This window comes from Amaranthus tricolor, chromosome 3 (genome assembly GCF_026212465.1).
Source record: "Amaranthus tricolor cultivar Red isolate AtriRed21 chromosome 3, ASM2621246v1, whole genome shotgun sequence".
Lineage (NCBI taxonomy): Eukaryota > Viridiplantae > Streptophyta > Magnoliopsida > Caryophyllales > Amaranthaceae > Amaranthus > Amaranthus tricolor.
The window spans coordinates 1,519,274-1,591,362 of NC_080049.1; the positions used below are offsets into that span (position 1 = coordinate 1,519,274).

Below are 72,089 nucleotides of genomic sequence, written 5' to 3' on the forward strand. Positions count from 1 at the left end.
TGATGATCAAAGAACGAAGTCATAATTGGAAGACGTTTGATAAATCTATTTTCATGTTTTATTCAGTGGTAATGAAAATTAATGAAAAATAGATTTTGATCATATAATAAAAATGCTCCTTCCGCCTCTTTTATTTTGCTAGGCAATACATAAAAACCTTCCATTTTTATTTTCGTATTGTAGCAAAATTAAATGGATAAAAGAGTATATTTATACTCTAAGAATCCTCCCCAAAGATTTTTTTGGCAAGATACATAATTGTTATTTTGCACTAACATATAATTCGAATCCCTCAAGTGATAATGAATGAAAATAATTTTGTAGAAGAAAATTTATTTTTATTAGAATAAAACAATCATAATCATAAAGTCTGTTAAATAATTTAATATATTCAAATATATTAAAGTTTTATTTTTATTCTCATCAATTAATACAATAATTAATCACATTACTAGTAAGCTAGATAATATAGTACACTTACTCAAAACAATTGAAGCTACATACTTTCTCCGTCCCTTTCATTTTATTTCTAAAAGTAATAATTTTTCTTATAACATATTACATGTATAAATTTTACGCGATTCTGTGTGTTATTTCGATCATTTATATATTGAAATATGCAAATCTAAAAATTATAAAAAGTTAATATTATGAAAGTATGCGATTAAATGATTCAAACAAGATCTCACTTGACTATATTTCTTCTTACATATTAATTACAATAGATAAAATAAGCTTGAACGATTAATAGTATCAAAAACCGTAATGTATCAAGTATTTCAGAACCGAGGAAGTAGATATTTAGTAGTACAAGTCTACTAAAAAGCCTAAGTCAACCATGACTTTAATTAATGGAGCACAAGCTATTAAGGCCTCAAGGTACAACTTTGTCTTTATAGACAAGACTTTGACCTGTATCAGTCAAATGGACCCATGCCCCTCTGAAACCTTCGTTACGCCTGCATTTATGGAGAGATACTCTCTCCATCTTATGAGAAAGCATTATACTCCCTCCTATTCACCTTAAGAGTCCCATTTGACTTTTCACGGATTTTAAGGAGAGTCAAAAGTGGGACCCTAAGGGTAGGAAAGAGAGTGGTATTATGGGTTTTTAATGTAAGGGAGGAAAATTAGTATGGGTAATGGAGGGTATAATTGAAAATAGGATAAAGCTACTAAGGGCATAAAAGTCAAAAACCCATACCAAAAATAGAAATGGGACAATTAAGGTGACTTGACCATAAAAGGAAATGGGACACATAAAAGAAAATGGGACACATAAGCTGAATAGAAGGGAGTATAATTTAAAGATTTGAGTGTTTTTTAAGTCATATGTTATTAATTCAGAGAGACAACGGAAATATATAATTATTTAAGGAAATTAATTGTGTGGGTATGAACTAAGCTGGTTGGAGAACGAAGAAAATTTTGACATTATCAATTTCCTTCATTTGGGAAGGAAACAGTCTAAAAAATAAGCTTTAGATTGTATATTTAGGATATGTTATATACTTTATTATATCTTTTCACACGAGAGTTGTTTCAATTACAAGAGTAGATGTAGTTACAACACATACCTTCTTCAAAACAAATGCTAAATATTCCATTAGAAAGGAATGATAGATGAGATTTGAACCACTACAAAAAAACGGTGAAATTCCGACTAAATCACCGACTAATCGGAAACTGTCGAAAATTTCCGTCTAAATTACCGACTAACTGTAGCCAGTCGGACATTCCGACAAAATTCCTACTAGCCCAAAATTGTAGGAAAATCCGACTAATCACCGACTAAAAAGATAATCGGAAATTTTCGACTGCCCAATATAGTCGGTATTTAGTCGTAATATTTAGAGGAGGAGGGTTGGTCGGTATTCAGTCGGTGGGTAGTCGGAATTTTATATTTACAATTTCTCAATCGCCGTCCTTTTCCACCGTTTTCCCTCTATTACCCTCAAATTCTACAACCAAACATACCTCACTCTCTCAAAAATTTCTTCTCCCTAACCTAAACAATTTAATTTCTTCTAACAAAAATATCATATAAGTATTCAACAAAATATCAAAGTATGTTATTTCTATAAAAGTCATATTTACATTATTTATTATTTTAAATATGCTTTATGTTATATTTATTATGTAATGAAAAAAAATTTAATAAGCTTTTTGGTGCAGACATTTATTCGTAATGATTATAAGTACTTACTAGAAGAAGTAGTTTTTCTCTTAATTATATTCTCCTATGTACTATAAAAATGTGTTAGAAATGATGAAAATATGTTGCTCAAAGCTAATGAAATTCAACATCGTATTCTTTAATTATAGTAATACCTCCCCGCTAGTTGCAACAATCAAATTTTGCATAAAGAAAAAAAAAATAAAAATTTAACTACTAAAATAACTAAAATTTTATTGTTGCAATTTATTAGCATAAGTAAAGTTTACAATACTGGATTTCACTAGATTTGAGGAACATATATTCAACATTTCCACTTTTTTATAGTGCATAGGAAAGTATTAATAAGAGAAAAACTACTATTTCTACTAGTAAGTACTTATAATTATCATGCAAAAATTGGTTGCACCGAAAAGCGTATTAAATTTTTTTTAAAGAATTACCGACTATTTTCCCACTGAAATTCAGTCGGAATTCAGTCGGAAATTTCAAAATTCGGTGAACAGTCGGTAAATTGAAAAGCCGATTCCCTTTTCAGCAGGTTTTGTTAAATTATTTTACGGATTTCATAAATTGTTATTTCGCTGAATAATAGACTTACGTAGTGAAAGAAGTTGGATGTATAAGCGAAGTTGTAAAGGAGTTTATAATATTAGATATTTTGAAGGGGTTGAGAAATTTATACAATTTGCAAAGAAAAAAAATTATCTGATCTTTAATAATATTTTGAGCACAGTTCAAATCATCTGATCTTCTTTTGTCCTATATGCAACTCTATATAAATTAGTTGTCATATAATTCATAGCACGCTAAACTAATAATATAACATGTATTATTTGTTATATTTTTCATGTAAATTGTAAAACTACAACTATATAGTTGTTTACATAGAGAATTTGAGACTTCTATAAAAACAAATTATATCATGTACTACTTCATTTTCCGTTATGTATTTTGTTTTCATCTAAACTTGTATATACCGCTTACCCATAGGTCCCACCACTAAAAAAAGGCGTGTGGTGACAAAAAAAACTCAAAAAAATCGCCACCCTTTGACACAATCCGTTCGTGTGTTTTACGCGACTATATCGCGGTCCAGTCGCGTGTTTTACGCGACTAGATATACTAAAAATCACTGCAAAGTTTAAACGAATGTCATTTCTTGCTCGATATTGAATTTTAGTTCAAAGAGTTTTTTTAGAGAGAAGTTAGAGAGATAAAGTTATGAAATTTCATTAAGGGTAATATTGAAATTTCAATATATAAAGGGTGGCGACACAATGAAAAAGATGGCGACTTTTAATAATGCCCAGAAAAAAAAACTAAACCTATTAAAATATGTCGACTTTGCAATTTTAGACTTACTGGCAAGTTTTTTCAGTTAAACATAATTCATTAACCAGCTAGTCCTCAATTTATTTTTTAATATTAGAAATATTTATTTACTCCATAAAAATTATCAAAATAAGTACACTTATCCAAAATATTTAAAGCTTTAATTTACAAGTCTACTAAAACCTAAGTCAACCATATGACTAAAATTTTACACAACTTTAATGGATCATCATCCACTTAATTAGAAAGCTTAACTTGTAGAAGTCGAATGGAGCATCATCCACGTTAGAAGACTTTAGCGACATACATTGGTTCCGGCCACAAGCATTCAACACGTTATACTTTATACCAATTATATAATCCGTCAATCACTCTTAATTTGCCCTGTCTGCTATTTCAGTTCATCTCAATGAATTTGACCAATATTTTTTTTGTCTCATGAAATTTACCTATTTTTTCTTTTTAGTTTATCCTATCAAATGAACTCAATTTTTAGTTTTAGTAATGACTCACACTCCTCTTTTAATGAGTTATCACTACAACATTATATACTCCTTCTTTAATGGTATGTATAGTAGATTTAGGGATATTTATTAGCCTCTTTAGCAGCATAATAAAAAATCATACTAAAGCATTACGCGATATAGGATCTAGTGATATTTCTCATAAATGTCGCTATATAGGCTATAGCAAAAATTACATATGTCACTAAAGGCCAAATAAAGTGTCATTAAATCACTTTATAGTGAAACTTAATACACTAAAAATATAAATCAATGAAATTTTTTTTAAATCACTAAATCTTATGACGCGAAAAGTTAGTTTTATTGTAGTGTATCCACCTTGAACTACTATAACAATTACATAAAGTTTACACAAATTGTTGTGAGAGACGGTCTCTCCGAGAGACGTATTCCAATCAAACATTTACGTACGATTTATTTGGAACATAAAGTTCACAAATAAAAATTTTGAGCAAATTTTGAGCAAGACAATGTTGAATTACAGTTAGAATTGTATTAGCTTTATTGTTAGTATAACTTATAAGAATTGTATTAGCTTTCCTTTGATCACATAATTTGTTATTAGTTGAACTAAAATTAGAATTATATCTGCTATATTTAATATAATCTCTTGTTTATTCTAAAAAGTTCTTTCATTTTGGATTTCCTTTATTATTTTATTTGATCTATAGCATTAAAAAATAAAATAACAAACAAATTATTTGTATAATTACTATTATTAAAAAATATTATTTGTATCATTTGTTTGAAACAAATGATACAAATAATCTTTGGTTTTCAAAAGGTACAAATAATGTGTTATTTGTAACCTCTTATTAATAACCCACAATATAAAATACAAATAGCCTTAAACCATAGATACAAATAAGACTTTTTCCACTAGCAAAATACTTGTTAAAAATGTGAAAAACCCCGACATCGCTAAATGAGTTACTTTGTGTTCAAGAACAGACAAAAGAACTTGAAGGCAAGGCATGCTTCATCAAATAAGTATCATCAAATAAGTAATCTTGCAGAATTGATTTTGGTTTGATATTTTCTTCCATATATTCTAATATGAATGTTGTGCGACATGATCACATGTTTTGGTGGATTGGTTTTGAAGTTTCAAAATATGTTTGTAACAATAAACAAACGTTCACATCTTTACATAAAGTTGTGGATGGAGAAAATCTTTACATTGGATATAATTCTTCAATTAAAATCTATGGCAAAGGACAAGTAAAACTTTTGTTTACATCGAGAAATCATTTAATCCTAAAATATGTGTATTTTGCACCCGGTATTAGTAGAAATTTTGTTTCTAACCCCATATTGAATTGTGTAGGATATATAACTTGGTGTTTGAAGCCGATAGACTTCTCTGACTGAAACCTGATGAGATGGAATTAGTATGTTTCATTATTTGATATATAGTGGCTATATCTCATATTTATTAAACTTTAACTCTATTTTTAATTTTTAATAAATAAAAGTAAAATAAATAAATAATACCAAAACTAAATAAGGTGGTCCTAATTTAATTTTCCCAATAAAAGAGTATTCGAGTCGTAAATCGTAATTTCATTATTTTTTAGTTGCTACTATCACCTCTCATTTCTCTCCTCTCCTCAACTTTCTCCGTGCACAGAAGTCTCGAGTCGTTTTCTCAAGGTTAGTATATTTTATTATTCATTTAAGGGAAATTTGACATAGTAGCATCGAACTTTCATTAAACGCGAGTAGTAACATTTTTGTAAGATTTTTCCAAATAGTAACATCTAGCATTTGCATTTAAGTTTTTCGTAGCCTTAAACACTTAAAAACGTTTGTTTGACCGTTAAAATAGATGTCAAAGCATGTCACCCCATCTAATTTCGAATTCCACTCCTGCGATACTGTCCTTCACCATCTCCTTCCTGCTGCAAACTGTCCTTCACCATCTCCCTCCTTCTTCGAAATCTACAAGCAATATCCAACATAGGTATGGCTTCTTGAATAGTTCCCTTCTTATTCGAAATCTAGCGAAATTAGGGCTTTTTTTGTGTATAGCTGCCAACTACTACTACCGTGAATCCGAAAAACTAGGGTTTGAAAAATAAATTAGGGCTTTTTTTGGTGTTTCTTCCCTAAATTGATAGGTTGATTGGAATTGTCGATTTTTTGATTGCATTCCGTCATGTTTGATTTGTTGATTGGAATTAGGGTTTATTTTATTTTATATTTTTTTTTTGTGTTTCTTCCCAAAATTGTCAATGAACTTGAAGGTTGAATTCAATAATAAATTAGGGCTTTTTGTTTTGTGTTTCTTCCCAAAATTAATAGGTTTATTGGAATTGTTGATTTGTTGATTGGAATTAGGGCCTTTTTTTGTGTTTCTTCCCAAAATTGTGAACAAACTTGAGGGTTGAATTCAATGATAAATTAGGGCTTTTTGTTTTGTTTTTCTTCCCTATTTTCTTACAGTTCTTTTCAGAAGATTAGCAAGTGGTGTGGTAAGGCAACATACATGAAACACGAAAATCTTTAAACGACACTAGTGACCAGGAAATATGACAAAATTAACTTAAAGTATAAGCATAAAAAAGGGAGGTCGGAAACAAACATTCACCTCCAAGCCTTCTGTCTTAATGTATTCTTCAATACGCTTATAAACCTCAGATTGAAGCATTTCCTTCTCGCTTGTTCCAAAGAATTTGGCCAGTGCTTCAGATATCACAATAGAAGGAGAGCTAGCAGGTTCGGTGCTTGGAACTTCAGATTCCTCAACCTTAGCTTTCTTGGATGGTGGTTCTGGAACCTCTGCAACAATCAGAATGGAATCAAGAAGGCTATGATAGATAAGGATATACTTCCTCTGGTTTTTAATAGTTGCTACACTTCTGTTTTTGCCACTATTCAATGTACAATTTTAATGTTTAATATCTTCAGTTTCTTATGATAAAAATTTTTAAAAAGTTAATATTATGAAAATAAGCGTGAATCAAACAAGATTCCATTTGACTATGTTTTACATTATACATGGAGGAATATATCAAATAAAATCAGTTGATGAACAGTAGTTGCTACTGTAGCAACTAATAAAATCCAGAGGAAGTATAATAGAAAGATCTAGAAATTTTGATATACTTGTGGGATCAAGAGGAATAATATGTTTTGCCAGCAGCTTGTTCATCTGAAACATATCCGTACAGTAAACTTCAAATACCAATCGCAACTCATCATTGCATATTATCTTTCTTTTGTTACTCGGATCTTGGAGATTGTTCTTTCTTATATATGCCCAAAGTTGCCTGACAATCTTCAGCAGATAAATACATTAATTTACCAAGAAAGAAAAATAGATATAAAGTGGAAAAATGGAAGACATATAAATAACTAACCTCTGTTCTTGGCAAGGCTGGTTGGCCCACAATTGTCTGAAGTTGGGGTGTAACACCACAAAGTTTGTTCAGCCCTCCCGGACCTCCTCTTCTTTTGGGCCGACTTTGGGTACTGCAATAAAGGTTTATATGCAACGCAATTTAATTCGAAACCAAGCAACTAAAATGAACAAGTATGAATGTCAAACAAAAAACAATGACAATATTTACAATGTACAAGAAAACCAATACATTTGAACAAAAGTAACAAATGTAAGTTATATTTTGTTTCAAAAATGGGAGTATCCCAACAACTACTTCTCGTTCCCTACATCCTTTCCTTTCCAACCTCCTAATGCAATTCGAAAAACAGACCAGCCAATCAAAGAAGTTAATGTTGTTAAAGTAACAAACACAGCTCTAATTAAAGCCTCAAACCATATCAGAGTGTCATGATTTGATACTTCCATAAGTCAAATGTAAGCCTTAGCCAAAAACCTCTCAAAAAGCCTCAAATCAACAAGCATTGAAGTTCTTCCTTTCTATTTTACTTTCCCTTTCCTTATCACAAATCATTATAAACAAGTTCTTCAGAGTAAAATAAATTAACCCTTTTCCAAAAACCCTAACTCATCATAAGATAAAATGAGAAAAATGCCCCCTTCCTCACCCCTCGCAAAAAAGTCTAAACTTTTACATCCCAAACATCCATTACTTCCTCGTTTTCCTACCAGGAAAAACCCCAATTGATAACATTCATCGTGAACTAAAGTGACAGTAGATACAATCGACGGCGGCGGAACAGGAACAGGAGGAGGAGGAGGAGGCTGAGAATTGAACAAAAGACTAATATGAGCACGAATGAAATCAATTTTGTTAGAAAGATCAAACCCTAAATTGGATTGCAATTGAAGAATAACTTGGTTGAGTGAAGTGAAAGAATTAGGGTTTATTTGACAAAATAAAGAATTGTAAAGCTTCAGCTATTTGTTGGTCAGACACCATTTTTAAATTGGGGGTTTGAGAAAGAGAAAGACAGACAAAGAAAGAGATTTGTTTAAAATTTTTAAATTTTTTTGTGTCTAACTGAAAAAAACGGATACTACTCGTTGTCAACTCTTGTATTTCTATTTCTTTCTCTCTCTTCTGCTTTTTTGTTAGAGAAGATGAGAGAGATAGTAAATAGAGAGATTAAAAAAGAGAAAACTTTATTGGATTTTTACTTTGAAAATGAAAAAAATAAATAATAACGTTTTATTGGATTTATTTGTGAGTTCAAGACTTAATGTGAAGACTGAATACATAATTATTTTTATATTTCTCTCGCTTTAAAATGTTCGTATCCAATTATAAGATATTGTGTGAAAAATGTCAATATTAATAGCAAGTACAATGGGACAGGTGTAATATGAGAGAATTGAGATGTTATCAAAAGTCGTTAGACTTAATTTTTTTATTTTTTTATTGTCGTCTTTTTTATTGTGTTGTCAATTTTTGTTTAATAAAATTATAATACACTCATATCACTCTACAATATTATATTCTCTCTAAAAATCATTATTAAAACTTATTTTCAACAATTTTTCAATTTAAAGCTTAGAAACAAGGAATTCACAATGCAAACAACAATTTGAGGTAAATTCAAACTGAATTTTTGTTAATTGTTTTAAAAAAGAATTGGAAACTGGTCCTAGTCGCACAAAATGTATGACTTGGCCATTAGCAAAAATAAAAAATACAGTAAAATTTAAATTTACACTTATACTGAAAATAAATTTTTAAAGAGTTTAAACTGATTCAATTAAGATCATCTCAAATTAAAACGACTTTAATAAAGAATTAATGAATCATGATAAACTGTGAAGGAACTAGTGAAGTACTTTTATCTAGTAGTACAATATATATAACATCACTTGCAAATTAGTAAATTATTTAAAAATGATACTTAATTACCTTCGCAATCGTTCCAGCCATTTGAATAGGTGATGAAGTTTGAAAGCTGAGAATGATATCAGCTCTAAATATAGGAAGTATATATATAGCCCAAGATCTATTGAAACTAATTAATAAAGAAAAGTCTTGTACTTTTGTAAAAATTATAGAAAAAAAGTTTTAATTATTTGAATACGACCGAATACGAGGAAGATACATTGAAATAGAATATAGATAATGGAATTTAGAATTTAATTTCTTTTTCCAAAAACAAAAAAATTTGCTATTAATTTGAAAGAAGATGGAAGAAGCAAGTGATCCAATATCGTCTTCGGTTCCGGCGAGTGAAGTCGGAGAAGATCAAAACCCATCGTTGAATACACAACCAACTGAGGATGAAATAAGATGGTTTTATCAAGAGGCGCATGTAGAAAAGTGTATAAAATCAGAATATTAGCATGAAATAAGAATATTAGTTTTATTGTAATTATTCTTGTTGCCTTAATTAGTTTGCCTAATTGTGTATTTATAGAGTCATTGTAATTATTCCAAATGAATAAAAAACGAGTATTCACTTAGATCCCTTATTCCGCTATTTTAATTCTTTTCGGCGCGCTTCATATTCGAGTTAAATAGCCTATTTAATAATTTGGAAATTACAATCTTAAAATTTAGCACTTTTACGATTTATAATTTTAATGTTTATTTTTTGCGAATTACAGTCATCAAAAAATCATAGTCTACAACATTCATGCCGAATCACATATAATCCCGATAATTTTGGTGGTCGAAATTTTAGGTAAAGTGGTCGGAATTATGTGATTTGGCCTTAATGCTATAGATTTTGATACTTTGGTGTTTGTAATTTGCAAAAATTAAATACTAAGTTTGTAATTTGCAAAACTTCAAAACTTTAAAACTGTAATTCGCAAATTATTCTAATATATTTTATGAGAATATAAACTCCTTATTTGAGGTCGTCTCACTGAAAACTGGTGTCTCACAAGAGTAGTGCACAAGTTTTTTAATGAATAGATTGAAGATGAAATTTTGTTAGTTTCGTCTTGTTGAATAGTTTTTTATAATATAATTTATAATGTTTTTTATGATTCGTAATTTTAGACAAAATGAAAAGTTTAAAATAAGATGCGAGTCTTATATATGAAGCTATCCATCAAACATGCAATTTTATATCTTTAAAAAAAATAAATAGTTTATATTTTAGTGAAGTATATAGACTCTAATCCTATGATTGATGATAGAATTAATGTCTATCCATAGAATTTCTTAGGTTTATTTCATATTCACAATTGTAAAATTACTCTTATATGCAAAGAAATTACGTACTCTATTATTTAATTGATTTTCAAATATCTAAAATTCTCTTTATAAATACAAAGAAATTATATACTTCATGATCTCTAATTGTAACACCCCTGAATTTCAGACCCTTCAGGGGTGTCACTTGTGGAAATAAATAATTATTTAAATAGGAAAAAGAAAGATGACGTTTGAAAACTTCCAAACAAAGTCCTACGGAAATTTCGGCAGCATCTGCCTTGAAATTTGACGCGCCGAAGATTTAGACAAACGATAAATCATCATAATGAAGAGGCATCAATGGCCTCGTAACAGAATCACGGCGGAAAGGTCATCGCCAAAACCTCTGTCGACATGCTAAGCATGGATCGTGGTTCCCATGTAAACGCTTGGGTTTTCCAAGCAAAAAGATAATTCCACTGTACAAACCATTCAAGATACTATAACAAAATATAAAACGATATAAATCTTTGCAGCGGAACGAATTACATCAAAAGGAGGACTCATGCCTCAACCAAAACATATACACTTTCAATTCGAAATCACATGTAGCGTCAAAAATGGTTCGAACAGGGCACGCGTCAAGGTTCTCACTCGATTTCCCCCCCCATATGCAATGCAAGGAAACTCCAAAACCTGCAAGACCTATCTACGACGTCCCTGCTGCTCAACGTAAAGTCGTAGACCAAACGTGTCATAGCAGGGCCATCAGAGACAAGCCGTCAACAAGGAAACAAGCAGTACACATCAGTATCTAGCAACAAGTTATATATGCAACCAACAATCAATTCAACAAGATGAGAGAAGATAGACACTCCAATGTATAAAAATCTACTCCAACCATTCCTCACTTCTGTGCACTTCTCAATGCCTTCACCATTTTCTATTTCTTCCTTAATTCCACGTATCATCTTTTGTGACTAGAGGCCACCATATTGGGGTTTGCAAGACCCACATGGCAAACCTCAGCCAAGGGCGGTGACGGCCATGCCGGCGCCCAATGGCAAAGTATGATCATACCCCCGTACAGCGACCATATATAGATGATCCATGCCTCCGGGAACTAAACCAACTGGGGTACCAATCCAGTGGAGTCACAGTAACATCCAACTTAATATCTCATCAATAAGGGACTCATTCCCATTCCATCTCATATAATCCAACATTCTACTCTCGCGATATCAGAACTCAATCTCTACTATCTTTACAACTGATTTTCACTTGTAACACAAACTTAACCGTATTTAAATAGCAAATCATATTCATCCTAGTTCGTATAATATTATCACGCAAGGAAAATAGATTGAAGATGCATGCAAGAATCAGTTACTGCGTGTACTTACCTGCACTGCAAGATGACAAGCCACAAAAATCGCTTCGAAGGGGTTCTTACGCCCCTCTTATGAACCGGGCACCTATACACGTTTAAAGTAAGACTAATAAGCCTACTTCACATCATTTACGAAGCACCGACTCCATACAAGCTACGCTATTAGCCAATTAAGTTTCGATTCAAGCTAATACGCATTCTACGCATACTCATGCAATAAATTCAACCCATGTTCATACATGAACTACGCCATCAATTCCAATCAAACCATAACATTAGATTCTAGTCAGGTTTATATCAAGATATGTTCAAGAACACGTAATACATGACGTTACACTTAATAACAATCATATCACCTATGATAGTAGTGGTTTATTATTTTTCCAAGGTTTTTAGAGTGAAACGATTAAGAATAAATTAGATTTGTAGCTTGGCGAATCAATAACGATTCGTATAATTTGGGTCAAAGTCACCCAACTTAGCGACACAATTGAACATATCAGTATAGCAACCGAGCTCAAAACTAACCACCTCATCAACGACTATAACCACGATAATACTTTCATTAATGACAATCGCTACCTTAATCCGTCTCAGTAATTATTATTATCGTTTACTCTACAACAATGGATATTAACAATACTAGTCACCATTCATCCAAAGTGTCACATACACAAGCTTACACAAGATTTCCAATACAAAACATCATCCAAGCCACAAAAATAGTATATACTACTTTTAATTCATCCACCCCTAACTTATTCAAGTTCAATTCACACTTTTAAATGCTTACCCACTTTAAATCCTATTAAGATATAACTTAATCCAAGCTAAGATTCATGAATTTACCCAAATTACTACCTTTAAATTCATCATAATATAAACCCTACCTTATCTAATTTCAGATCACCATAATAATCAAACCCATAACAAAATCAAGATATTCATACTCCAATTTAACAAATATGAACTCTAAATAATAAGAAATCAAATATCAACACATACAAACTTAATTTGGGTAAGAGATTGCTCACAAGGGGAACTAGAAATGGGTGAGGGTATAAGTGGTGTTGTGGTGGTGGTGGAGCACGAAGGTGGACAGCTAGACACGGCTGCTGCTGCTGGGAAAACCACCACGAAGGTGGCTGCCCTTGCTGTGGGTTCACGTTGCTGCAACAGGGAGGAGGAGGATGAAGCAGCCACTGCTGCTGCGTGTCGCGAGGGAGGAAGGCAGGGCTGCTGCTGCTACGATGGTCGCTCACCGGTGGAGGAAAATGCGGCTGGTGGTGGTGAAGAGAGGAGGCGGCTGCGCCCGTGAGTGAGGGAAGCGAACTGAGAGAAGAGAAGGAGAAGAGGAAGGAAAGAAAGTGACGGCTCAAGCAAGAAAAAAAAAGGGTTTCATGCCTTTTATCCTTATTATTATTATCATGTTTATTTATTTATTTATTTAGATTCATTTTTTTCTTGCGAGGCCTAACTAAGAGACTCACCTTCGGGGGCTTAGACGTTTTAATAAAATAATCATTTTAATTCGAACCTCTTTATTTTTTGAATCGTAATTATATTTTTAATATATATATATATAAGTTAACATTTAAATTTGTATACGAAAGAAATTTATTAAAATAATTTCATAAATAATTGTAAAGTCTTTAAAAACTATTAAAATATTAAATAATTACTTCATTAAAATCTCTATTAAAATATTAAATAATTACTTCATTAAAATCTCGGGGTGTTACACTAATACTTCGGTTAATTAATAAATAAATTATTTTATTTTCATGTGAAGTTGTTGCTAGTATGATTAATTTGTGTATTATACGGCCATTATACCATACCATAAAATTATACACAGTAAATTCCCTGACGATAGTAGTTCGAATATATATAAAATACATAAATTATAAAGACTCAACTCTCTTAAATGATGATAATTCAAAACACATATTAATTAAACAAATAAATTAAGTAATTACATTTAGTTGTTTAAGTCAGTCTAAAATCATATTGGATTTAAATTTAATAATTGATATATATATTTAAGTTCGAATTATTGGAATATGCTTAAATAACTTAAGTTAATCTTATGGTTAAATTTATAGGTCTTGAAATACGTTTAAATGTCTTGAAGATAATTACGTTTATGATAAGGTTATTTTCGTAATTATATTTGAAATATTTTAATATGTCAAGGTTCATTAAAATTATATTTGAAATATTTTAATAGGTTAAAATATTAAAATTAAGTTTGAATATAATATTACACGGTTTGTTATTAACGTTTGAATATTTTATTTTGAATTTAAATTATGTGCTTAAAATAGTTGATGATTAAATATTCATAGTACAAGCTAAATACGTTTTGTTATTATTAGTACACGTTAATATTTGAATTTAAGTTAGTTGTTATGATAATTAAAGAGTTTCCTATGAATAAGATGTTATTTAAATTGATACTAAAAATAGAAAATGACTATTTAAATTAATGCTTAAAATAGGAATTAATTTGAATAAATATTTACATGCTGATTAATCTGGTTTTGCTTAGTTTTCAATCTCTTGTATGAATTCTAACGTGGCAGCACAATATTGGTTATTAAAAACAAATTACAGCAACAATGACGAAAATATATGAGTTGTCAGTACACGTCAGTTTGAAATAAAGCTTAAGGTCTTGAAGACTGGCACATAATATCCAGATCAACAAAATTAACGGATGAAGCTTTCTTGCTCTTCAAGGATGTGTTGAGGCGTAACACCTATAAATACAAGGCTTTATTTCAGAATTAATGATGCACCTCTTCTTTATAACTTTCTCTCTTGTAATAAGATCTAATATTCTCTAAGTATTAAAAAAGAGTTGTAATTCTTAGTTTATCTAGCTCTTACAATTTTAAGTGTTAAAAAAGAGTTAGATTATTTCATAGATTGGGATTTGCTTTTATTAAAGGGACTTGTAAGACGTTTCTGCAAGGGGAAGAACGTGGTGAGAGAAGATAGTGAGATCTTCTAGTTTGTCTTAAAGTCGGATTAATAAAAGGCGTTGAATTCTTACGGGTTGAAAGAGAACCCATAAGCGGGGAGTAGGTTGTTTAGAACCGAACCTCGTTAACATATCGTGTGTTATTCTTTAAAGTTTATTTTCCGTACATACGTTATAGTTTTACATATTGACTTAAAACTATTCCAGAAAACTGTTTTGAAAGGTCACTCAATCTCTTGAGATAATCTTGCAGACAAAAATTTTAAACGGCTATACTCTCTATTCACCCCCCCTCTAAAGAGTATTCGACCTCCTATCAACATTCAAATTATACTATCATACTCGGTAAATTTGTTTATGATTATTAATGGAAATTGCTAAAGATCGCCACTCTTTTTATTTTATCGCCAACCCTATATGAATAAAATGACGAAAATGCCCCTAAACTTAAAATTTGTTAAACACACTTCAATCTCACTTAATAACACTTTTATCACTCTAAAAACATTAAACACACTTCAATCCCGAACACTTTTATCGCCACCCTGTATATATTGAATTTTCGAGATCGCCCCTGCATAATATACGAACTCAAACACGGTAACATCTCTCTAAAAACGCTCTCTCAGTTAAAACAAGTTAAAAGTTGGAATCGATTTACAATGGCTAACCAAAGCGACTATGAATCCGATTCGATACATACTTTAATCGATTCGAATGGTTATTTAAAAAAAAAATTGGAGTCGCAAAAAAACGTGCGACTGGACCACGGTTGAGTCGCACGTTTTGTGCGACTCAGCCACGGTTTGGTCGCGTGCGACTGAATTTTTATTTATTTATTTATTTTATTTATCTTTTTTATTTAAATTACTTTTTATTTTCTAATTATTTAATATATGTTGTAATAAATTATTTTATTTTATAATTTACATTATTATTATTTAAATTATTTAAATATTTTTTATTTTTTATTTTAATTATTCTAGTAACTTATAATTTATGTTGTAGTAATTTATTTATATTATTTTTTATTTTATTATTATTAGAATTATTTTATTTTATATACATTTTTAATTTAGTTGAAATTTTTATTATTAAACTAAATTATATTTTTATTTAATATGGAATATTTTTATTATTAATGTTTCTTTATATAATATTTTATTAACCTAATCTATGTTTTATTTCATATTTTAAATTTGCAGGACTTTGAAAACTTATGGGACTTTGAAAACGTGCGACTGAGCTGCGGCAAAGTCGCGTGCGACTCCCCCTTTTTATTTTTTTATTATTTTTTAAATTAAATTCGTTTAGAAATTACCTCGAATTATTGCTTGTGTTTTGAATTTCTTAGTTTTAGCTCCACAAATTTTATGTTTTAATTTAGTGTTTTTAGAGTGATAAAGGTGTTATTTAGTGAAGTTGGAGTATATATAAGAAATTTTAAGTCTAAGGGCAATATCGTCAATTTATTAAAATAGGGATGGTGATAAAATAGAAAGGGTTGTGAAGTTTAAGAATTATGTAATTAATTTTGGATATTATATATAATTGACATTTTATTGTGCTAAAGCAATGGAGAAGAGAATTAGTATTTTCTATAGGTGTTGAGAATACTAGAGTGAAAGAGAATATCTTAAACCACTAAGTTAACCAACATTTCTTAGTATTTATTAGAGTTAAATTGAACTTATTAGAACTTATTTAAACTTATTAGACTTAGAAATAAGTCTAATAATATATTTGTAATCTATGCTTAGGGTTGACCAATAATGCTAATTATCGAATTTATGAAGTATTGAATTTATGCATTGACAAACGTACAAAAAACAAATTAGACATTTGAAATTAGACAAAGGGAGCATTATTCATGAAAATTTAATTATAAAATGATAAATAGTCTGAATTATTTTCACTATTCACAAGGTCAAAGACTTTTCCTTTTATCTTTGTGATAAAAATTCAATTCTCATCGGTTATTGCCTACCACATAAATTACAATTTATGTTAAATTGTGAATTATATTATTTTGGTTGCCTCAGTTTCTTGATGATGACAACAAATATTATATGGAGATCAATTACACATTCGACATTGAAAAAGAGTGGCCATCCACTGCCTAATCATGAATGAATGAATTAGGAAAAAAGGGAGGATATAGAATTAATATTTGAATAGGGAGCAATTTTTTATTTAATAAATGCTTGCTATTACTCAAAAGCACTGCCAATTATTTTGTAAATGTTTTGTTGTTGTTAAAATTTGATTTATGTAATTCTTATTCAAGTTAGCCTTTTGTTATTATTTATCTCTATTTTTTATTTTATTTTATGGAATTTATGAGGAATTATCTGTATATTAAAACTAAGTATATTTTTATGCTTTATAGACATCTCGTGAAATGAAATGTTTCTTTCTTAGATAGATTATCACATTCACCCATTTGGCACACATTTATATTTTTTTATAGAAAAGAAATGTTATTATCACAAAATATAATTATGAATAAAATACAGTGAAAAGAAAAAGAAAATGCTACAATTCAAGTAAAGCCCCAAAAGGCTCATTCCATCATACTCTACTTCTTACTACAAATGAAATGTTTCTCAGATAGATGATCACTTTTAGTTCTTTGTTCTTCTTGTTCTACTTCTTCTACTGAAATGGTGGTCATGAAAATGAAGTAAAGCCCATTCCATCTTGTTCAACAATTTAAAAAGCCATAAAGGCTTCCCCACTAATAATATGTAGTACCCCCAAGCCAAACCAACTATTGTACCACTTCCAAATCCAATCACTACAACTTCCCACATCGATAATTCTGTTTTTTCTTCCACATTATCATTGTTCAAAGATTGCACAACAGTATTGTTTTTGCACTCAAGTAATGGTGCTCCACACAATTCAAGATTTCCCTCGTACGAATCAGATGAGAAGGTATCAAAATTGTTACCATGGGGTATAGGCTCTTCCAGTTGATTATATGAAACACTAAAAACCCCGAGAAATGTTAAACTAACAAGTTCTTGAGGGATTTCACCGATAAGCCTATTTGATGATAGATCTAAACCATCCAACAATGATAAGTTCCCGATGGAGGAAGGGATGTTTCCGGTAAGGAGGTTATGCGAGAGATTAAGATTTCGAAGTGCTCGCAACATCCCTATAGAATTTGGAATCTCTCCTTCAAAGTGATTATTAGACATATCAAATGTTGACATAGAAGTAATTATCTTCCTATAATCCAGTTCCACCCCCTTTACTGTCATCTTGATGGAGAACATATAATCACCATCTCTACTATTTTCTAAGTACCTTGGACTTCCTATAGTAGACATGTCGTCCATCATAGAACGAAATTGTTTCATGTACATGAATGGCAATTTACCACAAAAATTATTGTTTGAAAGGTCGAGAATTTGTAGATTTGAAAAAGGAAATGTTGCAATTATTGATAAATTATTGGTTATATCACCATGAAATTTATTAAACGATAGGCTGAGAACCTCTAAAGATGGAAGGCTACCTAACCAGTATGGAAATAGATCTTTGAATTTGTTGTTCCTCAAATTTAGGACTCTCAGGTTTCTACATTTAGATAAAGACCGAGGTATAGCTCCTTCTAACTGATTGTCAGTGAAATCTACATATTCCAATAAATCACAAGTAGAAAATAATGCTGATGGAATGATGCCCTTGAAATTATTTGATTGGAGATTCAGTACAGCTAATTGAGTACTAGTATTGCCCAAGCAATGAGGAACTTCTCCATTAAACTTGTTATAAGATAAATCAAGGATTCCAAGATAAACCAAGTTGCAGATAGACAAGTTTTTAAAATTCGTGATATTGTATCCTGGAATGCATGACAAATATGAAATAATTTAGAGAAACTTGTATCTTCATATAATAATGTATAAATACATCATAGTAAAAGAATATTCTACCAAGAAATTTAATCTTTTTTTGAAAAGAAAAAAAAAATAAATTTGACCACATGACTTCTTAAAAAAGTTAGAAATTAGTTTACAGTGAATATTGCTTTCTATGAAAGGTTACAATAAATATTTGACTTGGATGAATATTGGAAACATTTGGATTAATATTTGAAATTTCGGATTTTATTCATAAAAAAAATATTCTGATTTACCACCCTATTTATTACTCCCTCCGATTTCATATGTTATTCTCAAATAAATTTACGAATTTTAGAATATTTATGTGGGATGGTGATTGATTCGTCTCCATAAATTATTTCTAAATATCAAAAATCAAAGAAATACTTTGAAGATAATTCAATAGAACTTGTTTCATATATTTTTATTGGTTACATTAATCAATGTTATAAAAAAAATAAAGCAAATATGAAAAACCTTAATAATAAAAGAAATATATTTTTATTAGTGACAAGCGAATTTAAAAAAGAAAATAATAATTTAATAGTTGGAAGTCTCAATGTATGCAATGGCGAACTATTTTGGAAGATGCAATTTAGATAGGCATTGCTAAAGATTAGTGTACCTGTAATCTGTGGTGTGATTTTTCCAATCAAGTTATTGTTGGCAACCGACAAATAAAAAAGACTCGTAAGCTTTCCAATGTTGACAGGTAACTGACCCGTGAGTTGATTATATGATAAATCCAAAACACTCAAATTTGTAAGAAGAGAAAAAGAATTTGGTATCTCACCATGTAATTGATTAATTGATAAATACAAATAACTCAAATTTGTAAGAAAAGAAAAAGAATTTGGTATCTCACCATGTAATTGATTATTTGATAAACACAAATGAATCAAATTTGTAAGAAGAGAAAAATAATTTGGTATTTCACCATGTAATTGATTATGTGATAAATCCAAATAAATCAAATTTGTAAGAAGAGAAAAAGAATTTGGTATCTCACCATGTAATTGATTATATGATAAATCCAAATCAATCAAATTTGTAAGAAGAGAAAAAGAATTTGGTATCTCACCATGTAATTGATTAATTGATAAGTCTAAACTTTTCAACCTCTTTAAGAATCCTAATTCAAAAGGAAGTAATCCCGAAAAATTGTTGAAAGAAAGATCCAAAACTTGAAGCTTTTGAAGTTTACTAAACTCTGGCGATATTGTACCAGAAAAGTCGTTCTGACGAAGGTAAAGGCACCGAAGCTCCGACATATTAACAAATAAAGGGAGTGGACCACTAAAGCTGTTATTGCTAAGGTCGAGATATTGGAGTTTTGTAAGGAGAGGAAGAGAAGACGGGACATTCCCATAAAAATAGTTATCTTGGAGAGATAGGTTTTGCAGGTTTGTAAGAAAACCGATTTGAGGAGAGAGAGTACCATTGAGATATAAGTAGGAGAAGTCTAGGGAAACGATAGTGGGAGAGTGAGAAGACGAAGAGCAAGTGACGAACGACCAATTGCAATGGTGAGTAGTGTTTTTCCAAGATGATAGTCTTTTAAAAGGATCATCTTTAATGGCAGATTTAATAGCTAATAATGCTTCTTGTTCTGATAATATTGCGCCATTGATGAAGCTAATATTCAGACAGTGAATAAACAAGAAGAAAACAAGAATTCGCATTTTGTTATTTTTGTTTCTTTTACATTGATGGGAAGAATACTAGAATTGAGATACATGATGAGAGGAAAATGAAAGACTATTTATAATATGTTAAAATGAAAGACTATTTATGATAAGTTTTTTATTACTTGCACAAAATTATAAGTAATTTGCTTTTAAATGGTAATCGACTGTTGCTGAACCTGAACAACTATTAGTTATACTTCATTTGTAAAGGTCTTATAAAAAAAGTAGGTAGTATAAAGTTTTCCCACAAGTAATAAATTATTTTAGTAGTCAACAAGTATATTGTTATTCATATTTGGTGACGACTATTAGTTATACTTCATATTTTAGTTTATAGGTTCACGCCAAAAACACAGAACTCCGACCACTTAATCTAAAATTCCGACCACCAAAATGGTTGGAATTCTATGTTTTGGTTTGAACATGCAAACTTTGATACTTTGGTGGCTGTAATTCGCAAAAAATAAACATTGAAGCTGTAATTCGCAAAAGTGCTAAACTTTAAGGCTGTATTTCGCAAACTATTCTATTTTTAACTTACATTATATGTAAGTAAAAGCTAGTTTATAATATATTTTTATAATTAAGATGATCCTTATAGGATTGGATTGTTGGATCGTAGAATCGCAAAACTCATTAATGGTAAATAATTTCAAAACTCACCACAGCATCAGCAATCTTCTTCGTTCCTGGATCATTAATGGTAAATTTACCACTTGCATCTCGGGAATGAAGCCCGCAATACCAATCACGCACCCGATCTCCAGCAAGAGTATTCACATATGCGGAGTTAGTCGTAGATGAGGGCGTGGATGAACTTTGATTGGGGTATAAACCCGCTTCCACCCACTCTTTTCGGACCTCATCGTACTTTTTCTGGCCTAAGCGATGATAAAACTTCCTTTTGCTTGCAGAATCAGAAGCTTTACCACACTTTTTCTAATTAATCAATAGAAATCGAATGTCATGTATTAGTTTAATGACTGAATCAAAAGAAGTAAATTCAAATTGGTAAACTATAATATAATATGAAATACTTACAACTTCTATGGGAGTTGTTCTTTTGGTAACAAAGGCCTCCCAATCCCTCTTCGATATGTGACCCCATATTTCGTAGGGCATCTTCGAAGGTTCTTGCTTTCCACCTTCGTTTCCCGTTTTGACCTTTTTGGTCGTACAGGGACGGGTCTTCGTAATCCAGCCAGTTACTAGCTTGGATTTGAAATCTCTGAATCTTTCAGCAACAGCTGAAAGAAACACATTCTTCTTGTCCTCATCGCTCTCGATGTGGAAAAGATTCTACAAAAAAATTTTATATTTATTACTATCAATCAAATTAATTTTAAAATGAAAATAAATGAGTAAAAATAGTAAAGTTGCTTACCACAATATCATGCCATAGAGAGTTCTTCAAACCCCCTGGAACCTCGTTCCATGCGTGCAATATGGAAAGCTTGCGGATACATAGACCCACTTGTTTTCCATATTGCCTACGCCATTTTCCGCAGGGTTGACCCAATGCATTGTATTCCAAATGCATGGTTTCTGTGACTTTGAGGTTTTTTGTAGGACCTCGCCCTTTTCTTTTCTTACTGGTAGTGGGAGCATCCATTGGTGGGGCGTCTTCAGTTTTAAAATCATTGTCAATCGGTAGAGCGTCTTCAGCCATACACTCGTATCTCACAATTTGGTCCTCTTCGCTGTCATAACTACGATGCTCATTATCCGAGGTCTCAATCTCGGGGACAATTTCGTCTCTTAATAGATGCATTGTATTTCAGTACCTGAAAGAGTATGAATAGAAATATATTAGAACATAAGCTAAGTAATATTAAGAATATGACTAAAACAATTCTAATACGTTCAACACAATAATATATAACAAATAGTGTTATGTGCAATGTTTCATGCAAAACAAACCAAGTGCCAAAAAAACTTTAAAAAGCTTTAAATTCATACCTTGTGAATCACTTAATTCAAATGTATTCCTTCCGTGTGATCTACACGCATATAACCAACATCTACATCATCTACATCATCTTGATCCACTGATTTTGGATAAATAAAGGGAGGGGAGTCTTCAAAAGCATCATATTCTTCCTCATCCTCAACATCAAATATACCAAGGATACTTCTTTTTCCCGGTACAACAATAAACCATTTTTTATCAGACGGGTCGACAATGTAGAATACTTGCTTGGCTTGTGTAGTTAGTATGAATGGCTCCTCACTATCACGCAAACGAGCTAAGTCTACAAGAGTGAATCCACAAGGGTCGTCATTTTTAATGCATCGTCGATTATTATCTACCCACTTACATTTGAAAAGACCAATATTGAAAGTAGAGTAGTCAAGCTCCCATATTTCATGTACCCGCCCGTAGTATACCAATTTAGCATCAACCAGCGCTTGATCCTTCGCACTCGCGTAAAATGTAGACGACGCCAAAATAGAAACCCCACTATTCTGTAGATACGATGACTTCTTGTCTTGACCCTCAGTCCAAAATGTGAAGCCATTGACATCGTAACCCTCATATTTGTTGACATCATCACGAGGACCAAAAGCTAACCACTTAACAATTTCGGATACACCCTTGAGTTCTTCGCATATTACTCGATTATGAAACCAATTAATAAACGTCTTGTTATGCAACTGCATCAATGCCCTATCCCCTTTAGAAGGATGTTTTGCGAGCAATATATCAAAATGCTCACTCAAAAAAGGATGAACTTCCGGAATATGATGCAACACATACAAGTGTGTTTGTAGAAGGCTTTCTCGAGGAGGTGTGACCGATTTGGAGCCAATTGTTCCTTTTCCCTCAAGCCTTTCTTCATGTCTAGAGGTGGGAAGTCCAATAGGCTTTGCCATGGCCAAATACTCGGCTATAAAGTTACTAATCTCATCGCTCACAGTGCCTTGAATCATACTCCCCTCGGGTTGTGCTGGATTCCTCACCTTGTTTTGTAAAACACCCATGTGTCTTTCAAAAGGATAACACCACCTTAAAAAAACTGGACCCAAAAGCTTGATCTCACGAACGAGATGGACAATAAGATGAACCATTATGTCAAAGAAAGAAGGTGGAAAATACATCTCAAACTTGCATAAAGTTACAATCACGTCGAGTTGAAGTGCATCAAGTTTAAAGGGATCAAGAACTTTACTACAAATTGTGTTGAAGAACGAACATAGCTCGGTAATAGCATATCTCATATGTTTTGGCAGTATTCCACGGATTGCAATTAGTAAGAACACTTGCATCATTACATGGCAATCGTGAGATTTCATGCTTCCCAACTTCAGCTCACCATTTAGGCTCACAAATCTCTTCATGTTGGATGAGTACCCAGACGGAACCTTAATGCCATACAAACACTCACAAAATGTCCGCTTCTCTGCTTTGGACAATGTGTAGCAAGCTGGAGGCAAATAAAATTTGTCATTACTCATCTTCTTCTTACTGCCACCAACTTCATCAGCTCTATTTCTTTTCTTACTCACCTTAACATGTGCCCACAACTCCGGACGAAGACTCTTACATTCAAACTAATCTCGCACGGCCTTAACATCTTTTGTCTTACCCGGAATGTTCATGAGAGTCCCGAGTATGGCATCGCATACATTTTTTTCTATATGCATAACGTCAAGACAATTCCTAACCTGTAGATCTCTCCAATATGGAAGCTTCCAAAAGATTGATTCTTTTTTCCATAATCGGTCTTTACCCCCTTGCACTTGCCCCGTTTTACCAAATACAGTGTCAACTCCCTTAACCTGTTCATAAACCTCATAACCGGTCAACGGTCGACGAGCTACACGGTCCTCAACCTCCCCGTTGAACAACTTCTTCTTCTTACGATATTGGTGGTCTCGTGGGAGGAACTTTCTATGGTGCATGAATACGTGTTTGCACTTAGGAATCCACGTGGATTCCATGTCATCGATACATATTGAGCATGCTTTCTTCCCTTTGTTCTTATACCCCGATAAGTTGCCATATGCCGGAAAATCATTAACGGTGCATAAAAGCATTGCACGCAAGGTGAACTCCTCATTAGCATATGCATCAAACACTGAAACGCCTTCATCCCACATCTTTCTCAAATCCTCAATGAGAGGTGCAAGATACACATCTATGTCATTGCCAGGTTATTTAGGACCCGAGATAAGAAGCGAAAGCATTATGTACTTACGCTTCATACACAACCAAGGTGGCAAATTATAGATCACTAAAAGTACCGGCCAAGTACTATGTTGAGAACTAAGATTGCCGAATGGGTTCATTCCATCCGTACACAGTCCGAGCCTTAAATTACGAACCTCATCCCCAAAAGTCTTATGCAACCTATCAATACTCTTCCACTCCGGAGAATCAGATGGATGTGTGAGCAAGTGACCTTTCTTCACCCTATCTGCATGCCACCTCAAATTTAACGCATCTTTCTTTATAGAAAACAAGCGCTTGAATCTAGGTATTATTGGAAGATACCACAATACCTTAGCCGGGGGCCCTTTAGCATCCCGAGCCCCTTTACGCTTGTAGCGCGATAACCCACACCTAGGACACTCTTCTAAGTTCTCGTTTTCATTCCGATACAACACACAATCATTCGGACACGCATGAATCTTCTGGTACTCTAAGCCGAAAGGACACATGAGCTTTTTGGCATAATATGTCGACTTTGGAAGTTCATTTCCCTCAGGAAGCATCTCACCTAACGCTTCTAATAATATTGTGAAACTAGCGTCACTCTAATTGAACTTTGACTTAATGTTGAAAATTGTCAACACTGCTGTTAGTTTGGTGAACTTTGTACATCCAGGGTACAAAGGCTTTTGAGAAGCCTTTGTCAACAAGTCAAAAACACGAGGACATTTTTCTAACTCATCCTCGACTCCCTCCATCATCTCATCAACACGATCCACATCCTTATCGACATTCTCTTCATCTGTCTCATACCCATCAACATGATCTACTACATCCTCATTGACATCGGCCACATTATTGACGTCATCAACAACACTTTTCTCTTTGTAAACTCCCTCCTCACCATGCCAAACCCAAACATGATATTGAGGCCTAAACCCACGTCGAAGTATGTGCTCCCTAAGGATATCAACACTATCTACCTTTGATACATTGCCACAACTGACACATGGGCAATAAAAACCAGATCCCCCTGTCCTAACTTGATGTTCAACCGCAATACTACAAAATTCTAATACGCCATCAATAAATTCAGACGATTCAATGCTTCCATACATCCAAGAACGATCGTTTGTCATCCTAATTAGTGTGATAAATTGATTCAAAATAAAATTAATACACAACTTTTAAACATATATACTTATTTATAATAAACATATTTACTAAATATGCAAATAATTAATTAACAAACCACAAACCACAATATAAATAATAAACAACAAACCACATTCCTAAAAATATATACTTTGAATAATTAACCTTGTATAACCTTAGAAATATAACATTCAAAATATAAATAATAAAATTAAATCATTTAACCTTATAGAAATATAAGTATTCTAATTCTAATAATTAAAGACAACATTTTTAACAAAATATGCAAATAATTATCCGATGTCACATTATCACCACTCTGTCAGTTATATACTTCATTAATTTCCACTTTGCATAAATAATTTAAAATTATTAGTATTGAAAAATTAGTAAGTAAAAATATTAATATAAAATATGAAAACAACATGTTCTAAGATTCTTGATTATATTTTGTACTTTATATTATTTTGTATTTAATTTCAACTTATGTAATTAAAATTGAGTTTAGACATCACTAAAAACTTCCTTATTCAATGAGGAATTGAGGCAAATTGATGAGCTTGTTGTTGGGCTTACACATATAGCTCCAAAAGATAACCCGACATAAGTCTGGTTTTCATAATACAACCAATTGGTTTATTTGGTCATACTCTAACTTTTCCAAGTGAAAATCAAGATGGTGAGAAGCTCACTAACATAACCTTAAACAAATCACAATACATTTCATAGTCTACTTATCATTAACAAAGTTTAAGTTGCACTAATCGTTAATTCCCTCGACCCTTTTAATTCTACGATGATCACAAGTGGGTAGTTCTCTAACACAACTATAACCAAATCACAATACATGCCATAGTCTATCTAGTAAGTAGTATCTATCATCATGTACTACAATAAACGTGATTCACCATGAAGCAAGACAGAAGCAAGCAGCGACAGCCAACAAAATTTTGGTTGAATAACAATTAAAAGGTCACAACAACAGCAAAATTAGAAAAACTTCAAAAAACAAATCAGTGAATAAACGAATAAAGAAGATGAACAATCGACATAAGTGAGGCGAAACAATAAAAAATTGACAACAGTTTTGAAGAATGAGATATTTCAATGCTTATTGAAATTAAAAAGAGAAATAATACCTTACTTCGTAAGTTTTGAAGATGAACAAGCAAATGCCTTTGGTTTCAAACGGTTTTGAAGAATGCACACAGTAGCACAAGCAAATGCACGAAACAAACAAACGTTTGTGAACAAGAAGTTTGATTTCTGGGTTTGTGAATGAAAATGAAGATGAACACAGTAGAACAAGCAAATGCACGAACGGTTTTTCAATGGGTTCGTTTGAGAGAACAAAGCAGTAATCGTTTTGTGAAGGGTTTTGTGAAAAAAGAAACTGATGATGGCGGGTTTTCAATTAAAATTACAACGGTCATTTGCTGCGGTTCAAAGGAAACCGGAGCAATTAGGAAATTTTGAAGGTTTATTTGCTGCGGTTCAAGCAAAATCGGAGCAATTAAGAAAATTGTGAAGAGCTATTTGCTGCGGTTTTGCTTTAACCACAACAATTAATGTGTTTTTGAATGATATTTGCTGCGGTCCCTTGGTTAACCGCAGCAATTAATGTTTTTTTTTAGTACATTTTCCTATTTATTGCTGCGAATATAAAAAAACCGCAGCAAATGATGAGCAGCAAATACAATTTTTTTCCACTAGTGATATCGTGTGTTATTCTTTAAAGTTTAGTTTTCGTACATACGTTATAGTTTTACATATTGACTTAAAACTATTCCAGAAAACTGTTTTGAAAGGTCACTCAATCTCTTGAGACAATCTTCCAGACAAAAATTTTAAACGGCCATACTCTTTATTCACCCCCCCTCTAAAGAGTATTCGACCTCCTATCAACTTTCAAATTATACTATCATACTCGGTAAATTTGTGTATGATTATTAATGGGAATTGCTAAAGATCGCCACTCTTTTTATTTTATCGCCAACCCTATATGAATGAAATGACGAAAATGCCCCTAGACTTAAAATTTGTTAAACACACTTCAATCTCACTTAATAACACTTTTATCACTCTAAAAACATTAAACACACTTCAATTCCGAACACTTTTATCGTCACCCTATATATATTGAATTTCCGAGATCGCCCCTGCATAATATACGAACTCAAACACGGTAACATCTCTCTAAAAATGCTCTCTCAGTTAAAACAAGTTAAAAGTTGGAATTGATTTACAATGGCTAACCAAAGCGACTATGAATCCGATTCGATACATACTTTAATCGATTCGAATGGTTATTTAAAAAAAAAATTGGAGTCGCAAAAAAACGTGCGACTGGACCACGGTTGAGTCGCAAGTTTTGTGCGACTCAGCCACGGTTTGGTCGCGTGCGACTGAATTTTTATTTATATATTTATTTTATTTCTCTTTTTTATTTAAATTACTTTTTATTTTCTTATTATTTAATATATGTTGTAATAAATTATTTTATTTTATAATTTACATTATTATTATTTAAATTATTTAAATATTTTTTATTTTTTATTTTAATTATTCTAGTAACTTATAATTTATGTTGTAGTAATTTATTTATATTATTTTTTATTTTATTATTATTAGAATTATTTTATTTTATATACATTTTTAATTTAGTTGAAATTTTAATTATTAAACTAAATTATATTTTTATTTAATATTGAATATTTTTTATTATTAATGTTTCTTTATATAATATTTTATTAACCTAATCTATGTTTTATTTCATATTTTAAATTTGCAGGACTTTGAAAACTTAGGGGACTTTGAAAACGTGCGACTGAGCTGCGGCAGAGTCGCGCGCGACTCCTTTTTTTTATTTTTTTTGTTATTTTTTAAATTAAATTCGTTTAGAAATTACCTCGAATTATTGCTTGTGTTTTGAATTTCTTAGTTTTAGCTCCACAAATTTTATGTTTTAATTTAGTGTTTTTAGAGTGATAAAGGTGTTATTTAGTGAGGTTGGAGTATATATAAGAAATTTTAAGTCTAAGGGAAATATCGTCAATTTATTAAAATAGGGAAATATTGTCAATTTATTAAAATAGGGATGGTGATAAAATAGAAAGGGTTGTGAAGTTTAAGAATTGTGTAATTAATTTTGGATATTATATATAATTGACATTTTATAGTGCTAAAGCAATGGAGAAGAGAATTAGTATTTTCTATAGGTGTTGAGAATACTAGAGTGAAAGAGAATGTCTTAAACCACTAAGTTAACCAACATTTCTTAGTATTTATTAGAGTTAAATTTAACTTATTAGAACTTATTTAAACTTATTAGACTTAGAAATAAGTCTAATAATATATTTGTAATCTATGCTTAGGGTTGACCAATAATGCTAATTATCGACTTTTAATTTTTTGGACAAAGGAATTCACGTGCTATTATGACCATAATTCAATACTAACAGAGTATATAATATAATATGAACGTTATTTATTAATTATTTTAATAAAACCTAATGTTATACATACTTTATCAAATATTTCACTATAAAATTAGAAACAAAAGTCAAATGAATTTGGCTAAGAAGAGTTTAATATAAGGAAAGGACATCATGTAGCAATTATTTATGACCAACGACTATTTAAAAATCAATTAATGTTAAATGTGCACTATTGACCATTAAAGAGAAAAATCAATTTTTTTTTTTAAATGTCTTATTTGCCTTAGGATTATTATCCATCAATTAATGTTAATTTGTATTTTATTCTTAATTTACGCGTTAAAACATAGTTAAATGATATTTTGTTTGATTATCTAAACATAAGGTTTATTAATATCTATTTTTTTATAATTTTAAATTATACACCATTATTGTTATGAAGTATTGAATTTATGCATTGACAAACGTACAAAAAGCAAATTAGACATTTGAAATTAGACAAAGGGAGCATTATGCATGAAAATTTAATTATAAAATGATAAATAGTCTGAATTATTTTCACTATTCACAAGGTCAAAGACTTTTCTTTTTATCTTTGTGATAAAAATTTAATTCTCATCGATTATTGCCTACCACTTAAAGTTTCCATACCCAAATACGTTAAATTGTGAATTGTTTTATTTTGGTTGCCTCAGTTTCTTGATGATGACAACAAATGTTATATGGAGATCAATTACACATTCGACATTCAAAAAGAGTGGCCATCCACTGCCTAATCATGAATGAATGAATTAGGAAAAAAGGGAGGATATAGAATTAATATTTGAATAGGGAGCAATTTTTTATTTAATAAATGTTTGCTATTACTCAAAAGCACTGCCAATTATTTTGTAAATGTTTTGTTGTTGTTAAAATTTGATTTATGTAATTCTTATTCTAGTTAGCCTTTTGTTATTATTTATCTCTATTTTTTATTTTATTTTATGGAATTTATGAGGAATTATCTGTATATTAAAACTAAGTATATTTTTATGCTTTATAGACATCTCATGAAATGAAATGTTTCTTTCTTAGATAGATTATCACATTCACCCATTTGGCACACATTTATATTTTTTTATAGAAAAGAAATGTTATTATCACAAAATTTAATTATGAATAAAATACAGTGAAAAGAAAAAGAAAATGCCACAAATTCAAGTAAAGCCAAAAAAGGCTCATTCCATCATACTCTACTTCTTCTACTGAAATGGTGGTCATGAAAATGAAGTAAAGCCCATTCCATCTTGTTCAACAATTTAAAAAGCCATAAAGGCTTCCCTACTAACAATATGTAGTACCCCCAAGCCAAACCAACTATTGTACCACTTCCAAATCCAATCACTACAACATCCCACATCGATAATTCTGTTTTTTCTTCCACATTATCATTGTTCAAAGATTGCAAAACCGTATTGTTTTTGCATTCAAGTAATGGTGCTCCACACAATTCAAGATTTCCCTCGTACAAATTAGATGAGAAGGTATCAAAATTGTTACCACGGGGTATAGGCCCTTCCAGTTGATTATGTGAAACATTAAAAAACCCGAGAAATGTTAAACTAACAAGTTCTTGAGGGATTTCACCGATAAGCCTATTTGATGATAGGTCTAAACCATCCAACAATGATAAGTTCCCGATGGAGGAAGGGATGTTTCCGGTAAGGAGGTTATGCGAGAGATTAAGATTTCGAAGTGCTCGCAACATCCCTATAGAATTTGGAATCTCTCCTTCAAAGTGATTATTAGACATATCAAATGTTGACATAGAAGTAATTATCTTCTTATAATCCAGTTCCACCCCCTTTACTGTCATCTTGATGGAGAACATATAAACACCATCTCTACTATATTCTAAGTACCTTGGACTTCCTATAGTAGACATGTCGTCCATCATGGAACGAAATTGTTTCATGTACATGAATGGCAATTTACCACAAAAATTATTGTTTGAAATGTCGAGAATATGTAGATTTGAAAAAGGAAATGTTGCAATTATTGATAAATTTTTGGTTATATCACCATGAAATTTATTAAACGATAGGCTGAGAACCTCTAAAGATGGAAGGCTACCTAACCAATAGGGGAATACATCTTTGAATTTGTTGTTCCTCAAATTTAAGACTGTCAGGTTTCTACATTTAGATAAAGACCTAGGTATAGCTCCTTCTAACTGATTGTCAGTGAAATCAACATATTGCAATAAATCACAAGTAGAAAATGTTGATGGAATGGTGCCCTTGAAATTATTTGATTGGAGATTCAGTACAGCTAATTGAGTACTAGTATTGCCCAAGCAATGAGGAACTTCTCCATTAAACTTGTTATAAGATAAATCAAGGATTTCAAGATAAACCAAGTTGCAGATAGACGAGTTTTTAAAATTCGTGATATTGTATCCTGGAATGCATGACAAATATAAAAGAATTTAGAGAAACTTGTATCTTCATATAATAATGTATAAATACATCATAGTAAAAGAATATTCTACCAAGAAATTTAATCTTTTTTGAAAAGAAAAAAAAAATTGATCACATGACTTCTTAAAAAAGTTAGAAATTAGTTTACAATGAATATTGCTTTCTATGAAAGGTTACAAAAAATATTTGACTTGGATGAATATTGGAAACATTTGGATTAATATTTGAAATTTTAGATTTTATTCATAAAAAAAATATTCTGATTTACCACCCTATTTATTACTCCCTCCGATTTCATATGTTATTCTCAAATAAATTTACGAATTTTAGAATATTTATGTGGGATGTTAATTGATTCGTCTCAATAAATTATTTCTAAATATCAAAAATCAAAGAAATACATTAAAGATAATTTAATAGAACTTGTTTCATATATTTTTATTGGTTACATTAATCAATGTTATAAAAAAAATAAAGCAAATATGAAAAACCTTTATAATACAAGAAATATATTTTTATTAGTGACAAGCGAATTTAAAAAAGAAAATAATAATTTAATAGTTGGAAGTCTCAATGTATGCAATGGCGAACTATTTTGAAAGATGCAATTTAGATAGGCATTGCTAAAGATTAGTGTACCTGTAATCTGTGGTGTGATTTTTCCAATCAAGTTATTGTTGGCAACCGACAAATAAAAAAGACTCGTAAGCTTTCCAATGTTGACAGGTAACTGACCCGTGAGTTGATTATATGATAAATCCAAAACACTCAAATTTGTAAGAAGAGAAAAAGAATTTGGTATCTCACTATGAAATTGATTATTTGATAAATTCAAATAAATCAAATTTCTAAGAAGAGAAAAAGAATTTGGTATCTCACCATATAACTGATTATTTGATAAATCCAACACACTCAAATTTGTAAGAAGAGAAAAAGAATTTGGTATCTCACCATGTAATTGATTATTTGATAAATCCAAATAAAACAAATTTGTAAGAAGAGAAAAAGAATTTGGTATCTCACCATGTAATTGATTATTTGATAAATACAAAAACCTCAAATTTGTAAGAAGTGAAAAAGAATTTGGTATCTCACCATGTAATTGATTATTTGATAAATCCAAATAAAACAAATTTGTAAGAAGAGAAAAAGAATTTGGTATCTCACCATGTAATTGATTAATTGATAAGTCTAAACTTTTCAACCTCTTTAAGAATCCTAATTCATAAGGAAGTAATCCCGAAAAATTGTTGAAAGAAAGATCCAAAACTTGAAGCTTTTGAAGTTTACTAAACTCTGGCGATATTGTACCAGAAAAGTCGTTCTGACGAAGGTAAAGGCACCGAAGCTCCGACATATTAACAAATAAAGAGAGTGGACCACTAAAGCTGTTATCGCTAAGGTCGAGATATTGGAGTTTTGTAAGGAGAGGAAGAGAAGACGGGACATGCCCATAAAAATAGTTATCTTGGAGAGATAGGTTTTGCAGGTTTGTAAGAAAACCGATTTGAGGAGAGAGAGTACCATTGAGTTTTAAGTTGGAGATGTCCAGGGAAATGACAGTGGGAGAGTAAGAAGACGAAGAGCAAGTGACGAATGACCAATTGCAATGGTGAGTAGTGTTTTTCCAAGATGATAGACTTTTATGAGGATCATCTTTAATGGCAGATTTAATAGCTAATAATGCTTCTTGTTCTGATAATATTCCGCCATTGATGAAGCTAATATTCAGACAGTGAATAAACAAGAAGAAAACAAGAATTCGCATTTTGTTATTTTTGTTTCTTTTACTTTGATGGGTAGAATACTAGAATTTGAGATACATGATGAGAGGAAAATGAAAGACTTTTTATAATGTGTTAAAATGAAAGACTATTTATAGTCCAAGTAGTATTAGTAGTACGCTTTTAAATGGTAATCGACTGTTGCTGAACCTGAACAACTATTAGTTATACTTCATTTGTAAAGGTCTTATAAAAAAAGTAGGTAGTATAAAGTTTTCCCACAAGTAATAAATTATTTTAGTAGTCAACAAGTATATTGTTATTCATATTTGGTGACGGCTTAATAGTCAACAAGTATATTGTTATTCATATGTAAAAACTAATCTGCTATGTTGAGTTTACACTCAACAAAAATGAACCTTTCCCACTTAATAATGTAAAGTACTCCATGCGACATTATAATTATTACAATTGTAAAGTAGCGAACTCTAACTCTGAACAGAACGTCTTGCCACCAAGCTTGTTAGAATCGGGATCCTAAATATAATAAAAAAGGAGGTGGGGTCAAAATCGATAGAATCGGATCGTAAGATCGTAAGATCCTACGAATATGTTTTAATATGTTATAGGATACTTAATTATCACTCATATTTCTTCATATTAGTTCATCTTTAAAGTTTTGAGTTGTATATAAAGATTTATTTGACTTTATCTTTTTATTGATTAAAAGTATAATTTTAATAATCTTTGTGATTTTGTAAGTACATGAATTTTCATAATCGTAATGACGATTACTTTTAAGAATAATTTGCGAATTACAGCCTTAAATTTTAGTACTTTTGCGAATTACAACCTTAATGTTTATTTTTTATGAATTATAGCCAACAAAGTATCAAAGTTTATAGGTTCACGCCAAAAAAAAAGAACTCCGACCACTTAACCTAAAATTCCAACCACCAAAATGGTTGGAATTCTATATTTTGGTTTGAACATGCAAACTTTGATACTTTGGTGACTGTAATTCGCAAAAAATAAACATTGAAGCTATAATTCGCAAAAGTGTTAAACTTTAAGGCTGTATTTCGCAAACTATTCTATTTTTAACTTATATTTATATGTAAGTAAAAGCTAGTTTATAATATATTTTTATGATTAAGATTATCCTTATAGGATTGGATTGTTGGATCGTAAAATCGTAAAATCGTGTTATGATCCTATCACCCATATTCTTGATCTTGGTAGGATCGTAAGATTCTACCATTATAAGGATACTACTTAAGATCAAGATCACTCGTCTATTTTTTAATCATAAGGTCGTAGAATCGTAGATTAAAATTAGGAATCTGATAACCATGCTTGTGAGAGAGCGTCTTACTGTGAGACAACTCATATAAGAGTATCCCAATCAACCCAATTTCAATTTTTACAATAACCGATCACTAAATTGATCAATTTAAGATTAAAACTGAAACCTTTAAGGTAAAAAATGATGTCTTTAAAAAGTTGTAATTGTTATTTATGATTTATTACTTGAATGTCAGAATTAACCACTTCAAGATTATAATTGATCACTTTAAATTTATAATGAACTCGTTTAAGATAATAAGTTATAATTGATCATTATACATGTGATGACTTATAATTTAGTGCTATAAGTTTCAAATTGATCACTTTAAGGTTGTAATTGATCATTTTTAAACTCGTTAGTTATAATGTTAAAGTTGTTCGTTCTAATATTATAATTGATCACTTTATATGATCACTTTAAAGTCTGAATTGATTACTTTAAAGTGAAAATTAATCACTCTTAGATTAAAATTGTTTTTTTTACTTTAATTTTTGAGTTTGGCCAAGGAAAAGTGTTCTAAATGTAGTTAAAGAAGAAATTTATTGATCAAGCCGAGAAGAACAAAATCAGCTATGAACAAAACATGTTATGCTTTATAGACATCTAATCTCATGAAATGAAATATTTCTTGGATGAAGGATGATCACATTCACCCATTATTTACACATTTATATTTTTTATGGAAAAGAAACTATTTTTACAAAATATTACTATTAAAGCATAATGAAAAGAATAAGAAAATGCTACAAATTTAATAAAACTACCAAGGTTTTAACTGAAGCTCTTTTATTAGTTTAAATATGAAAAAATATTTAAAAAATTTTATGTTAAAACTTTCAACTTTATGTTGTTCAATTATAAAAATCTCAACTTTACATTTTTATTTAAATCTCAACTTTATGGGGTATCTAATTTTAAAACATCAAATGATAACTATCACATACATGGCATCATTTTATTGGTCCTTTTATAATTCAAAGTTAAGATTTTTAAAAACTACCGTAAAAAATTAGAGTTTTTAAATGCTATCCAAAAGTTGAAATTTTTAGAATTGAAAAACTCAAAATTTAGAATATTTAAATTTAATTTTTTCTTCTTAAGAATATTGAATCGATCTCAATAAGAAGTTTGAAAATATTGACAGTTAAAAAGCAAATCGTGCGACACTATGTGTAGCTTCATAGCCTCTCCTCCAACTTCATAGCTTCTGATCCTTATTCTTAACATCTCCAATAAATTCTGGTAGCTCACCATGTAAAAGGTTATTTGATACATTGAATACTTTTAAACTCTTTAAGAATCCTAACTCATAAGGAATTAATCCCAAAAGATCGTTTCTATCAAGTAGCAAAACTTTAAGCTTATGTAGTTTTTCAAATTTTGGCGATAAATTATTTAGTTTGAGATTTATGGAGAAAGAGCAAAAGAATCTGGTATATCACCATGTAATAGGTTATGTGATAAATTCAATTTTTTCAAACTCTTTAAGAATCCTAACTCATAAAGAATTGATCCTGAAAGATTGTTGTAATTAAGACACAAATATCCAAGCTTCTGTAGTTTTCCAAATTTTTGGTGATATTGTACCTGAAAAGTAGTTTTTATTAAGGTAAAGGTACCGAAGCTCCGACATATTACCTGTAGGAAAATTTAGATGGTACACTGCAAATAAGTATTGAAATAGCGATGGAAAAAAAAAGCGACGGGAAGGTATGAGCGCCAGAGGCGATGGATTGGCTATGACGCCCCCATCGCCTTTTATGTTTTAAATGATGGCGACGGCAAGGCGACGGACAAGAGTGGTCGCCAGGTGGAAAAAGGGATTTAGCGACGGGCATAGTAGTCGCCATTTCGTCGCCAACCATAGTATTTTTTTTGGTTTTTTATTTTAATCTTTCGCGAATTTAGCGACAGTCATGGATGGTCGCCAGGGCGACGCCGTACTATTATTTAAAGTGGGGGACGGCTAGGTTAGTAGCCCTTTGGTCGCCAATACTAGTACTTTTATTTTGTTTTTTATTTTAATCTTTGGCAACGGGTTGTTTGGTAGCCAACTCTTCACCCTTGTTCGTCTGTATTTTTGGAATTTGAATTTGAAAAATGGCGATGGGCTTGTAATCGCCGTGTTGTCGCTATATTTTGTATAAATAATCAAGACGTTTAATTGTTATGCATTGTATATTTCGGAAACCAAAGCATTAAGAGAGGTTAGTGATTTACTTATTCTATTATGTAGCTTATTTTTTATGTTTACATGAGTTGTTTTATTTATTTTTATTATTTATATTTAATTTTTATTGTCATTAATTTGATTTAATTTTATTATTTAATTAGTACATATTTTATTTCCTTTGTTAGTTAAGTGAGTTTTTTTATTTTTTATATTTTATTTTTATTGTCATTAATTTTCTTTAATAATTCATATTAGAATAATTAATCTTTGTATACTTTTAATTATCTATTTTTTTGTGTTTTTTTATAGTGTATTATAAAGTATTCTACGTCCTACGAAATTAATCTCACGTATATATTCTGTGCAAATCAAGAAAAGGGAGGAATAATGATAAAAAAAAATACTCCCTTTATCCCACTTATATAACATTATTTGCTATCTCACTCATTTTAAATCATTTCTGTTTTCGGATAATGGTCCATCACTTTTTTTTATCTCATCCATACATGTTAAGTCTCATTTATTAATTTCTTTCACACAATTTATTTTCTCTTTAATTATTATCAAATATCCACATTTTTTTAAAATAATCAATTTCTCTTTGCCACTAATTTAAAGGAATGGAATAATATACTTTCAAGGGAAGTGAAAAAAATATGAGTATTATTAATTTGTTATAATTATATTGATTATAAAATTTTAACGTGTAAATTTCAACTTGATAAAAATAATATATAATCATATCATCGACGTTAGAAAACTTTAGCTACACATTGGTTCCCGCCACAACCATTCAACACGATTTTTTCAGTTAAACACGATCTATTAAACCCAACCTACCCTTTAATTAATTATTTATTATTTAAAATTTTTTATTCACCACACAAATTTATTAAAATTACCCAAAAGATTTTAAGCTTCATATTACAAGTCCACTAAAATTACCCAACTCAGCTTTTACTAAAAATTTTCCACAATTTTATTGGAGCAACATTCACGTTAGAAAACTTTACTTGTAGAAGTCGAAAGGAGCATCATCCACAGAAAATATAAAAAATCAAACTAATGAGTTATCCAACTTGAATTAATATGACAATTACATAAGGTATATATAATATATACAACCTATAATCCATAAATTAAGCCTAACAATAGTCCTATATATATTTACTTTGCTTAATTATTGCTAACATTATTCCAATCAAATATTTACATACCATTTATTTCTTAATAATATTTCTTCCCTTCAGTAAATTATTGAAGTAACCCCTCCAATAATTCAGTAAATATTTTGGGATATGACTCATTTTCTATTTTAATTTGTTCCAATAATTTTATGCCATATGACTTGAATTAAACATCATTACTTCCCTATTTTTTTCTCTCTTGTTTCCTGAATTAAAAAGAAACAGATGCACTTGGTATGTGGTAAATATATATATATATATATGTTTCGGTAGAGAAACGAGGAGGTGAAAGTCACTTGAAATATCGCAAATGGAAGCGTTATTGGACGCAGCGTTTCGCGGAAGGAAGCGACCTGAATTCCTGCAACACAACATGTTAGCCTAGTCCGGGGGTGATTAATTATATTAATGAGAATAAAAATAAAAATTTAATATATTTGAATATATTAAATTATTTAACAGACTTTATGATTATAATTGTCTTATTCTAATAAAAATAAATTTTCTTCTACAAAATTATTTTCATTCATTATCACTTGAGGGATTCGAATTATATGTTAGTGCAAAATAACATTTATGTATCTTGCCAAAAAAATCTTTGGGGAGGATTCTTAGAGTACAAATATACTCTTTTATCCATTTAATTTTGCTACAATACGAAAATAAAAATGGAAGGTTCTTATATATTGCGAAGCAAAATAAAAGAGGTGGAAGGAGCATTTTTATTATATGATCAAAATCTGTTTTTCATTAATTTTCATTACCACTGAATAAAACATGAAAATAGATTTATCAAATGTCTTCCAATTATGACTTCGTTCTTTGATCATCATTCTCAGTTTTTTTTGAAGAGATCATCATTCCCACTTAATCAAGCTAAATTCTTGATATTTATTTTTTTTTATCAAGAACTTATTAGATTCATCTTAAATTCATATTATTTAATAAAAATAATTAAAGTTTGATAAAATTAGTTTAAATTAGTAAAAATCAACTTATGTCGTAAAATTAGTAGTATCCTAAGTTGCTTCGGTGTCTTTCCCTTAGTTGGAACGACTTTTCTGTTACAATATCACCATGTATCTCATCATAAATAGTCTTACATTTTAACACATTATAAATAGTCTATCATTTTCCTCTCATCATGTATCTTAATTCTAGTATTCTACCCATCAAAGTAAAAGAAACAAAAATAACAAAATGCGAATTCTTGTTTTCTTCTTATTTATTCACTGTCTGAATATTTGCTTCATCAATGGCGGAATATTATCAGAACAAGAAGCATTATTAGCTATTAAATCTGCCATTAAAGATGATCCTCATAAAAGTCTATCATCTTGGAAAAACACTACTCACCATTGCAATTGGTCGTTCGTCACTTGCTCTTCGTCTTCTCACTCTCCCACTGTCATTTCCCTAGACTTCTCCAACTTAAAACTCAATGGTAATCTCTCTCCTCAAATCGGTTTTCTTACAAACCTGCAAAACCTATCTCTCCTTTTTAACGATTTTTATGGGAATGTCCCGTCTTCTCTTCATCTCCTTACAAAACTCCAATATCTCAACCTACAATTTAACCAATTTAGTGGCCGACTCCCTTTATTTGTTAATATGTCGGAGCTTCGGTGCCTTTCCCTTGGTGGGAACCACTTTTCTGGTTCAATATCTCCAAAGTTTAGTAAACTTCAAAAGCTTCAAGTTTTGGATCTTTCTGGCAATATTCTTTCTGGATTACTTCCTCATGAATTAGGATTATTAAAGAGGTTGAAAACTTTAGATTTATCAAATAACTTTTTAGATGGTGAGATACCAAATTCTTTTTCTCTTCTTACAAATTTGATTCAATTGGATTTATCAAATAATCAACTACCTGGTGAGATACCAAATTCTTTTTCTCTTCTTACAAATTTGATTTATTTGAATTTATCAGATAACCTTTTACATGGTAAGATACCAAATTCTTTTTCTCTTCTTACAAATTTGAGTTATTTGGCTTTATCATGTAATCAATTACATTGTAAGATACCAAATTCTTTTTCTCTTCTTACAAATTTGGTTCATTTGGATTTATCAGACAATGAATTACATGGTGACATACCAAATTCTTTTTCTCTTCTTACAAATTTGATTCAATTGGATTTATCAATTAATCAATTACCTGGTGAGATACCAAATTCTTTTTCTCTTCTTACAAATTTGATTTATTTGGATTTATCAGATAATCAATTACATGGTGAGATACCAAATTCTTTTTCTCTTCTTACAAATTTGGTTCATTTGGATTTATTAGACAATGAATTACATGGTGAGATACCAAATTCTTTTTCTCTTCTTACAAATTTGATTCATTTGGATTTATCAAATAATCAATTACATGGTGAGATACCAAATTCTTTTTCTCTTCTTACAAATTTGATTCATTTGGATTTAGCTTTTAATCAATTATATGGTGAGATACCGAATTCTTTTTCTCTTCTTACAAATTTGATTCATTTGGATTTATTAAATAATCCATTACCTGGTGAAATACCAAAATTTTTTTCTCTTCTTACAAATTTGATTCATTTGGGTTTATCAAATAATTAATTACATGGTGAGATACCAAATTCTTTTTCTCTTCTTACAAATTTGATTCATTTGGATTTATCAAATAATCAATTACATGGTGAGATACCAATTTCTTTTTCTCTTCTTATAAACTTGACGTACTTAAGTCTCTGTCAAAACAACTTACAAGGTTTCATACCAGAGTTTATTGGAGATTTATCTAAGTTAGAAGAACTTCATATTTGGGGAAATAACTTTACAGGAAGTATTCCACATAAGTTGGGGACGAATGGGAAATTGAGCTACCTAAATGTTTCTTCAAATAAGCTTAGTGGTCCAATCCCTGAGAGTTTAGGGAGTTGTAAGAAACTATATTTTCTAAATTTGAATGATAATCAACTCACGGGTCAGTTACCTGTCAACATTGAAAAGCTTACGAGTATTAGTTATTTGTCGGTTGCCAACAATAACTTGATTGGAAAAATCACACCACAGATTACAGGTACACTAATCTTTAGCAATGCCTATCTAAATTGCATCTTCCAAAATAGTTCGCCATTGCATACATTAATACTTCCAACTGTTAAATTATTATTTTTCTTTTTGAATTCGCTTGTCACTAATAAAAATATATTTCTTTTATTATTAAGGTTTTTCATATTTGCTTTTTTTTTATAACATCGATTAATGTTACCAATAAAAATATATAAAACAAGTTCTATCGAGTTATCTTTAATGTATTACTTTGATTTTTGATATTTAGAAATAATATATTGAGACGAATCAATCAACATCCCACATAAATATTCTAAAATTTGTAAATTTATTTGAGAATAACATATGAAAACGGGGGGAGTAATAAATAGGGTGGCAAATCAGAATATTTTTTTTAAAAATAAAATCCAAAATTTCAAATCTTAATCCAAATGTTTCCAATATTCATCCAAGTCAAATATTTTTTGTAACCATTTATAGAAAGCAATATTCACTCTAAACTAATTTCTAACTTTTTTAAGAAGTCGTGTGGTGAAATTTATTTTTTTCTTTTCAAAAAAGATTAAATTTCTTGGTAGAATATTCTTTTACTATGATGTATTTATACATTATTATATGAAGCTACAACTTTTTCTAAATTCTTTCATATTTGTCATGCATTCCAGGATACAATGTCACGAATTTTAAAAACTCTTCTATCTGCAACTTGGTTAATCTTCTAATCCTTGATTTATCTTATAACAAGTTTAATGGAGAAGTTCCTCATTGCTTGGGCAATGTTAGTACTAACTTAGTTGTATTAAATCTCCAATCAAATAATTTCAAGGGCATCATTCCATTAACATTTTCTACTTGTGATTTATTGGAATATGTAGATTTCACTGACAATCAGTTAGAAGGAGCTATACCTAGGTCTTTATCTAAATGTAGAAACTTGAAAGTCCTAAATTTGGGGAACAACAAATTCAAAGATGTATTCCCCTATTGGTTAGGTAGCCTTCCGTATCTAGAGGTTCTCAGCCTACCCTTTAATAAATTTCATGGTGATATAACCAACAATTTATCAAAGATTGCAACATTTTCTTTTTCAAATCTACATATTCTCGACCTTTCAAACAATAACTTCTGTGGTAAGTTGCCCTTCATGTACATCAAACAATTTCGTTCCATGATGGATATCAACAAGTCTACTATAGGAAATCCAAGGTACTTAGAAAATGAATTTCTTGGTTTTATGTATACGTACTCCATCAAGATGACGGTAAAAGGGATGGAACTGGATTATAAGAAGATAATTATTTCTATGTCAACATTTGATATGTCTAATAATCACTTTGAAGGAGAGATTCCAAATTCTATAGGGATGTTGCGAGCACTTCGAAATCTTAATCTCTCGCATAACCTACTTACCGGAAACATCCCTCCATCCATCGGGAACTTATCATCGTTGGATGGTTTAGACCTATCATCAAATAGGCTTATCGGTGAAATCCCTCAAGAACTTGTTAGTTTAACATTTCTTGAGGTTTTTAATGTTTCATATAATCAACTGGAAGGGCCTATACCCCATGGTAACAATTTTGATACCTTCTCATCTGATTCGTACGAGGGAAATCTTGAATTGTGTGGAGCACCATTACTTGAATGCAAAAACAATACTGTTGTGCAATCTTTGAACAATGATAATATGGAAGAAAAAACAAAATTATCGATGTGGGAAGTTGTAGTGATTGGATTCGGAAGTGGTACAATAGTTGGTTTGGCTTGGGGGTACTACATATTGTCAGTGGGGAAGCCTTTTTGGCTTTTAAAATTGTTGAACAAGATGGAATGGGCTTTACTTGATTTTCATGACCACCATTTCAGTAGAAGAAGAAGAAGAAGAACAAGAAGAACAAAGAACTAAAAGTGATTATCTATCTGAGAAACATTTCTTTTGTCGCAAGACGTATAGTATGATGGAATGGGCCTTTTTGGGCTTTACTTGAATTTGTAGCATTTTCTTGTTCTTTTCACTGTACTTTATTCATAATTATATTTTGTGATAATAGCATTTGTTTTCCATAAAAAATATAAATGTGTGCCAAATGGGTGAATGTGATAATCTATCTCAGAAAGAAATATTTCATTTCATGAGATGTCTATAAAGCATAAAATGTCATGTTTTCCACTGCATTGTTAAGTTAGTTGATTTCGTTTTTCCGAGTTTATTCAATAAATTAATTTTCAGCTTTTACTATATTTACAATAACACAATCCCGACCGTGGGTGTAAGCGAGGAGTGCTGCTGCCTAGGGCCCAATCTTGAAAAGGGCCAATAACTTAAGTCACCATTAAATTTAATCGTCATTTTCAAGTTGGGAAAAGAAAATAAAATGTTAGATTATTATTTTCCTACTTTTCTCTCAGTCTCATTTAATCTTTCCTTTTTTCCAATTAATCGTACATTAATTCTAATAAAATGATTAAAAATTTTCCAAAACATCACAATTTTCAACTGTTAAAAGTAATTGTAGTCTTTACCCAGAAATGGTCACACAATGCCATGGATAAATAACAGACTTTTTTTTGTTCTTTAGAGTTTGCCATTTTATTTCTCGTTTCACTATTCATCTACAAATTTTAATAATCCAAATTCAAGAAAAAGATTAAGCAACCAAAGAACCATAACGATATTGTTATTTGTGCCTTTATTTTCTTGTTGATTAAGAGAAAGAATTTCTCCATTCTTCTTTACTTGTACCATTTGTTAAAAAGATAGCTTAAAGACATAATTCGCTCATACAAAAGAAAACTGGTGAGTATCCTTGAGTGCTGCTTGCTATCTTTGAAATCACCACTAACGCATCACGTTGCTGGTTTTCGCATCTCATAGAGCTCGAATTCGCCTAGTATTACAATAATGATGTATTACAATCATGTGTTACAAGATAAATATACACTATTTGTAATCCTTTGTATATGGCTTTAAACTCTTGTTGAATCAACAAGGATACGATGAAGATATGGTTGCGACAATCAAAGAAGTCGCTCGAAAACTTGATATGAGTAGAAGGCGTTTATGCACTTTCCTATTGTGATATTTCTCCCACAAAGGTGCTTGGGATGATAAAATGAAATTCACATTGAGATACAATCTACACAATAAAATCGTAGCACAAGGAAATTGCAATAGTAAATACAAGTATTGTGGTGAATTAAGAATTTTGATGATATTGAGAGTTAATTACTCTCTCAATATAATCTCATGAAAGGAAGAACAAGAATGAGAGTATTCTTAAGAGAGAAATAAGAAATGATATGGAGATGGGATGGAATGTCCCTTGGCATGCAACCTCTATTTATAGAGCTATGCATCAAACAATACCTCCTTTTGAAACAAAAGTGTTTCACCAACCAAAGCTTATGAATCAAAGTAACGTTTCACTAAGCAAAACTTACGTACCAAAGTAATGTTTCACCAAGCAAAGCTTATCAATCAAAGTAATGATTCATCAAATTCTTTGAGGCATTTAATTGGACTTATAATATATTTATTTTAGTCCTACTACTATACTAAGTATTTAGTATATACAAATTTAGATCTATATACTCTAAATGTTCAACACCTTATACCAGTTACCAAAACTCCCCATTTTCTTCTCGAATGACAATGCCCATACCTCTAAAAATATTAGAACTTGTGCTTGCATCAAAATTCACTTTTACCCACCCAATTGCTGGACAATTCTAAGATTGAAAGTTGTTTGTTCTTGGACCACTCTTCATAATAACCTTCTTTGCATACATATTGTAGTTGATCATCGACATATGAAAGCCATTAAAAGTACGCTCCAAATCCTCATTAGAGATGGGGAGTACCTTACAATTTCTTAAAAACCATGCAGCCCAAAGACCAGAACCTATGGCTACCATCAAGGTTATTAGGATCGAGATTCTACCAAGGATCGTTGAGGGGGTAGGATCGAAATCGGTAGAATCGGATCGTAGGATCGTGTGATCCTACAAATATACATTAATGTGCATTGAATTACTAATTATCAATTATATTTGTTCTCCCTTTTTAAGTTTTAAGGTGTAAGTAAAAACTTATTTCACTTCATCTATTAAGTTTTAAAAAATAATACTTTTAATAATCATTTTTAAAATGCAAATCAAAAAAAACATGAATTTTATAAAGGTATTGATATAACTATTTTAAATATATATTTATACGTAAGTGAAATCTGTATTATATGAAAATATATTACGATAGAAATTACCCGTGTAGGATTGAATTGTTGGATCGTAGGATCGTAGAATCGTGTAATGATCCTACCACCTAAATTCTTGAGCTAAGTAGAATCGCACGATTCTACCACATTAAGATCCAACCTACGATTCGAATCGATCTCCGAAGATCGTAGAATCGTAGATCAGAATCGGGATTCTGATAACTATGGCTATCATCTCACTTCTATTAGCATGGGCCATCAACCATTTAAAACATTCCATAAAAAGTACAGGAGCGTCTGACCAATGTCTTTGGAAGCGAACTACATTCACTGCCAGACTATCCTTACACGCTCGCCATAAGAAATGTCTCATCTTCGGGCATCAACCATTTAAAACATTCCATATGTATGTCCACACATTCTCATCATTATTACCATTTAAAGCATATCCATACATTCTCATCACTATTACCATTTAAAGCATGTCCACACATTCTCATCATTATTACCATTAAAGCAAGCCAAGATTGTCTCGCATTTGACATCACCAAAATATATCCTGATTTCACAGAGTAGTAACCATCTTTGTTCAAACTCAAACAATTCATCTTTATTATCCCAATTCACTACAAGAGGAATTGTAAGAATTTTGCAGCATGTATCATTATCAAAGACTTCTTACAACTTGTCTAATTACATTCTCCTTGCACATAATCAATGAAATCTCCCACTTTCAAGGTGTCATCATGCCGAACAGGAAGGTTAGGAGTACCCATACTGTTCTCCAAGGGAATCCATTTATCATACCTCGTATAGAAAGTTGAAGAATTTGATCATAAAGGCTTAAGTTTGTTACTAGAGAGGATAATATATATATATATATATATATATATATATATATATATATATATATATATATATATATATATATATATATATATATATATATATATATATATATAAGGAGGATTTGTTATATTATCCTAAAACAAATCAAATCAAGAAAACAAGAATTAATTATTTAATTGGTTGTACATCCCCCTCAAAATGGGCTTGTGAGGAAGAAGACCAATTTTGCTAACAAACTTCTGAAATAACACCCGAGGAAGTGGCTTAGTTAACAAGTCAGCCACTTGATCATTGGTGGAGATAAAAGAAACTCGTAGAGAACCAGCTTGCACATTTTCTCGAACAAAATGATAGTCTAGACCCAGATACTTCATCTTAGAATGGAAGACAGGGTTAGCACTATCATATGTAGCACCCAAATTATCACAATATATAACTGATTTAGAGGAGAGTTGAAGACTGATATCAATAAACAAATTTTTTAACTAAAGTAGTTCAGCGGTGGTGGAAGCGACCGCGCGATATTCGGCCTCTGTAGACGAGCGTGCACGAGTGCGTTGTTTGCGAGAGGACCATGAAATAGGATTAGAGCCAAGGTACACAATATAAGCTGAGGTAGAGATATAATCATCTTTGTCTCGAGCCCAATCCGCATCCGAAAAAGAATCAAGAGAAAGAGGAGTATAATTGCGAAGAATCAAGCCTTAGTCAATGGTGCCCACAAGATACCGAAGAAGTCGTTTCAAAGCATTACAATGATCATCAGTAGGAGATTGCATATACTGTGTTAATTTGTTCAAGCAAAAGCCATATCTGGACGTGTAATGCCAAGATATTGTAGATTGCCGATGAGAGCGCGATACTCAGTGGGATTGGAGTATGGAGAACCGGCTTTGGTCAGAGGAGGATCAACTGCAAGTGGTGTGACAGCAGGCTTGGCATGGACCATTTTGCTTTTAACAAGGAGATTAAGAATGTACTGCAGTTGATTGAGAACAAGTCCTTAGGAAGTGTGGTGAACCTCAACGCCAAGGAAGTAAGATAGAAGACCAAGATCTTTTAATGAAAATCGAGTAGATAGCCTGGTGATAAACTTTTCAAGAACAGTATCATCAGCCATAACAACTATGTCATCAACATAAACCAAGACATAAATGCATAAATCATTATGTAGATAAATGAAAAGAGAACAATCACAAATGGAATTCTTGAATCCCATAGAGAGGAGAAAAGAACTCAATTGTTTGAACCATGCCCGGGGAGCCTGTTTAAGCCCATAAAGCGCCTTTTTTAATTTGCACACATAATGCGGGTTAGTAGCATCAATATATCCAGGAGGCTGAGTAACATAAACATTATCATCTAAACAGCCTTGAAGAAATGCATTATTGATATCTAGTTGCCTTAATTTCCATCCCTTAACAGTAGTAACAGTTAAGACAACACGAATGATCGCAGGCTTTATAACAGGACTATAGGTCTCATGAAAATCAATCCCTTCTCGTTGATTAAAACCACGAGCAACAAGAAGGGCCTTATGTCGAACAAAATGACCCTTAGAATCACGTTTTAGTCGGAACACCCACTTTGTACTAATAACATTCTCAGCATAACATGGTGGAGCTAAATCCCTAGTATTATTTTTTAGCAAAGCATTAAACTCAGAATCCATAGCCTGACACCACTTAGGGTCTTTAAGGGCTTAAGTCACAGTCTTGGGTTCAGTCTCCAGAGAAGTTAATTTGAGCCATAAGATTCAATTTATTTATAGGTTTGCGGATGTTATCTTTAAGGCGAGTGATCATTTGGTGTGATGGTCGTGGTGAAGAAGAAGATAAAGATGATGAAGTAGAATTGTGAGACAAATCAAAAGGAAGTGAAGGAGAAGTGATAGGTAAATTTGAAGATGAATCAGAAAGCTGAGTAGGGAGAGTAGAGGAGGGAGGCGAAGACGAGAGAATCATGATATCCATAGGACACCATATATCAGCTGAGGGAAGAGAAGAAGTGTGTGCCTGAGTACTAAAGGGAAAAATATTCTCAATGAACCTAACATGTCGTGAAACATATATTTTATTCATTTTAGGATCTAAACAATAGTACGTACTTTGTGATGAAGAATAGCCAACAAAAACACAAGCAATCGACTTTGGTTCTAATTTGTGACTAGTGTATGGCCGAAGCCAAAGAAAACATAAATAACCAAAAGACTTTAGTTTGGTGTAATTAGGCTGTGTAGAGAAAAACTTAGAGAACGGGGATATATTATTCAAGACAGGAGTAGGCATGCGATTGATGAAATAAACAGCTGTAGAAAAAGCAAGAGACCAATAGAGAATAGGCATAGAAGCATGGTGTAAAAGAGAAAGACCAGTCTCAACAATGTGACGATGACGTCTCTTGGAACATCCATTATGTTGTGGTGTGTGAGGAGGAGTAGTGAGCCAAGTAATGCCATCTAAAGTAAGAATGTCTTTTAAGGCTAGATACTCAGTACCATTATCAGAATATAGATGATGTATAGACAAACCAAAATGTTTCTCAACTAAAGGCTTGAAACGAACAAAAACAGCCTTGGTGTCACATTTTCGTCGTAGAGGATAAAACCAAATGTACTTAGTAAAGTGATCAACAAATATCAAATGGTATTTATGTCCATCAAATGACAAAACATGATAAGTCCATAAGTCAGTGTATATATATTCCAGAGGTGCAGTTGATAAAATAGTAGAAGTCGCAAAAAGCAATTTATGCATTTTATTCACATTACATGAAATACATGTACATGCTTGGTCCTTAGAAATAGAAATATCAATACTAGAGCACAATTGTTTTACAACGAAAAAATGAAGGATGTCCAAATCTATGATGCATAACATGAAATGTAAGATGAGCATGAGTGGTATAGGTGTTAGCTACATTTTATCTTTAATTTTAGCCCTATAAGTGGCTTGTTTAGCGTGAGGAAAATACATGTTATCGCATTGGTTTATTGGATTTTACGCTTGTTTTATTGCTTTGGTATTTTATTTCATTTCAAGATCTAATCATCAACACCGAGCACAAACTAGCCCCTTTGGTTGCATACATTGCTCACCTAAACACCGAGGGCTCAAAGAAGTGAAACATCATGAGCCAAGCCACAAGAACAAGCCAAAAAGAAGCTAAAATAGATCCACTCGACCAGAATAGGCTCAAGCCAAGGTAGCTCGAGCAGCATTGCTCGAGCCATAAGCTAAGTATTACATATCTGAAGCTCGCTCGACTAGTCGAGAAAAGTTGGCTCGGGTCGAGCGAAGTGCATTCAAACTTCCAGAGCTTTTGATCATCAGCAGGATTCAATCCAGGTGTATAGAACATCCGCTCGGCTGGTCGAGAAAGATGGCTCGGGTCCAGCGGAGCTAAATTTCACATTCTGTCCAATTTTTGAAGTTTCTGATGTTGTACCTGATGGTGGCTCGGCTGGTCGAGCGGGATTCGCTCGAGTCGAGCGAAATGGGCGGCAGCGGCATGTGCGATCTTTTTAAGCATCATTCGATGTCCAATTACATTTGTTGCTTCTAATTGCTGCTGCTAAGACTGCCAGCCACCCTACCCTATCCACTAGGGGTGGCACCCCCCCCTCCCCCCTCCTACAACCTAGGGGTGCAACAATCATTAAACCACTACCCTTACTTGTTTTTGAAGCTTATAAATAGAAAATTTAAAGAGGGAGCTATCATCTCAGTTTTCACCTTTCATGTTGAGTAATTTCTATGTATTCTTCATAGTTTTGCTTTCATTTCAATTAAGAATTAGTGTTAGCATAATTTCCCTTTCAATTCAATTAAGTATTTTCACTTTCCAAATACAATCTTAACTTCATCCTTTATTGTAATATTTTGCAACTTGGAATCCTTCAAATCATCTGGTTCATCCTTAGATTGAACTTAAAAGAATAACTTCCATCCTTGCTTATATTGTTTTCAATTCATGTCACTTAGTTATCTTTGTTGTTTGCCTTTAGTTTCATATATTCATGCTTGTAGTTCTTCAACTTATATTGCACTCATCTTTTTAGGATACTCTAGCTCAATTTATTCATTTATGATTCTTGGCTTGTTTGTAATCTACAATTTCAATATGAGTATGAGTGAGTAGTTTGTTTTTGCTTAGGCTAGGCATCATCACCATGTATGTAGTTTGAATTGCTTTCTTTACCTTTGGCTTGGTTGTGTTGTTTATGGTTTAAGATGGATTTTGCTATCATGTTGTAGTGTCGTTGAATTGAGGGCGAGAGTTGATTTTTAACGATAATCTATGCTTAAAAGTTAAGACATCTCTATGAGAATAGGTAGATGCTTTGATTGGAAATGTTGAATGTGTGCTTCATGTCTTAAATTATGCTTAGCTCCATGAGAATAGGTAGTTGAGTATGTTTAGGAAGCTTTTGTTGCTCGAGAGAGAACATTAGTACTTATGATACGTTCTTCCCCATTATAAAATATCCATGACCTTAGGTCAATGTTTAGTAAACACTACTTTGGTGAGAAAGCCTAGCTTATGCCTCTTAGCTTATTGATGATTTTATCCTTGCTTTTAGTTCATTGTATCCTTATTTACTTTTATGCTTTATTTTCATTAAGTACTTTTAATTGCTTGTTTTAATTATTTCTATCTCCAAACATCATATTAACTTAACCCCCACTCCTTGTGGATTCGACCCGTACTTGCCGACGTACTACGCTACGCCGTGCACTTGCGGTATTACTATTAAAGGACGTAAAGTCCCGATCAATAGGCAGCCGGAGATGATGATAAAACTTCATAAATTCCTTGTTTAATTAGGCTTCGAAGTAGAATCTTCCCCGAGAGTATATCCTTCACATAAAAACAATTAGATGAGAATTGAACAACAACATTTTTATCTTTACAAAATTGAGAAATAGAAATTATATTACGATAAATAGAAGGAGCATGTAAAACATTTCGTAACGAAAGAGAATTAGATGCGACATTGAGTTTAGTAAAACCTGTATGAGCAATACTAATACTCTTACCATCACCCGCTATTAACTCTTCGGTGCCATCATAGGGAGTGTGTAAAGAAAGATTAGCAAGATAATTGGTGACATGATGAGATGCGCCGCTATCGAGTAACCACGTATTAGAATCATGAGTAGGAGCAAGAGGACTCATCTTGGTGACAAGGACTTGCGGTGTGTTAGAAAAACACCGAGTGTCGGGTTTTGTAATAGTTGAGGGAGGATGAGCGGAAGCAAATTGTTGAGTAAAAGAAGCACATTGAGACAAAACATGTCCACGTTCCCCACACCATTGAAATTTGCCCAAGAAAGGTTTGGATAGACCCGAATTTGAGGATGAGTGATACGGGACAGCAACTGGAAATTGAGAAAAACGAGGCTGTTGATTCTATGTAGGCCGAAAATTTCAGGGCCGTGGCTGGGACTTATGTGGGCCCAAAACAGAAGCATGGACTGATGACTTTCTGAGCCGTGCCTGAAAAGTAGAATATGCATGAGTTTCTGGGCCCAAATCAGAATTTGTTGGGAGACGAAATGGAGCAAAACGTTGGCTGGAATGATGTTGGCCCATTTGCATAGTAAAGGTCGTGGCCGGAATGGTAGGTAGGCATGATGATTCTAGTTTTTGAAGAGCAATTTCTTTATTGATTAATTTTTCATGTAATTCTTCAAAACTAATGGGAGAATCACGACTATTGATTTGCTCAATAAACAAATCATATGAAGAATCTAACCCATCAAGAACGCGATCAATAAGATTTTTATGATCAAGAGGCTTACCCATGGAGGCTAAGTCATCGGCAATAGATTTGATCGAGTGCATATACTAGGTTATGGACAAAGAACCTTTTGAGATGGCTTTTGAGTTGATCTTTCTTTTGTTTAATATGACCCCGTCTAATCTTGTTAAATGTGTTCGCCAATTTATCCCATAATTCTTTGGATGTTTTAGAATGGGAAATGAGAGAAATAAGATTCGGGGAAAGAGTACCAACAAGAGCACCGAAAATTAATTGATCTTGACGAAACCAAGAGGAGAACGCCGAGTTTGTCTTGTCGACAATGTTGACGGAAATGACAGCAGGGTTGAGGGCAAGAACCGTCGATGTATCCCATCAGATCATGCCCATTAACAATGGCTTTGATTTGAGCTTCCAATCTAGATAATTTTTGGAATGTAATTTGATGACATTGGAGGTAGAGAGAGTCACAAATGGTTAATTGGAATCATGAGGAATGGGAAGAGTGTTTGGAGAGGAGGATGCGGTAGCCATGGAAACCGAAAGGGGCGCGCGAAATGGATCGAAATCTGATACCATATAGAAAGTTGAAGAATTTGATCATAAAGGCTTAAGTTTGTTACTAGAGAGGATAATGTATATATATACAATTACAATGAGGGTTTGTTATATTATCCTAAAACAAACCAAATCAAGAAAACAAGAATTAATTATTTAATTGGTTGTACACCACACTTTAATTGAAAGCCCATTGCCCACACGCCAACCTAAGCCTTCCAAAAGTAAAGATTTTGCTCTCCAAAGGGTTCTCCACATGTAGAACTTGGGTCAAAACCTCTCATAGCTTCCAAGATCTCTGAGTGCTTGAAGTATTTCATCTTCAAGATTTCATAAAGTAGTGAACATTCCCCTTTATAGAGTCTCGAAATTGCTTTGCCAACAGTGTCGTATTGAAAGTTTTGAGATCTCTAAAACCCATTCCTCCCATATATTTGGGCAAACATAAATTCGACCAGCTATGCCAGTGGATCCCTTTGTTATCCGGACCTTTTACCAACCAAAAACTTATTTCATTAATCACAACATCAAGCAACCGAAAAATGCTCATCATATATGTTGGGATCGCTTGAACAATCGCTTTCATTAATAAGACTTTACATATCGGGACGAGATAAGAGTTTCCTTACCGAGACGAGGTAAGAGTTTCTCTTTCCAGCCTTGGATTTTCTTCCAAATTCGACCTTTAATACACGAGAAGATCGCCTTCTTTGACCTTCCAATAATTGTCAGAAGACCTAAGTACTTGGCATGTCAATCAACTTGCTTCACCCCAAGCATCACCACCATATCCCGTCGCATCTGATGAGGCACACCTTTACTAAAAGAAATCTCCGATTTTTTATAATTAACTTTTTGTATGGAAGCTCTTTCATATTTGCTAATTAAATTAGTCACCACTGAGCATTCCTCCAGAGAAGCTTTAGCGAAAAGAATGCTATCATCTGCAAAAATAGGTGAGAAATAGTAGGGACTCCCTGCATGTACTAATGAGTGTTATTATTTTCCTTTTCTTTTTAGGAAAAATAACCGAGAATAATTTAACCTTTCTTCGATTTTCTTACAATAATCCCAAATATTAATTAATCATGAATAATCTCATATATTAACTCATTTAACCGATATTGTTGTTAGTTAACCTGCAACCGTTTACTATTATTTAAAAAGAAATTTTCTTTTTCTTTACTTTCCTAAATTAATTTTTTACTTCCCTTTTGCTGATTAATTCCTAGCAAATAACCAACTATCCTAAATTCATTAGTGCAGCTCGATTAGTACAGTAGCACATGCACACATCCTTGAAGGCAAAAAAGAGTTTAGTAATGAGCAAAATGTGGAATGTTTAAAGCCAAATTGGGAAATCTCGAGTGATTAAAAAATCACTAGTGATATCGTCATTTATGCATTATTATCTCTGTTCTTCTTCTTGCAGGTGAATGGAGATCTATACATTATTATCTCGAGTTTAGTATCCGATATGCTCTTTTTATTTGGATGAAATGAGAAAAAAAAATAGAGAAACAAATGAAGATCAGATGAAGAAAAGTGAAGTTTTTTGGTTTTAATGGAGTAAAATTGATAAATGAGGAAGATAAATACCTTTTTTCTGCTAAATCTCTTTCTTTTTCTGCTAACACCATACCAATATTTTGTATAAATTAGAACTGTACTGGTGTTGGAGCCCAACATTATATATGCAGGTTTAAATGGATTTTAAATGGGTCAGCTTTTGAATGAGTTAGATTTTAAACGGATCGGTTATTTACGTAAATTGAATGAGTCAAAAAAGTTTTTTTTTTTTTTTTTTGAACTATAATACATTATTACATATTTATAATAGTTAATAAACCGATTATATATTATAAAAGTAAGTAATTAAATAATAAGAAATTTATCAATCCAACATTTTTATTTCACTAGTAATTAAAAAATGCATGAATTTCTTTTAGACATCCTAATGAGCATAACTATAATTTTGGAGGGAGGGAGTACTTACCCTTCCTATAACCAAGTGATGGGGTCCAATGTTGACAACAGTGCATCCAATATTCCAATGGCTTTTGTAGAGTTGAGACAAACGTAGTAACAAGTTTAATAAACATCAAAAGCTTCAAGTTTTGTATCTTTCTAACAACAATCTTTCGGGATTACTTCCTTATGAATTAGGATTCTTAAAGAGGTTGAAAACTTTAGATTTATCAAATAACCTTTTACATGGTAAGATACCAAATTTTTTTTCTCTTCTTACAAATTTGATTCATTTGGATTTATCAACTAATCAATTACATGGTGAGATACCAAATTCTTTTTCTCTTCTTACAAAATTGATTTATTTGGAATTCTCAGATAATCAATTACATGATGAGATACCAAATTCTTTTTCTCTTTTCACAAATTTGAAAACTGTAGATTTATCATATAACCTTTTACATGGTGAGATACTAAATTCTTTTTCTCTTCTTACAAAATTAATTCATTTGGATTTATCTAATAATCAATTACATGGTGAGATAACAAATTCTTTTTCTCTTATTATAAACTTGACATACTTAAATCTTGTCAAAACAACTTACAAGGTTTCATACCAGAGTTTATTGGAGATTTATATAAGTTAGAAGAACTTTAATTTTCGAGAAATAACTTTACAGGAAGTATTCCACATAAGTTGGGAACGAATGGGAAATTGAGATACCTAGATGTTTCTTTAAATAAACTTAGTTGTCCAATCCCTAAGAGTTTAGGGAGTTGTAAGTCACTTTTTGTTCTAGATTTGTCACATGATCAACTCACGGGTCAGTTACCTGTCAACATTGGAAAGCTTACGAGTCTTCGTTATTTGTTGGTTGCCAACAATAACTTGATTGGAAAAATCACACCACAGAATACAGGTACACTAATCTTTAGCAATGTCTATCTAAATTGCATCTTCCAAAATAGTTCGTCATTGCATACATTGAGACTTCCAACTGTTAAATTATTATTTTCTTTTTTGAATTCGCTTGTCACTAATAAAAATATATTTTTTTTTGTATTATTAAGGTATTTCATATTTGCTTTTTTTTTTATAACATTGATTAAAATTACCAATAAAAATATGTGAAACAAGTTCTAGCGAATTATCTTTAATGTATTTCTTTGATATTTGATATTTGTATGTATACATTAGTAAAGATTATAAAAAAAACTAATATATCAATTATGTCACATCTAATATGCCATTGGAAGCATCACAACACAGTTTACTGAGTGGAATTATCCTAACGTGGTTACAGGTACACTAAGTTTATAGTTATCATTTTACTTTTTAAAACAAGATATCCCATAAAGTTGAAATTTTTAGATAAAAATACAAAGTTGAGATATTTGTGTTTGAAGCACATAAAGTTAGAAAGTTTTAACGTCAATTTTTCCTAAATGTTTTTTCATATTTACTTTTTTAAAGACATTGAGTAACACGAATAAAAACATACAAAGCAAGTTCTATCAAATATTCTTTAATGTATTTTTAAATTATTTAATTTTGTATGTATACATTAGTAAATATTATATAAAGACTAATATATGAATAAATACACATCTAGGCATAAATTACCATATATGCTTAAAATTTATAAGGAAAATTTTATGTAGTGATTTTGAATTTTTGGCTTTATCACATGGTAAACAAACATATTTTTAATTCACATGGAGAGCTTAAGTTTTTAACTTTCTACTTGATAGACTAATTGTTAAGATTATTGTTAAATCTATGTTATTATCATCCATCATAACAACTTTTTTTCTTAAAAACAAACAACTCAATCAACCTTAAGGGGCACTTGATCGAAAATGTGTTCGAAATGAGAACTTAATTTAACATTTTGTCCACCATATAGAAAATTTTGAAAGCTCAGGGTCACCATGCGGATTTAAATATATATTCGTCTACTATGTTGAAAAGTCTAAAACTTAGGATTATCACATGAAATTTTTCAGTTTAAAAACTTTGACGACATAAATACTCCTTCTGTTTTGATTTGTTCTTCTCATTCACTTTTTTTCGTGGATCCAATATAAATTTAAAAGTCAAATAATTTTAAATGTGAGGTTTAAAAAATTCTAAAAAGTTGATATTTAGAAATAATATATTGAAACGAATCAACCAAGATCCCACATGAATATTCTAAAATTCGTAAATTCTATTTGAGAAGACATATGACACTTCATGAAATACAACATTAATTCATGAACTAATGTAGATCATAAATCAATCCATCCCATCATTAAACAATCTATTTAGCAATATAAACCCTAGGTAGTTAATATATATTTACAATAACGGAATAAACTAACTTGCAAAAAACCGTGCCAAGCAACAAGTCTAAACCAGTCGCTTGACTGGCACCAGTCGACCAAACCGGTCGAACCGACTCACACCAGTTCAGCGGTTGACTGGTTTGTGTCTGATTTGTCCAAGTTTTTCCAACTCACAGGGTCAACCCCCACTGACTTCTTTGTAATTTTTGGGATATTTAATTTATTTAATTTCTTAAACCATTATACACTCTAAATGAGAACATTTCTCCCCCATTTAGAGTGTATAAACCTTTTCTTCTTTCCATACGATCCCTAACCTTTTCCTCTTTACAATTGATCATATCCCCTAATCTTCTTTTAACTATGTTTTTTTTTTTTTTGCAAGTTTTTTGATCAGAAGTTTTTTATTTGGTATTGCATTGTAGGATTCTGGATTTGATAAATGAAGCTTCATCTATAATAACTTTAGATGATATCATTGCCAAACATGAAAATTCGATTTCTAGTCGTTCATATCAGCAGAAAACTGATTCCTGTAAGAGCATTACAATGGGGAAAGTAGAGGCTTCTTGCGAGGTATCATTTGTTGACATCATAACTGAGTTATATGTTCACATGTATTATGTAGGCTGTTCGTGCCAATAATATTTGTGGGCGAAAGGTGGTGATTCAAATGGCCAATTGGAAAGTAATTTTCACAAGTTGTGTTATGTATTTTCACAAGGCTGTCTGTCAAAAGTGATGCTATGATATTATAGCATGCTACATTAATTGATATTTGTGTTGTTTGATTCTTTTATTGGAGCATGTATGTGGATAAAAAGTAGTATTTCCTTGGATGATGGAGGTAGTTTGGATATTGGGATGTTTGGTAAAAATAACTTATTGGATAATATCAACTTATTTAGACACAAATAGATGGCTGGGTGATCAAACCATCTAATGCCAGTGTATGCTAGTGTTTGGTAAATTAGTTGGTTGAGATAACTTATTGCTAGGAATCAACTATATTTGAACAAGCTATCTTTGAACAAGAAAACAGTTGTTCAGTATCAGCTATAAGCCATTAGCCAAACACCCCCATTGTATGATGGATTATGCCATATGATGTTCTCATTTATCTAGCTTCACATGTATTATGTAGGCTGTTCGTGCAGCTAGTAAAAAACTAGCTGCAGGCTATGAAGAAGATGCCAATAATATTTGTGGGCGAAAGGTCGTGATTCAAATGGCCAATTGGAAGGTAATTTTCACAAGTTGTGTTATGTATTGCTTTCGTACTATGTTCTCAACAATGAGTATGGCTTTTGATTGGTTACTGACCTTTAATTTTGGTTTTGCTTAGTTAATGTAGTTTTCTACTTCTGGTTAGTATAAGGTCTTGCAGTGCCTATGAAACTTGTCATTGGTCAAGGGAATATTAGAGAGTTTAGTTGGATGCAACCTTTCTACTATTTGGTGTAAAGTTGATAATTGTGGAACACCATACTTTGTGGCCAGCTACCCATAGTTTAAGATGACTTATAAGAGATGAATTAATTGAAAATTTAAGGGGTTTCAATCTAATACGAGGAAGGGTAAACACAAATCTTCATAGAATACACACAATTTCTACTTGTAGAACAATGCATGATCCATTTGCCAAATGAAGAACAATTGTTGGCTTGTTGCTCATGCCAAAGTGCTTGACTTCAGCCATGGAAGATCCTAGTGTTAGTGATGCCATCAAATTTATAATCTTGGCTTCTTGCTCCTTACCAAGGTGTTGTAGTATTTTCACCTTATCAGGTTAGCCCAGGCGTGACTAGGAAGCATATAAGTGTAAGACGAATTTGGTAGATATTTGGCTCTGCTGCTTCATGGTAACTACTAGTGCGCTAAAATTTCATACAAAAAACTATGTCCTTTTTGACTCTCCTGCAAAGATATTCCATTTATCTTGTTAACTCTATATTTGGGACACTCTATTCTACTCTCCGTCGCACTAAAAAATCCACTTAGCAAGTTGTGTTTCACAACATTTTACCACTTGTCACTTGCCAGTCACAAATTCTTGCCCAATTTATGTGAAAAGAGAAGAGACTGGGAGCTTTGCAATTCTTGTAGATGTCATATGTCATCTACCTCTACCTCTATCCTGTCTTGTACTTGATTTTTAAACCTTATCTAGACTACGTCTAATATGCTTCCATCTATTGGTTTCTCTTTCCAATCTGTTTATTTTGAAGGTTTTTCGCCTTTTATTTCAATAATCATAAGTTTTTAAGACCTTAAAAGTGGCTAGCGGGCCAGGTTTGTTGGGTTCAGGCCCATAGATCGTCACAATCATCATGTTCACAGATAGAATTTTAGATTGGATTAACAAATTTATGTTTTTGGTGGTCATAGGTGTAATACTGGGGTATTTTTTCACTGGTCAATACCCTTTTGGATGACAAAACATTAATTCTAGAGTCTAGAATGGGTGTCTAGGGTTGTTTTTTCATTGTACGTGCTTACTTTTGAGATTTCAGGGTATGGTTGCGTAGCTATGTAGACAAACTTTTTATACTTCATGTGAGGTTTTTGCCTTCTATTTCCTTTTTATTCCAGGATCATTCTTGTTTCATTTATCAAATCCACTGCTCGGTTTTTCAGATTTTAAAGTTTCCACCAAACCATTTATGGGCTAACAGTATAGATTATAATGATTTGATAATGGATAGTTGGTCGTTGAATGGATTAATGTGATTGGGTTGCAGGATATACTTTGATAGTAGCTCATTTAGTCATGCAATTTCAAATAATACAGTGGATGAAAAACTCACATTTTTGCCAATGTTATACAGATTATAATCATTTGTATAGCCTGACAATCTCTTTCCTGGACATATTTCGTCCGTTGAGTTTTGCTTGTATATTTCTTATTCTTGATCAGCAAAAGTAACACTGACCTGTTCTTGTCATTTAGTTCTTCTGGTCCTTGTAAAATGCATTTGCGCCAAAATTTGAACTAAAATGTCTATGTTCTTGCTGCACAGTGAGTGTTGTAGGAAGTTAAAATAACAAAATTTAACTTTGGAAGAGTTTTTTTTTTTTTTTCTTTTTTTTTTCCTGTCTGTTGTAAGGAGTGCAGGGAGACAGGACAAACTGGCATATTCCTCTTCAACAAAACCTACTATGAATGTCCATAAACAGCACATGCATTCCGCATCCAATAGATGAACAACTATCAATACAAGACCATTTATTCTTCTTTCTTATTATTTCTTCTTTTACACTTACTCATTTTGTTCTCTTCTCTTACCTCTTAATTGAATCTTTTGTCATTTTGTTCTCTTCTCCTACCTCTTAATTGAATCTTTTGTGATTCAAAATTTGAAGTTGAAAATTGCCAATTGATTACTGCTATTTTGTTTGTTGGGGAAGGGGAAAGCTAGAGATTGAAGATCTAAAGGGGGTTAATTTTATTTACCCTAATTTTGTTTTTTTTAAATTGTTTTATTCATTAAATATAATAGTTTCCGTTAGTTTTAACTGAAAATGGATATCTTCTGTTACTAGGTAGTCTTTGACAAATAAACTATATTTTTTAGGTAGTTTTTGAAAAAAAAAATTTATTGTAGGTAGTTTTTCACAAAACTACTTTTTATAGGTAGTTTTTAACAATTTTTCCTTAAAAATAATAGCCTTCTTAAGTATACGGTATCTTGAAAATTCTGAGATTGTCAATTCATAAAACATTCAAATACGTCAATTGTTGTTTATAAGTTCACTATTTCTTGACTAAGTTCACTATTTCTTGACTAGTAATATATAAGTTTAAAAGGGTGAGAAGGTAAGTGAATTAAGCAGTATCAGAAACCTTGTGCATGATGTTTTTACTCTTGACTCTAACTTGGCTTTTTTTGATATCAACCGAAAATGAGAAAGCTAAATCCGAGCTGTAATCGATTTTTGTAACCCGAATCTAATAATGACCGATCTGAGTCATATCCGACCCGAATCATGCTCAAAACCGAATTCTATCCGGCTAAAACCGACTTAACCCGAACGAATTTTAGTTCGAACTGCTGTAAACCTGAGCCAATTTTTAACTTAGAAGTATGATAGACTCATATTCAATCATCTTATTTGTTAATCTAATAAAGTGTTAAATATTTTAATAAATTAAATTTTATAAATACATGGTTTCCTATATTTAGAGTTAATAATCAATGGTCAATGTTTATTTAACTACTTTTAATCGAGTTAGATGAATATTGATCGAACTTTCTAATTTTAATTTCCGGTCATACTAAGTAAAAGTAACAAAGTAATAATGATTACTAATTGATTTGCATTTTAACTATTTTGCTTTAAATAAAGGGAATCTTGTCATCAATTAAAAATTGACTAACAACTTAATTTGATATTGATTCGATCGATAGTAATTAGTAAAACGTAGCTGAATTTTGCTTTTAAAAAAAAAACTCGAACCTGATCTGAACCCGACAAAACCGAACCAATTAGTAATCGATGACAACCCGAGACCGATTGACAATCGACACGAACTTCAACCGACACCGAACTGATGCTAACCCGATAGCTTGAATAACCGATCTCCAACCGAATCGTGACTAATCGACTCGACCCGAGTGTGACCCGTTGTAACACACAGCCGAAAAATAACCGATCCGAAATGCAACCGAACCGAATGACACCCGTCCGAAATCGACCCAATCACCCGAATGAACACCTCTAGAGAGACCATTCTCTAATTGGGCTAGTCCATTATATGATTTTTAAAATATTGTAAGTAGGCATTAAGATTGATGTAAATAGACATGTAAGATATTGAAAGTAGGCATTAAAAATAACATAAGTAAATATTAAGGATAATATAAATAGGCATTAAGAATACGGTAAGTAGGAATTAATCTTTAATGGACTGGGCTTGAGATACGTCTCTCAAAAAGACGGTCTCTTAAGAGACTAGTTGTTTGATATATTTGGTGTAGTTTACTCTTGATTCGTTGTCAGCCTTGATGAATTTTCTGAAATCTTTGGTTCTCTTTGCAGGTTGCTGACACATTTGGCTATTGTCCCATTCTTGTACAAAATTATGTGGTTACTCTTTCCAATTAATTTTTTTATTTAAAGTTGTTTACAAACATTTTTTGCATAAAATGGTTGCTATCTGCAGCATTTTTGTTCATCGAATTGATACTTAACCTGCCGAATAAATTACTTGGTTTTTCGGTGTACTAAATGATGTGGAGTCGGTAAAACTTCAAAAAGTATGCGCAACACACTAATAATATTCTATAACATATCTTCTTGTTATTAAATTTTGAATATTTGATTTTGAATTTAAATTATGTGCTTAAAATAGTTGATGATTAAATATTCATTATACAAGCTAAACACGTTTTGTTATTATTAGTACACGTTAATATTTGAATTTAAATTAGTTGTTATGATAATTAAAGAATTTCCTAAGAATAAGATGTTATTTAAATTAATACTAAAAATAGAAAATGACTATTTAAAATAATGCTTAAAATAGGAATTAATTTGAATAAGTATTTACAAGTTGATTAATTTGGTTTTGCTTAGTTTTCAATGTCTTGTATGAGTTCTAACGTGGCAGCACAACATTGGTTATTAAAAATAAATTACAGCAATAATGACGAAAATATATGAGCTGTCGGTACACGTCAGTTTGAAATAAAGCTCAAGGTCTTGAAAACTGGCACAGAATATCCAGATCAACAAAATTAACGGATGAAGCTTTCTTGCTCTTCTCTTCAAGGATGTGTTGAGGCGTAACACCTATAAATACAATGCTTTATTTCAGAATTAATGATGCACCTCTCTTTATAACTTTCTCTCTTGTAATAAGATCTAATATTCTCTAAGTATTAAAAAAGAGTTGTAATTCTTAGTTTATCTAGCTCTTACAATTTGTAATAGGCTTAAATGTTAAAAAAGAGTTAGATTATTTCATAGTTTAATACACCTAACTTAGAATATACTTTTCAAAGTGTTCAACTTGTAATCTCTATTGGGAGATTGAGATTTGCTTTTATTAAAGGGACTTGTAAGACATTTCTTCAAGGCGAAGAACGTGGTGAGAGAAGATAGTGAGATCTTCTAGTTTGTCTTAAAGTCGGATTAATAAAAGACGTTGAAATCTTACGGGTTGAAAGAGAACCCATAGGCGGGGAGTAGGTTGTTTAGAACCGAACCTTGTTAACATATCGTGTGTTATTCTTTAAAGTTTATTTTCCGCACATACGTTATAGTTTTACATATTGACTTATTCCAGAAAACTGTTTTGAAAGGTCACTCAATCTCTTGAGACAATCTTCCAGACAAAAATTTAAACGGCCATACTCTCTATTCACCCCCCTCTAGAGAGTATTCGAGCTCCTATCAACTTTCAAATTATACTATCATACTCGTTAAATTTGTGTATGATTATTAATGGGAATCGCTAAACATCGCCACTCTTTTTATTTCATCGCCACCCCTATATGAATGAAATGACGAAAATGCCCCTGGACTTAAAATTTGTTAAACGCACTTCAATCTCACTTAATAACACTTTTATCACTCTAAAAACATTAAACACACTTCAATCCCAAACACTTTTATCGCCACCGTATATATATTGAATTTCCAGTATCGCCCCTGCATAATATACGAACTCAAACACGGTAACATCTCTCTAAAAACGCTCTCTCAGTTAAAACAAGCGAAAAGTTGGAATCGATTTACAATGGCTAACCAACGCGACTATGAATCCGACTGGACCACGGTTGAGTCGCACGTTTTGTGCGACTCAGCCACGGTTTGTTCGCGTGCGACTGAATTTTTATTTATTTATTTATTTATTTTATTTATTTATTTATTTTATTTATTTATTTATTTTATTTCTCTTTTTTATTTAAATTATTTTTTATTTTCTTATTATTTAATATATGTTGTAATAAATTATTTTATTTTATAATTTATATTATTATTATTTAAATTATTTAAATATTTTTTATTTTTTATTTAAATTATTCTAGTAACTTATAATTTATGTTGTAGTAATTTATTTATATTATTTTTAATTTTATTATTATTAGAATTATTTTATTTTATATACATTTTTAATTTAGTTGAAATTTTAATTATTAAAGTAAATTATATTTTTATTTAATACTGAATATTTTTATTATTAATGTTTGTTTATATAATATTTTATTAACCTAATCTATGTTTTATTTCATATTTTAAATTTACAGGACTTTGAAAACTTAAGGGACTTTGAAAACGTGCGACTGAGCCCCACAAATTATTTAAAATTAAATTCGTTTAGAAATCACCTCGAATTATTGCTTGCGTTTTGAATTCCTTAGTTTTAGCTCCACAAATTTTATGTTTTAATTTAGTGTTTTTCGAGTGATAAAGGTGTTATTTAGTGAGGTTCAAGTATATATAAGAAATTTTAAGTCTAAGAGCAATATCGTCAATTTATTAAAATAGGGGTGACGATAAAACAAAAAGGCTTGTGAAGTTTAAGGATTGTGTTATTAATTTTGGATATTATATATATAATTGACATTTTATTGGTTTCTTGGGGAAATGTGCAGTTGATAGTGCTAAAGAAATGTCTTATTTGCTTTAGGATTATTATCCATCAATTAATTTAAATTTATATTTTATTTTTAATTTACGCGTTAAAGCATAGTTAAATGATATTATGTTTGATTATCTCAACATAAGGTTTATTAGTATCTATTTTTTTATAATTTTAAATTCTACACCATTATTTCTATGAAGTATTGAATTTATGTATTGATAAACGTATAAAAAGCAAATTAGACATTTGAAATTAGACAAAGGGAGCATTATGCATGAAAATTTAATTATAAAATGATAAATAGTCTGAATTAATTTTCATTATTCACATGTTGCCTCAGTTTATGTTAAACTGTGAATTATTTTATTTTGGTTGCCTCAGTTTCTTGATGATGACAACAAATGTTATATGGAGATCAATTATACATTCGACATTCAAAAAGAATGGCCATCCACTGTCTAATCATGAATGAATGAATTAGGAAAAAAGGGAGGATATAGAATTAATATTTGAGATAGGGAGCAATTTTTATTTAATAAATGCTTGCTATTACTCAAAAGCACTGCCAATTATTTTGTAAATTTTTTGTTGTTGTTAAAATTTGATTTATGTAATTCTTATTCTAGTTAGCTTTTTGTTACTATTTATCTCTATTTTTTATTTTATTTTATGGAATTTATGAGGAGTAATCTGTATATTAAAACTAAGTATCAATAACAATTGGTTATATACCCCTTCGTTTATTTTATTCTTCTACAATTTTAAAAACAAATTTTGAGCCTTAATATCTCTAAATATGGATTATAAAAAATTATATAAAACATATAATAAGAAAGTATACATTAAAAGACGAATCTAACAAGTTCTCACATGGATATATTTCCTTTGATCCCTACATATTTTCCACTAATTTTATAAAAATATTTTTTTATTAGTTGTGGTCCCTATATTTTTTCCACAAACTTTCTTTTAATATTTTTTTGCGTCTTTTGCCAAGTATAGTCTTGGAGTTTAGGCTTTTTACAAACAACAACCTCAAATTTTATTTTTTGCGAATAACAACCTTCACATTTATGAACACGACAATGATACAACCACTTTGCCGGATTCAAGTGAGATGACCTGCAAAATAATCGTTGACCTAAATAATGATCTTTGACTTTCAATAAAATTCTTTAATTTAACTTAATTTATCCAATTACCCCAATTAGACTCATCTTTCCCAACTTCTCTCTACTCCTCCCTATCACCACCATTCCTCCACCCTAACAGTAGTACCACCGTCACCACTAAAGTTCCTTCTTTACTAACAACCCCTCAAAATCCGGCAAAAATTCAAGCCCATCATCATTATTTACCATCATGCTTTTTCTAAAGAGTATTCTAAGCAAACAACCCCTTAATTGTAAGAATGAATAAGACTAATCAAACATGTCACGTTTTTGCATTATAAAAACTTTTTTTCTCTTTTGCTCATTTAATTTGTAAAAAAGCTTTAATCGAGCTACAATTAAAAAATTAATAAAATATAAATATAAATATCAAATAAATAAATAAATTGGATCTAGTCACCACAAAACATACGACTATGTCCATCTTCCAATAAAATTTTATTTTTCTTATTTTAACTAATATTTATTTTTTTAATTTATATTATTAATAATTTCAGTTTAGTAATAATAATAATCTTTTTTTATTTTATAATTAAGAATGAATTTAAGGATATTTTTATAATTTCATTAAAATAAGACACGTGGTGATACAATGAAAAAAATGGTGACATGTGAGAAGCGGGTGAAACAATCATTCTAGCTCAGAAACTTAGTGTCTAGAGATGTTTAGTTTTATGAGAATAAAGTTTGCTAACACCAACACTCAAAACCCCTTTCCTTCTCGTATTGTTTCTCCTAACTTTGATCATTTGGACGGTGTACGTGTAGTTACGGGTCGAACACAAGGAAGCAAGTTAATGAATTTGTTCAATTAAAAACCACGGGATACCAAACAAGCAAATACAACTATTGATATTAAAATTGCGTAAGTAAAATGAATAAATAAAGCAAGAACGATAAATTAATGTGAAGATAATAATAAATAAAGTCTAAGATATCGGGAATCACCTAATTATAGCATGAAAATCAATTACTCTCCTAATTATATGAAATTGAATATTTAATATGATTAAAAGCGATATAATTAATCTCAAGCTTCCGCTCTATTGATCAATATCTTTTTAAGACCTTAATAAATTTAATCCTCAAACTTCCGTTTTATTGGCTAAACTAGTATGAATTTAACCTAAATATACCTCAATCCTAAATTAATCCTAATGTAACAGACTCGAAATTCTTAATTTTAATCTTCAGATTAATCACTCCAAATATTCAATTCAAATTCCAAATTCTTTGGTTATCCACAATTCAAACAATCTTTAATTCCTAATTTTTTTTTTCAATTTTATAATTTCTTCCAAATATAAAAGTTTAAATATTAATTTATTTTAAATTTTTTTTATAAATACTAAAATATTATTTCCTTATTTTAAATTGCAAAAATTAAATTTTTATTATTAATTATATTTACGGTTTTGTTAAAAAGGTACGTTTTAATTTCCTTTCCTTAAACTAACTTTATTACCTATTAGTTTAACCTTATAACTTTGATTTAATTATTTTATACCTAAACATTGGCCATATTTTACTATTAACTTTAAGTATAGTTTTAAGCAAAATTTTCCAAGTAAACTATTATATTTTCATAATCAAACCTTAATCAAAGTTGCCCATTATTCAAAAGCATATTCACTTGTACAAATTAAAAATTGATGAACCAAAATCCTTTCTATTTAACCTATGATGTTTGTCAGTTACACAAGCTAACCTTCTTCTACACTCCAACTCTTACACATCTCTTATATGCTCACTTAAACACACTCCAACTCTTACACATCTCTTATATGCTCACTTAAACACACTCTAACTCTTACACATTCACTTACACACTCTAAATCACTTACACAAGTTAATCTTCTTCTATACACCTAACACTCTTTTTTCATGTAATTTTATGGACTAGAAATTGCCCAAAACCCATTATAAATACCCCCTTAGCCATGAGATCACTTCCACAACCATCATCAAATCTTTCTAACATTATTTCTTATATTTTCACTTCATTAAAATCTTACTAACTTAATACCTTTATTATTAGTTGAAGGAATTCAAAAAGAAGAAACTTATAACACTCTTTATTTAGCTTAAATTATCATTATTTTAGGGTGATTACTTTGGGTACTTATAGGAACATTATTTTAGGAGTTGGGTACTTATTTTTGAGCTTGGAGTATTTATTTTGGAGATTATTATTCTTGGAGATTCTTGAAAAATATATTATTTTGGGAGCATTTTCTTAGTCTATTCTCTATTTTGGCCTTAGTGCCACTTGCTAGCTAAATTGGTACACACTTCTTAACCTTCTTATTATGTGGCATTTATATTATATTTACTTGAATATGTGAAAGATATGACAATATGTTAAATTCATTTAATTATATCTTGCATGTTGATTTAAAGTAAGAATAACATATTATTGTGTTTAAATTAGAAAAATAAAGTGTTTATTATAAATTAAGTATATACGTGTTAGAAGTTGAAAATATATGATATGAATAATGGATATATGTTTATAATGTGTATTTTTGCTTTAGTTTTCATGCATGTTAATGTTATGAATTTCTATTATGCAAAACTGCATAAAAATGGTGTTTTGTGGTATTTTTGTTAAGTTATTATTGTGAATGAATTTTGTGTGAGTTTAGGAACTTTAGGAGTATACTTTCTATGAACTCCACAATAGATAAAAGTTAGAAAATCATTTACGTTCATTTTTTTAAAATTATTCCATTAAAATGGTCATTATTGGAACTTTAAGTAATAAAAAATGTTCTAATATATAAAAGGGGGTTAAATATATTCCTAATGGATAAAATTATTGATAAAATCATATTATGATGTGCCCTACAAGTTTGGACCAGAATGTAAACTTTTGGTATTTTCTTTGAATTTTTACTAAGTGTTTGGCTATTTACCAATAAAATGTAAAATGTTAAAATATGAAATAATTCCTAAATAAAATTATTTTGAGCTATAACTTTTATGAGAGCCTTATAAGGACAGTTGGTTTGGATTTTGATCATTGGATAAGCCTATATGAGCATCTATGGACCCTTGAGACTTTTAAATAAAATTATAAATTCAAACACGATAAAATATGAAATAAATTCTAAATGGACTATTTTGGACTTGAAATTTTTATGAGACACTCCCATATATAGTAGGATCATATGAGGACCCTTGGAAAGATTTTCGTGAACATTTGAGAACATTAATAATTTTATATCTGTTTAACGGTAAATTGGCCAAACAATTTAGTTAGAATGCATAGCCTCATTTTTCTTGAACTTTCTGGTCCAAAACACTCTTGTTATAGCTTCTGGCGCATCTAATATATTTTAAGAATATTTTTATTCGTTATTATGGATTTTTTTAAAATTTACATGTTTAATCGATGAAAATTCCTTATTAAATATTTTGAAAAAACTTCCTTAAATTTTTCTAAGTTTATATGGTCTTGTAAGGAACTTATATATCCCTTAGAACCTTGTCATAATTTGTAGAATTTTATTTATTGAGAATCTCTAAATTAATGAATTAGAAAATATGTTTACCTTTCCTAAAGAGAATGTTGACTTGGAGTTGGACTAGACTAGGGTTGACTTATAGCAATGTGAAATAAATAACATGGAGTGTTGTTTGAACTTATGTGTACTTGGATGAATGACTCTGATAGTAAGGAAATGTCGAACTACGGACTGGCGTGTAATCTGGCACCCGTGTTTCCCGGCACACAGAAATGCGGGGTTAGACAAAGGGTCCGGGAGAGTCCCATCCTGTAGAAGCTCGAGCATAAAAATTGGTGAAGCGACGGCTTCCATCACAGTTAGAGTTTGGAATATGTTTCTCCTCTAGCCAGACCCTTACATATATCAGAAAGTCATTATTATGTGTGTGTGCAAATGTGATTTTGGGTCTAAGTAGATCCATTAGTTACCAGGTGTAGGTGACTGTAGCAAATATATTATTTACATTCGTGTGATGAATGTGAAATTTTTTTGAAAGTATTCGAGAACTGAAAATGAGAAACGAGAACGGAGGAATTAAAAATCGAGTTTTGAAATGTACTTTGCATATCTTTTGAATATATTATGATTGTCATAGTATTACATTGTTGAGGAGTTTGTACTCGGCGTTAGGCGCTGATTCCGATTCAAATGGATGTCATCCGTATCATGAATGACAGTATTTTGCTGGAAGGTTTAGCTTCAGGTTTCGATCCGGGCAACAGCATTTACTATTTATCGAGAACTTAGCTGCTTTTTGTACCTTTCATGATGACTTGATGATGATAATGTATCTCTTTTTATTTTGAACAAATAGTATTTCTTATCAGATGTAATATTTTATTATTTTATTTTTAAAGAATTTTAGTTTTTATGATTTAAAGTTTTTAACAGTTCGGCATTTTGAGACTTTCGCAATATTATTGTATCCGACGTTATTATTATTATTATTATTATTATTATTATTATTATTATTATTATTATTATTATTATTATTAAATGATAATCATGTATCGAGAATACCGCTACTATTACACCTAATCTCAAACTTTTGTTCTATTGAAAAGGTTATTAAAGATATTTAAACTAAGTTTCATCAAACATTATAGATTCAATCATAAGAATTCAAATTTCATTCAATTAATCAAATAAAATCATTCTATACATCATATTAGGGTCAATCCCTCAATCCTAGAAAGAAAATCTACTCACAAGACATATATAGACATTAAAATTTGAAATTAACAATAAGCAAAGCCCTAACTATGATGATAAACATGATGAAAATATATAATTAAAGACAATTAAATGAATATATAATTAAAGAACAAAATAAAGACACTTAAGAATTGGACTGTAAATAAACCATGGATTGCATGAAAATAAATAAAAGAACATAAAAACTGAGTTTTTTAGACTAAGAACATAACTAGAACATTAGGGCATAAAAACTAATTAAAGCCTTTGTAAATCTGAAATTAACTAACCTATTTATACTCCAAGGTTACTTGGGAGACAATTTTCTCAAAAAGTTATTGATTTCTAATAATAAAATAAAGCTAAAAAAATTAAATTATTGAAGTAGTCGGCAGAAAACCGATGCACGTGGAGTTCCAGCAACTGACAACGAGTCGTTGCCATAACATTGCGGCTCGTCGCTTCTTCAAAACACGCAAATGAAGAATTCCAGAATTTAGCGATGACTTGTCGCCCATAGGTAGAGTAAAAGCGACGAGCTGCGACGTTTCTCTGATCTTCATATTTAAAAGCAGTGAATTGTGATGAGTCGCCGCCTCTTGGTCAGGCAAAAGCAACGACTCGTCTCCAACTTTTGCCTTGTGAGACGCTTGGATTTTTATGCGACGAGTCGTTTGCTTGGGCTTTCTTTAATAGCAACTTATGCCCACTCAATACTTAAAATATTTTTGTGACTTCTTTTCATTCTTTAACTCATAGAATACCATTTTCTTCCTTCCCATAGTGCCCTGCAATTGTATTAGCCACATTTCTTGCACAAATATACCAAAAAAAATCACCAAAATCAACCCAATTACTCCAACTATAACACCCTAGAATTTTCGAGCCTGTATACAGAACTAAAACCGTAAGAAAACGAAGGAAATTCGGGTGTTACATTAAAAATAAAATATAGAATGACTAAAGAAAAGGAAAGGTTAAGTTGGATGATTTAGTTAAAGGAGTAGAAAAACTCCCAAACAAGATTGTGTAGAAATTTCGGCAGCACCTACCCTAAAGTTGGACGTACTAATAGAAAGCAACGATCAAAAAAACATAATAAAGAAGAGGCATTATCGGCTTTGTAACAAAATATCACCGCGGAATGATCATCGCCTAATCCTTATCGACATGCTAAGTATGGATCATGGTTCCAATGTAAACGCTTGAGTTTGAAGAAAGAAAAAGAATGGTAAGCTATTTAAGTCATACAAACCACAAAAACAACGCAACAGAAATAACTTATACAAAAGGAGAACGTGTGCCTCAAACTCAAAATATAAACAACCTAAATGAAAAAAAGGCAGAGTCAAAACAATAACATTAGTGCGCACTTTAAGATTCTCACTCATTTTCCCCCGTATGCAATGCAAAGAAGCTCCATCACTTGTAATGTCTATCTATGATATCCCCGCTGCTCAACGTAAGATAATAGAGGAGCCATTTAACTAACAACATGTTATCTATATAACCAACAATCAATATCAACATAACAATGACAAAATAAAGGAGACATTTCAATATGTAAGTATAACTACTTCTCATTTACTTCTCAATGCCTTCACCATCTTTCTTCTCTTCTTTGATTTCATATATTCTCTTATGTGACAAGAGGTCACCATATTCGGGTTTGTAAGACCCACATGGCAACACCTCAGCCAAGGGCGGTGACGGCTATGCCGGCGCCCAATGGAAAA

The 72,089-nt window shown here is 31.2% G+C and overlaps 7 protein-coding genes across 7 annotated transcripts in view; 2 read left to right on the forward strand and 5 right to left on the reverse strand.

Moving 5' to 3' along the window:
• The window catches only part of LOC130808045 (upstream activation factor subunit spp27-like), a 9,312-nt gene extending 32 nt beyond the window's left edge, over positions 1-9,280 (reverse strand). Inside the window, exons 1-5 of the mRNA XM_057673482.1 lie at positions 8,108-9,280; positions 7,398-7,509; positions 7,144-7,315; positions 6,626-6,816; positions 1-5,409 (exon numbers count right to left, since the gene is read on the reverse strand). The exon at positions 1-5,409 is cut by the window's left edge and continues 32 nt beyond it. Coding sequence (XP_057529465.1) covers positions 5,293-5,409; positions 6,626-6,816; positions 7,144-7,315; positions 7,398-7,509; positions 8,108-8,136 — 621 coding nt within the window. The 5' untranslated portion in view covers positions 8,137-9,280 and the 3' untranslated portion in view covers positions 1-5,292. The remainder of the gene's footprint in view (positions 5,410-6,625; positions 6,817-7,143; positions 7,316-7,397; positions 7,510-8,107) is intronic.
• Positions 9,281-17,568: 8,288 nt separating this feature from the next.
• On the reverse strand, positions 17,569-20,761 carry LOC130807717 (receptor-like protein 52). Its single transcript, XM_057673035.1, has 3 exons — positions 19,791-20,761; positions 19,466-19,721; positions 17,569-18,800 (listed from the first exon to the last, which is right to left on the reverse strand). The coding sequence occupies exons 1-3, from the start codon at positions 20,520-20,522 to the stop codon at positions 17,569-17,571; spliced, it is 2,220 nt and encodes a 739-aa protein (XP_057529018.1). The 5' UTR covers positions 20,523-20,761.
• LOC130807718 (uncharacterized) lies at positions 20,678-22,150 on the reverse strand. The gene is made up of 4 exons (XM_057673036.1): positions 21,913-22,150; positions 21,570-21,827; positions 21,192-21,467; positions 20,678-20,704 (listed from the first exon to the last, which is right to left on the reverse strand). Exons 1-4 carry the CDS (start codon positions 22,138-22,140, stop codon positions 20,678-20,680), a joined length of 789 nt encoding a protein of 262 aa, XP_057529019.1. The 5' UTR covers positions 22,141-22,150.
• Positions 22,151-22,248: 98 nt separating this feature from the next.
• On the reverse strand, positions 22,249-24,089 carry LOC130808046 (uncharacterized). Its single transcript, XM_057673483.1, has 2 exons — positions 22,488-24,089; positions 22,249-22,312 (listed from the first exon to the last, which is right to left on the reverse strand). Exon 1 carries the CDS (start codon positions 23,982-23,984, stop codon positions 22,500-22,502), a length of 1,485 nt encoding a protein of 494 aa, XP_057529466.1. The 5' UTR covers positions 23,985-24,089; the 3' UTR covers positions 22,249-22,312; positions 22,488-22,499.
• A 6,032-nt stretch (positions 24,090-30,121) lies between these two features.
• On the reverse strand, positions 30,122-33,813 carry LOC130808047 (receptor-like protein 52). The gene is made up of 2 exons (XM_057673484.1): positions 32,372-33,813; positions 30,122-31,712 (listed from the first exon to the last, which is right to left on the reverse strand). The coding sequence occupies exons 1-2, from the start codon at positions 33,498-33,500 to the stop codon at positions 30,499-30,501; spliced, it is 2,343 nt and encodes a 780-aa protein (XP_057529467.1). The 5' UTR covers positions 33,501-33,813; the 3' UTR covers positions 30,122-30,498.
• Positions 33,814-39,364: 5,551 nt separating this feature from the next.
• Positions 39,365-42,102, forward strand: LOC130807723 (receptor-like protein 35). Its single transcript, XM_057673045.1, has 4 exons — positions 39,365-39,965; positions 40,914-41,213; positions 41,872-41,984; positions 42,082-42,102. The coding sequence occupies exons 1-4, from the start codon at positions 39,365-39,367 to the stop codon at positions 42,100-42,102; spliced, it is 1,035 nt and encodes a 344-aa protein (XP_057529028.1).
• On the forward strand, positions 40,539-43,277 carry LOC130808048 (putative receptor like protein 25). Its single transcript, XM_057673485.1, has one exon. It carries the CDS (start codon positions 42,351-42,353, stop codon positions 43,110-43,112), a length of 762 nt encoding a protein of 253 aa, XP_057529468.1. The 5' UTR covers positions 40,539-42,350; the 3' UTR covers positions 43,113-43,277.
• Positions 43,278-72,089: the final 28,812 nt, after the last annotated feature.

Excerpts from the sequence above, each read along its gene's own strand:
- LOC130808046 (XM_057673483.1), bottom strand. The coding sequence starts at position 23,984 with ATGAGTAATGACAAATTTTATTTGCCTCCAGCTTGCTACACATTGTCC.
- LOC130807723 (XM_057673045.1), top strand. The coding sequence starts at position 39,365 with ATGCGAATTCTTGTTTTCTTCTTATTTATTCACTGTCTGAATATTTGC. Across the intron at positions 39,966-40,913 it reads ATCAAATAACTTTTTAGATG|AGTTTATTGGAGATTTATCT; the intron begins GTGAGATACCAA and ends GTTTCATACCAG. Across the intron at positions 41,985-42,081 it reads TTCCTCATTGCTTGGGCAAT|ATTTCACTGACAATCAGTTA; the intron begins GTTAGTACTAAC and ends TGGAATATGTAG.
- LOC130807718 (XM_057673036.1), bottom strand. The coding sequence starts at position 22,140 with ATGGATGCTCCCACTACCAGTAAGAAAAGAAAAGGGCGAGGTCCTACA. Across the intron at positions 21,828-21,912 it reads CTCTATGGCATGATATTGTG|AATCTTTTCCACATCGAGAG; the intron begins GTAAGCAACTTT and ends ATTTTTTTGTAG. Across the intron at positions 20,705-21,191 it reads AGAAGATTGCTGATGCTGTG|GTTCAGCAACAGTCGATTAC; the intron begins GTGAGTTTTGAA and ends ATAGTTGTTCAG.
- LOC130807717 (XM_057673035.1), bottom strand. The coding sequence starts at position 20,522 with ATGCGAATTCTTGTTTTCTTCTTGTTTATTCACTGTCTGAATATTAGC. Across the intron at positions 19,722-19,790 it reads TTTATTTGGATTTATCACAT|AATAATCAATTACATGGTGA; the intron begins AATCAATTACAT and ends TTGTGTTTATCA. Across the intron at positions 18,801-19,465 it reads AATCACACCACAGATTACAG|GATACAATATCACGAATTTT; the intron begins GTACACTAATCT and ends CATGCATTCCAG.
- LOC130808048 (XM_057673485.1), top strand. The coding sequence starts at position 42,351 with ATGTACATCAAACAATTTCGTTCCATGATGGATATCAACAAGTCTACT.
- LOC130808047 (XM_057673484.1), bottom strand. The coding sequence starts at position 33,500 with ATGCGAATTCTTGTTTTCTTCTTGTTTATTCACTGTCTGAATATTAGC. Across the intron at positions 31,713-32,371 it reads AATCACACCACAGATTACAG|GATACAATATCACGAATTTT; the intron begins GTACACTAATCT and ends CATGCATTCCAG.